Below are 72,089 nucleotides of genomic sequence, written 5' to 3' on the forward strand. Positions count from 1 at the left end.
TCACTAATTAATTTACCAGTAGAACACGGCAAAGATTGCTGGCTTTAGATGATATTGCTGATCAGAGGAATGTTAGAAGTCAGCAGGGCTTTGGAAAACATTTGATGAATATAATCTCAAATCTTAAAAGGTGTAATTATAAAGTCATTCAAGCAACCTTGTGCACTATGATTTGAAGTTAGATTTTTAGTGAAATTATTTAATTATTTAAAGTCAGTTTCACCCTATTTCCCTATTAAACGTAAAAGGCAAGATTTTCTTCAGCATTATTGCTCAGAGATTGTCAACTTACCTATTAAAAAAAACTGCTTCATTGACACTTCAATAGAAAAAGTGGGCATTCCAGGTTTCCCAGGATGCTTAGAACACATCAGCGTGATCTGGCAACAAATTCAATCAGCTAAAAAGGAGAGGAAGGAGCTCCATGTGACATGCTTGAATTTCCACATGAACTTCTTTGGGCAGCATTTGATTTTTTCAGTGTACCGATGACAATAATAAATTTAGTGAAAGCCGCCTTTGGAGATTTATAATTTTGTTTTTAAACTTCAGAATTCATCACTACATGGGAATGCCTAGAAGTTGGAATAATGACAGGAAGCACAATTTCTCCACTGGCTTTTACCATGGCAATGGAAGTAATTATTAGGGCATCAAAATAGGTAGTGGGAGGAGATTGCTTGGCTTCTGGAATGTGACTACCACCAATTCAAGCATACATGGATAACATGACAACCATGACTACAACAGTTGCAGTTCAAGCCCACTAAATCAAGAAACATCTCTATAATTAAAGGTAAAGTAGTAGAAAAACGGTTCTACATTAATGGTGAGGCAATACCAACAGTGTCTGAGAAGCCAGTGAAAAGTCTAGGGAGATGGTACGACAGGGATCTAAAGAACACAGTTTGTCTTGGAGAAGTTAGACAACAAGCAATGGAAGGTTTGAAGATCATAGAGAGCAAAGCTTTACTGGGCAAACTGAAACTCTGGTGCTTTCAGTTTGGTCTACTGCCAAGGCTGCTGTGCCCACTGACTGTGTACAAGGTTTCTTTGACAACAGCTGAGAAGCTGGAAGCTTTAATCAGTTCATACATCAGGAAATGGTTGAGAATTCCACGCTGCCTCAGCACTAAAGGAATACAGCAGCTACCAGTCTCTGTTCGAACCAAGGAGTTTAAGTGCACCAAGGTCCGACTGGAAATTAGTAGAGTCATGCAACAAATACGTAATGGAGGCAGCACCTGTGTTCAAAACTGGAAGAAAGTGGGTGGCAAAGAAAGCATTGGAAGATGCAAAAGCTGCCATTCGAATCAGTGATTTTATGGGGCAAGTTCAGTATGGAAGAGGGGGTCTTGGTTTCTGTTTAGCTCCTCCTACATGGCACCAAGCAAGAAGCTGGTAGTCAACAAGGGTCAAAAGCAGGAGGAGAGGATGAGGTGTGTAAAGGCCATTTCCCAGGCCAAGCAGGGAGAATGGATGAGATGGGAGAGTGTGCGACAACGCATGATAGGCTGGAAAGACCTATGTTGAGCCTCAGATCAACATATGATGTTCTGCCATCACCACAATACCTAAACCTTTGGGTGGGTGAGGATCCATCATGTCCTTTGTGTTCATCACCTGCAACATTAAGGCACATTTTTACAGGCTGTAAGGTGGGTCTTAGCCAAGGACGGTTTACTTGGTGCCATGACCAGGTGCTGCGATGTTTTCCCTTAGCATTGAAAGACAAGCGTAGCATGACCAATAAGTTGCCATCAATTCCATCAAAGCATTACACACAAAAGACAATATTCCTCCGACCAGGAGAGCAACCACCAAGAAAAGGTGTTAAAATCAAGCCTCGCCCAGGACAACTGGAAGCTGCTAGAGATTGGAAGATGCTGGCAGATGTTGGTCAACGGCTTATTTTTCCACCTGAGATTGTCATCACTAACCTTCGACCAGACATTGTCTTGTGGTCTGGACGTTCATCTGGTAGAGTTAACAGTGCCATGGGAGGATGCTGTGGATGAGGCATATGAGAGGAAGAAACTTCGGTATGCTCAGCTAGCTGCTGAAGCGGAATAGTGAGGATGTAGAGTCCGGGTTTACCCAGTAGAGGTGGGTTGTTAAGGATTTGTGGCACACTCTTCAACCCGGTTTGTCAGAGATGTCGGGTTCAGTGGCCAAGAGTTGTGTCGCACAGTGAAGAACTTATCTGAAACAGTAGAAAGGAGCAGCAACTGGCTGTGGTTGAGACGGAAAGATTCTGTCTGGGGATCTCAAGCACAATAGAAAGAAAGCAACACTGATGTACGGGTAAGTAAGCTGGGCTGAGTTGAGTGGGAGACTGAGGGGGGTGATGCTGGGATGCCAGAATCACTGTTGAGTCCTCTTGAGGTGTCGTGGGCTGGTCGATGAAATACTGAGGATGGAAGGTGCCCACTTGAAGACCCCAGAGATGTACCCTACTTAGCTCAATCCAGATGGTTGTCATGTTGATGCGCTGGGGAGAATGCACTCTGGTTGATCCCTGGAGCCAGCATCGCAGCTGTTGTGTATGTTGATGGGCTGGGGAGGCAAAATAAGCTGATCCCTGGACCCAGCATTGCATTTCAGCCATCAACATCAGACAGAATGATATCTACATCATCAGATGGAGAGAAACGCAAATGGATGGAGATGCAGATGGATCACATTAGTTTACTGTAAAGCGACGTCTTAGTTGGTGCTTATCTTGGCGAGAGCCGAGTTCAAATCAGCATGAAGGTTTAACATCTACTCTCATGTAATGGAACTCTTAACAATACTTTTTTTAACATGACTAGTAAGTTTTACATATGGATTTATTTTATGCTTTTAGATTCATACATCTGTACAGAAAATCATACAACCCTTCCTAAAAGATATATTAGGGTGATTATGCTGCTTTCTATAAATATTGCCAATGCCAGTGCTTCAGGCTACTGTGTGTGTGAATAATTGTTTCTTGCAGCATGATAATGGAACCCAAGCCTCATAATACAAGGTAATAGATACAGGGCTGGATAATTAATTTGCCACTGTACCAATGCCTACATTTGTGTTCATCATAAATAGCAATTAGAAGTTCTCAGAAGCAGATGTTTCAATGTGCTACTGATCCAACCAAGTCTAAAAGACAAGGGAGCTCATTCTTTTATGTTGTGTTAAACACTTCAACATTCATAAAATTTTACCTCAACACAACGTTTTTTCTTTTTTTTCTAGTATTTATATATACTGAGAATTAAAAGTGACACACAAGGTTTAGTATATAATTTGGCCATGCCATTTTGGTTTATGTGCTTTTCATTCAATAATCCTGATGACAAACTTTCTGAATTCCCCAGATTTAATGAATTTCCCTAATATAAAAAAATGCAATTTGTATTTTAATTGCAATTCATTGTTAATAAAAAGCTAACAAATATGTGTCATTATGCCTGTATTACCCATTTCTGTTTTAAGATAACTGTACTTTTTAATAGTTTCTTAAATGTGTTTTAAGGTAGTTGTTAATGGATAATAAACAAACATAAAAAAGTGTCCATTAAAGTAAAGTCAAAGTAAGCGCTGTCTACACAAGCTGTATTTCAGTTCCTTGCATGTTTCAAGTGTTTGTTCCTGACACTCCTCCCCTTCTTCTCTTCTCAGGCTGTGAAGTACAAGCTGGCCGTGCCAGTGCCCGGCGCCCTTACCGGAGAGGTTGTGGGGGTTCCATTGGGCTCCTGGCCAGGTTCAAGGTGGCAGGGGTGGCAGCTGCGATGAACGGGGGGGGGGCCTGCTGACCTACGTGGGCAGGAATCTCCTCCAGAAGAACCTCAAGACAAGAATCGATCAAGACCTCAAGGAACTTTCTACCAGCTGCCCTGGCCTCAGTGACCAAAGCGACAGCAAATCTGAGTGAATGCTGCTCCGGGCAGCGTGTTCAGAGAGCCGGGAATTACACACTGCAGTTGGTTTATGACAATACTGATAAAATGTATAAACTACTAGGATCCCTTTGAAATAAAAGCCACCCTCTCCCAATAGAAAAAGGGCTCTTCACTTCTATTCAATTATTAGCAGAAGAGGACAGATCTCTAGTGCTTTTTAACCTGAATATTTACTTTGTTAATGCATTATGCTATGCAACTGCTCCTGATTGAAGAATTTCCCCACAAAAAAGCACATGGCTAATTAGAATAATTAAATAAATAATAAATAAAGCAAGCAGAACACTACAGTTTTTTGTTTACACGCAGAGCTTCTTTCCAGATCGTAATAATAAACAAGCAGAAATGAAACACTCACAGTTGTCTTGTCTAAAGCTTCAGTCCCATTAGGCTACCTGCTCTCCTGCCTGTTAAAATGACCTTACTTCCTGCTTCTGTCATAAAGGTACTGTGGTCTCTCACAAACCAAAATATTTTGTATGCGTAAAAAAACAGCGTATTGCTTATTTCTGTCTTTAAAACAAAAATGATATACATACAGCTCATGCATAAAAAAACAATACACTGTCAAGTTGTGTTTACACAGTAGAATCTGGTATTTCCCAGAATATTTTTGTTATTCAACTTGCCTACACATTATGCAGAAAAAAAAGCCCTTTGCCAATTCAACAAATTTTAATTTGCACAGGGATTTGTTTACTTTTGTCACACAGCACCACCCGGTGGCTGAATGATGTAAATGATGCTTCCTCAATGGGATGTTTGTGTCAAACAGTGACAGATGACAGCTAAGCTCTTAAGCCGATTCTGATTTTTTTTTGCAAATGCCTTGTACTTACAGTTAAAACAGGTCCTAGGTCACCCTTGGTGCTGGTGATAATTCATAATGATTCTGTGGGATATAAGTATTCTTTTATAGTGATGCACTGTTTTGGAATTACCCATGTTCCTGTATCCCCCCACCCCCCCAAGAAGACAGTATGTTGTACAATACTACATTAATTAAATAGGGATGACAAGAGGGTAAGAGCCTTGATAACACTGGATAATTTTGGACTAAATGTATGATTTACAAATTATTGTATGAGGAATGCTTTATTTACTCATTTGGGTTTAACAAACCTTTAATTAAGTGTCAGGTTTTCAAGTGTCTTCACCACCCCAAATAAAAAGTTTCTGTAGCAATATAGTGATGCCAAAATGCATGGTTCCAGCTGTATATTTTAGGAATCTACAGGGTGTTTCAAATGACCTGGCCCCCAGTGATTTTGTTTCTTTTGTCCTGTTGCAGGTGAAAATGTAATGTAGTTTATATCTTGATGGCACAGTTTACCTGTTTACCTTATGGGAAAAACTCTAAACTTTCCCTTAGTCGTGCTGGTTATAGTAATGTGATATACAATTTGTGTAGTGCCTGTGTAACACTGCTGCAGCTGTATTGTGCTGTTGAGCAGACATACTGGTAGAAGAACATGAGAGCACCAATACGCCAATATTATTTGCACAAATGACCGAGCAAGTTCAGAAAATCTAATTTTTAAATGTAAATGTCAGAATAATTCTTGTTGAAAAAGCAAACAAATGTAATGATACATAAAAGCATGAGTAAATTATTGTTAAATCCTACAGGGAATTTGACATCCTCCTGTAAGACTCAAATCATTTTAGAACAAGTAATGCTGTATTTCACCACTTTGTGCACAGTAACCTCTCTTTCATGATCGCCAGGAAGCCAATTTATGACACCCGAACACTTTCAGTGGTTTATTAATCTAAAACATTCAATGTTTCCTTCCATGTGGGAGGTATTTAACCTTCACCCTTTCATGTGAGGCTTCCCCTTAAAAATACCCATCTGTATGCACCGTGGCATAGAGTCTACCAGCCTCTGTAATTCTGCAGGAGGGATGCGGCACCATTCTTCCACGAGAAAGTCAATCAATTCATGCCTGGGAGGTGGAAAATGTGGTCTCAGGTGTCGTTACAGACCATATTGGGTTCAGATCTGGTGACTAAGAAGGCCATGACATATGAATAACATCAGTGTCATGCTCATCAAACCATTGGGCGACTACACATGCTCTGTGGATGGGGGCATTATCATCCTGTATGACATCAACCCCCAGCAGGAAAGAAATGCTGCAACATGGGGTGAAGATGATCACTCAGTACCATTAAGTAGCGATTAGCATTGACCTTGCCTTCTAAGGGAATGAGTGCACCTAAAATGCCAGGAAAATGCACCCCACAACATTACGGAACCACCAAAACCCTTCACTGTTGGAACCAAGCACTCAGGGCTGTAGAGTTCTTTAGGCTGGCGTCACACGTGCTCTCGTCCATTTGTCGAGAACATGGTGAAGGATGATTCATCTGACCATATCACATTTCTTCACTGCTCGATAGTCCATTGCCTGTGCTCTTTGCACCACTGGACTTGCAAAGGTGCATTGCCAGGTGTGATGAGAAGTTTGTGCACTGCAACCGGACTGTGGTATCCCGCTCTGAAGTTCTTGGCGGACCGTTTTTGATGAAACTGGCTGCTCGCACCCCAGGTTGAAATTTGCAGTCAACTGATTTGCAGTTGCTCGCCTGCTTTGCCTTGTACTTCGAATAAAATACACAAATATCACAATCTTGGAGTATGCAATTCCACCCACTGTTGCCCTTTGCTGATCATGTCTCTCCCTCAGAGTTCCATGCTGACATCACCTTAGACACCGTTGCTCGTGAAACATCAGCAAGTTGAGCTGTCTTGGTCACTGAAGCTCCTGCCACGCGCACCCCAACAATCAAGCACCCCTCTTTCAAAGTCACTGAGGTCTCCTCTTGCAGCCATGCTCGCCATAATTATAGGCAACCAGGCCTGTCCAGCATTTTTATATGTGACCCTAAGCATGCTGGGATGTTATTTGCTTAATTAAGGCATGAGCCACACCTGTGTGGAAGCCCTTGCTTTCAATATACTTGGTGTCTCATTTACTCAGGCGTTTCCACTATGTTGTCCACTATATATATATATATATATATATATATATATATATATATATATATATATATATATATATATATATATATATATATATATATATATATAAGGAAGATAAATAGATAGAAGGACTTAATGATCTTGACAGATATTGTATTGATTGTGCCAACCACTCACACACAGACTTACTTTGAAAGGATTTCAAAAGCAAGAATAAACTTAAAACCAGGGGATCCCCTATGGCTTTTGACATGCTGTTAATGTTAAAAAGTGCCTCAATTTAACTTATTATAATGTAAGATATATATATATATATATATATATATATATATATATATATATATATATATATATATATATATATATATATATATATCTGTATGTGTTGTGCATTTTAAAATAAATAAAAAATAAGTAGTACACACACAAGCAGGCCTTGTAAAAAGTTTTAATTTACTTTTTTCCCCCCTCCTACCCTCAATATATGTATGTAACAAGAAAATGCCTCATCTCCCCTGCCCTTGGAATTGGCTTCAATGACACAAGTAGCAATTCTGTGGCTCTGGTGAAAGTAAATTCATATTAAAAAAAAGCTAAACGCACATGCTCTCGAACTGGAGACAACAGAAAACGAGGAACCCTATTTCAGGGAGAGTTGTGCAGGAGGACACCCACAAACCTCGTCTGGAAATTATATAACTGGCATTATTTATTAATTTAAAAGAAATGGAACACATTTTTGAGATACCAAAGTATGGTGCTGACAATTTCTATAGTATGGGCGGGAAAAACATTGCTACTGCATAGAAAGATCTACCAAGCACAGACTTTATTTACAAGCTTCTGAAAAAATTAAAATAAAATAAAAATTAAAAGATTTTCTTCCTTTTGTCAAGGATAGCTGTCTCTCCTGTTTTATCCAAAATAAAATTGTACACATAAGAATTATGAAAATAGATTATTTCCACCGCACAGGGGCCGTTGCTCCCATTTTTCAAGGCTTGTAAATGTTCTTCTTGAAGGGAGTCCTCGTGTGTTACAGTTCGTCTCGGTCCCTGTTCAGGAAGGTGTATCTTGTTTCGCTGGGTGCCAGTTTCTGGAAGGAGCTCTTTGGGGGATTGCTTGCTACCTCTTCTTGGTTATCCTGATGAGAACAGAACAATCCTTGTTTAAAAAAAGCTGCTTTAATGATAAATGAAAGTACATTGGTTGGGAACATTTTAAAGAATCCTGAAAAACACTGGCCCTCAAGGTCTGTTCTAGTCCAGAACTTTGTTCCAGTCGAGTCCTAAATTTGTTAATTGAACTAATTTAGGACTTGGTTGGGAAAAAATACCTTGATTAAAATAGCAATACAAAAAATAGGAGGCTTTCCAACATGAACATTTTGCCAAAGATTTCAATGTTGACTTCACTCCATTCAGAAGATTTATATTACAGAGTGAACCCAGTTTATCAAGAACCTGCACTGGCTGAATCTTTAGGGGCACATTTCAACAAGCTGCCACCCAGTAAAGAATGGTATACTCTCCTTTTAATATTTGTTAAAAAAGGACTACCAGTCCTGATGCAATGGATTTAAAACCAGAACCTACTATTTGGTCTCAACCACTATACCTCCTGCTTAGATTTTCTTTTTGCCTTTTATTTCAATCCTGTGTTGCTAAAAAACGCCACCACCTTCAAGAAAATGGTTCAATTGCTTCCCGTGGAAGATGCTCACCTGCTCAGGGGTGACATCAGTGGGGTCAGGCCCATGGTGGAACTCCCTGTGTAGTTTTCCAGAGTGCAGATCTTGTACAAACTCCTTCAGCTTACCTGGAACACTAAAAACAATTGGAGAAGCAATTTTATTATTATTTGCATAAAAAAACAAACAAACAAATAAACTGTTCTCCAAGGGAAACTGAACTTAGACATTACTGGATTTAAAAAAATAAATAAATTAATTAATATATATATATCTAAATAAATATATATTATATATATATATATTAATATATTATATATTATATATATATATGATTAATTTACCCTGGATCTACTGTCAACATCCACAGGGCCATATCTTAAAACTATAAGATTTATAACCAAAGTGTTATGATAAATATATCTGAAATGGGCAAGGCTTCATCAAGATCTATGCAGTAAATTGATTAAACTCTTTTGTACATGCAAGTGCAGGCTTTTAAATTTTAAGTACTATAATAAAATTAGATTAAATATGTATTTATTTTGTTTAATTCAGCTGTCTTAGAAACGTTCTGTTTTCAGTCCCCCAGGGCTATGCGATGCTGACAGTGGTTCTGTCCCTCAATAACTTCCACCGTGCAGCACGGAGTCTGCTGTAGAGCTGTCACAGCTCACTGCTCGTGGAGATGCAGCCGGCCTCAGCAGGTGTCAAATGCACAGTTCGCAAATACAAGTGCCAGTCAGGCAGCTCGTATCGACAGAACACCTCTAAAAAGGTTCTTCATTGCACAAATAATTGCAAGCACGCCCCAGATAAACACAGAGAGAGGAGTCGATCAATTTAAATTTCATCCCAGATTATCTGATGTCACCTACTGCAAGCAGCTAAAATACACAGATCCATTGTATCTATGAAATGTCAAATATACCACAATCACAAAGATGAAAAGCACTGTTTGTTGGTCTCAAAAGCTCTCATGAATGAATCAAGCAGCGGTTCGTCTGGTTTTGTACATTATAAGATTCCAGGCTGGATACACTCCCGGGCTCAGCCTGAAACGTATTTACTAACAGTGGACACTTAACAGGTTTTTATACACACTACATCAGGATCGATAAGGCAAACACTGGAGCCCAGAGTAAACCACAACACAAACCCATTAATCCATACGAGAACAAAGAAATTTGTCAATTTCTCCCAGTCTTTTGAAATCAAATGTGAGTAAGGAATTAATTCTTTAACATACAGTAGGTAGTAAGTAAGTAGACTGTTACTTATAAGTGAAGCTCTTTGCAGGCTTTTATTTGTTTGTTCTGAGTTAATTGCATACACTATTTTCTGAACAGGCAACCTGGCAAAGTATACACAGTGGGAAACCCATTTACTTTAGTGCAATGCAACCTGGGGCGAGGGGGTACAAAGTGATGGAGAAACAAGAATGTTGGATTATTTAGGAAAATGTCCATATTGAAGAGTTGCAGCTGAAACCAAGGTTTCTTGCATGAACACCCATTGTGACCCATGATTCTAGTTACCACCTGGTTACGAAACGTCTGGAGCCTCCCACTGCCTAGTTTCATTTATCTGCACTTAAATGGCCTCAGTAGACACCATGTGTACATATATCTTGATTTACATCTACCACCTACACACAGGAACACAAATGATGCAGTGCTAGACGTAGTAGCCTTTACTGTTTGAACTAGGATTTGAAAACAAGGAAAAAAAAAAAAAAACATTAACCAGGTGATTTTAATTTATGTCTGCTCACACTACAATTAATGCCTATAAAGCCATATCAGAAACTCCCAAATTCAAATTTAAACATGCCTCCAAATATCTCCTGGCTTTAGCACAACTCGCAGGGTCAGGGAACAATTAGCCAGCAACGAATTGATGTGTTGTTTGGCAAATGCAGAGTTGATTGTAGTTGCACATATTTAATTAAAAACACGCTCCTGCCGTAGGACCCCGCTGTGTCAGTATTTGCTGCTCACATTCTTGACGAGAGCCTTCCTAATCTCTGATGTTACAAAGTACGACCGCAACTTGCAACAATCTTTCCAATGCAATTTGAAGTGACAACTCTATATTCAAATGTTGCATTGCAACACAGACAGTTTTACCTAAGGTGTGCTGTATTTTATAACCTTTTAGAAGTCTGAAAACAGGTTTGTTTATATTCTTCCAGAGGATCATGTATATCTACTAAAGAAGGGCATGAGGACTTGGTGGATCAGCTAGTCTTAAAAAGTGCAAGAGACTTAATTTTTATTTTTCACATGACTAACACTACAAAGGGTAATCTAGATATTGAAGCAAGGATGCAGAGGCTAGTTTGTTTCTTTAACCCCTATGCAGCCTTCATCGACTATGTTCGATACACCTAGTGGTCTTTGGGTAGCTGCAAATGGCCATATTCGATTTTGTGCTATGCGTCCCTTCTTAGCTGTGTAACTACAGCATTCCATCATTATATATATGTGTGTGTGTGTGTGTGTGTGTGTGTGTGTGTGTGTGTGTGTGTGTTTGTTTTTTTGAAGTCCACAGTCTTCACTAAGTATGTGAAATTAATTTATTTAATACAGTGTTTACAGGGAGGCCTTAAGGCAACTAGAATCAGATGGCATTTATCACATTTATTGCAATGCAGGTTTAATCATTAGGTACTATGGAATACAAGATAACCCTTAGGGTTGCAGTTGTTCAGCAGTGATTAGACTGAGCAGTCAATTCTCAGTGAATCCTGAGCCAGGTTTATAAATGAAAAAATACACAAGCACTTTTCATTAAAGTTAGAAACAAACAAACAAAAAAAATCTACATAATAATAAGAGAAAGTACTTACTTCAAGTCACTGAAATCTGGAAAGACGTACATGTGCCTGAAACTGTCGATGGCAATGACTGGGCAGTCAGCTGGGGTTTTCTGGATGTGTAGTAGAGGGTGTCTGAACTTCTCACAATCCGCATGCAGAAAGTTAATTGTACCTGAAACATACAGGCGAATGCACACAAGACATTAAGAGCTCAAGAGCACTGCAAATAAAAATATTCAGGTTTTTTTTTTTTTTTTATTGTGTTTTTTTTTTCACATGCTTTTTCAATAGTAGATTGACAGCACATTGGCAATGTTGTTTCACAGTGGACTCACACTCCATTAATTTGAGCTGATCTTGCTGCTGTGGTGCTGGTCATGTTAAACAAGTATAATTAAATGATTAAGTGCTTTAGGACATGGCCAGGGGACTATCTGGTGCAGATAATAAAAGGGCATGGTTGAAATAGTGCTGCTAACCCCTATACTACTTTTTTTGGTGGAAATGCATGGCATGGAACTACAGTTTCTTGAAAAAGATTTCAAATATAAGGTTAACTGTACAGAATTTAACACATTAAAAAGGCTTAGACAGTTTGCACATATTTGATAGGATGAACTGACATATCCAACCACCATCCTCTATCCCCAGTAAGCCTAATGCTACAATAGAAAAATTCATTGATCGACAAAACTATAAAATCAGTAACGTCTGCACACCAAAACAAAATCGTCAGTAGGACGTCAGCAGTGGTTTGGAGTTGTTTTGGCAACAGGCTCCAATTTCTTGTCATTGTTTTAACCTGATTGATTTTTTTTTTTTTTTTTTTTAAAGGTTAAACAGGGTTATGACTTAAAGGCTATCTTGCAGAACTGAAACCAAGACCTAAACCCCACTGAGATGTTGTGGAAGGACCTGAAACAAGCAGTTTATGATCAACTCACTGAGTTGAAGCAGTTCTGCATGAAGGAGTGGGCCAAAATTCCTCCACGGCATTGTGAGAGACTGATCAGTAACTACAGCAATTGTTTCATTGCATTTATTGCTGCTAAAGGTGGCGTAACCAGTTTTTGAGTCTAAGGGGGCAACTACGTTTTCACACAGGGGAATTGGGTGTTGCATAGCTTTCTTTAATAAATAAATGAAATAAGTATCAAAATCTGTTATTTGTTCACTCAGGGTCCCTTTTATCTAATATTAGATTTTGGTTTAAGATTTGATAACATTCAGTGTCAAAAAAATGCAAAAATGCAGAAAATCAGACAGGGGGCAAATACTTTTTCATGGTACTGTGTGTGTGTGTGTGTGTGTGTGTGTGTGTGTGTGTATATATATATATATATATATATATATATATATATATATATATACATATATATATACATATATATACACATATACACACACAGACACACACACACACACACACAGTACCAGTCAAAAGTTTGAGTACACCTGCTTGAAACCAGGTTTTCCATGATTATCTGGTGTTAGAACACTGGCCTAAGTATAAAAGTGTCTTTGTTAGATGTTCTCTGAGTTAACTAGCATATTACCTAATTAACCTTTTGTCACCAATTATTGTTAACAGGTGTTGGTCCATGATTACTATAAATATAGGTAGCATAGGCACAAGTTTGTCATTCCAGAATGTAAGGGTGCTGAAAATGGCAAAATACACTCAGTTAAGCAAAGAAAAAAGACAGTCTGTAATTACTTTAAGAAATGAAGGTCAATCTTTACGACAAATTGCAAGAACTTTGCAAGTGTCTGTAACTGCTGTGGCCAAGACCATCAAACAATTTGAAGAAATTGGCACTCATGAGGACCGAACCAGGTCAGGCAGGCCAAGGGTGACCTCAGAATCAGAGAACACGTTCATTCGAGTCACAAGTCTACGAAACCGGCGATTAACTGCCCCTGAAATACAAGCTCAGCTAAATGCTACTAGAAGTACAGATGTTTCAACATCTACTGTTCAGAGGAGATTGCGTGAAGCTGGCCCAACTGGAAGAATTGCTGCAAAGAAACCATTGTTAAGAGTGCAGAATAAGAGGAAGAGATGTCCCTGCACCAAACAAACATAGAAACTGGACGTTTGAGGAGTGGAATTCAGTCTTATGAACCAATGAGTCAAAATTTGAAATATTTGGGTTTAACCGCCGAGTATTTGTAAGACGCAGAGAGGGTGAGCGCATGAGTTCTGCATGTGTGGTTCCCACTGTCAAGCATGGAGGAAGCAGTGTCATGGTCTGGGGTTGCTTTGCTGGTGACAGAGTTGTTAATCTTTACGAAGTCCATGGCAAGCTCAACCAGCATGGCTATCATAGCATACTTCAGAGGCATGCCATTCCATCAGGATTATGGCTAGTTGGGCAGTCCCTCATTCTTCAGCAAGATAATGACCCGAAAAACACCTCAAGTTTGTGCAAGAACTATCTGGCGAAGAAGGAAAGTGAAGTACAACTCAATCTAATGACCTGGCCTGCCCAGTCTCCAGACCTCAATCCCATAGAACTTGTATGGGACAAACTGGACAGAAGAGTCAAAGCAAAGCTACCCACAAGTGCCCTACATCTCTGGGAATTACTGCAGAAGAGCTGGGAAGACATGTCGGGTGATTTCCTGCTGAAACTTGTTAACCGAATGCCTCGTGTTTGTGAGGCTGTTATTAAGGCAAAGGGTGGCTATTTTGAGGAATCCAAGATTTAGAAACAATTTTCAATTTTCTTGAACATTGCTTTGAAACTCCTTATGTTTTGTTTTGTATATTGTAACATGTGTTTTCAGTTTCAAGTATTTACAGAAACATATACGACATAAAACATTGTCAATTATGAAAAAAACAGCAAGTTTATGCAAACTTTTGACTGACTGACTCTCTCTCTCTCTATCATATATATATATATATATATATATATATATATATATATATATATATATATATATATATATATATATATATATATATATATATATATATCTCCAAAGCCTTTGGAATGAAAAATCCATCTTGATCAGTGAAGACTGCAGGAATGTTCAACACTCAGGAGGCCAACAGTCCAATATGCATAATATCGAGTCAGACTTGCTAATGGCAGAAGAGTTTGTTGCATAAAATAATATTCATGTTTTTCATTGTTAACGTCTAAAGATACAAGTTTGCTAACATTTTAAGTCAGGCTAACTTTTTATGCAACCGACTTATTTGTATCAGAGTAGTCTAGATATACTAAAAGACAGTTATTAAATTTAATCACAAACATTGACAATGTTTTTCTCAATGTTTTCATTCACTTAAGCACTACTGAGTGTACAGTATTGGATGACTAGACTAGTTCAAGACCAGCGTAGGTGCTTAAACTATTAAGCCACTTTTATGCAACCGGCCCCTAGAGCAGAGAGGTAGTGGGAGGTGAAGACAGCACTTACCTTTCTCTCCAATCAGCTGCCTCGCCACTTCGTGCTGGAATTTTTCAAGGTTTTCTGTATCTTCTTTAAGGTGGAACAGTATGAGGAACGGGAGGCCTTCTTCTGTGAGCTCCTACATGACAAAACAAAACTCAAATCTAAGAAAAGAAATTCTCCAAATGGGATTTTTAAAAAACCCTCCCTAACCCCCAGCCACATTTGACATACTGCAGTTGTTTGTTGAGAACCCAGCAGCAATCATACAATGGGCTGGATTCTGAAAGCTCAAATTCCCCAAATCCCGTTATATTCCCTCTTGAACCCAATAAAGGTATCAAACGTCAACTTATACAACTCAGATATTTCATTTAGGTTGCTTGTAAACAGTCTTATGAGGTTTTTTTTAAAATATATTAATTTTAGAATTATAATAATTAATAAACCCGGGGGGGGGGGATTCCCCTAAGACAAGTCTTTTCTGTTACACGATGATGATTTGGACCAAAGTGGCTTGAGAAGCCCGAGAATCTGGCCCTATCTCTGAATTACTCATAGTGGCTTTAAAAGAAGGTGTATGCAGCACTGGAAACTGGCTCCCAACCTTTTTCAAGGTATGGACCACCTTGGAATTCAGGGGTTTCCAATGAATCATTACCAATTTATAAATTTTAAAAAAAAGTGCTTGTCATTAAGATTACAATGACAACTTAACCCTAACCCTAATTGCAACAGGCAGTAGTGGGTTAACGTTATCAGCGATTGATTAATCCAAGCAGGGTAGATGAGTAAATACAGCTTTCAATGTGTTGCTAGCAGACATAGCTCTTGTTAACAGACAGGCTGTGTTACTTGTAGGGAAATTTAGGATGTTTTTTTGGGGACCTTTGAACTAGAGGAACTGGGATATGTATATATTAAAAAGGTTTCTTGGAAGAAAATTCAAATGAAATAAAGAATAACAGAAATATTTTAGCCCTTTCAAGAACGTTATAGGAATTGCAGTTAAAAAATTCCCTTTGGTATATATGCAGCGCCATACTACAAAACCCTCTATACTAAGAGGCAAGTCTGCAATTTAAATCATCTGTCTCTCAGTTTAATGGCAGGGAGAGTGTTTGTAACAAACAAGCACTTTGATGGGAGTTCTGTTGCAGGAGAGGACTGGCTTCTCTTGCACAATGCGAGTCCTTGTGCATTCCACTGCAGAGAGCTGCAATTGTATGACATCATTACCCAGCTGTAAATCACAAGTACCAAAGAACCTTGTAAACAAACATTGAAATAAGACTTCATGCAGTACATCTGGAGCCAAGCAGTGATGTTATTACAAACAATGTGCTGAGATTAATTATCATGGTAGGTGAGAGGGAGAAACAGAAGACACTGGGGCTAGTTTCTCAACAACTCAGCAGGATTTAAATAAATAAATAAATAAATAAATAAAACCCCAATAAGGTGACCATACCAGAGATAAACCACTCCGACATTTCACTTGAGGGATGTTGTAAGTAATCCTTGTTTGTTCTAGAATTGCAATGGGTGTTTTTTACATGCTAAATAACATTTTTAATTTAAAAGGAAAAAAAAAAAAACTTTGAGAATTTGTCCCACTGTGATCATCAAGTCTTATTATTGAGGGAAACTATTAAACCAAGTATGTGTTTGGTTTTTTTTGTTTTGTTTTTTTGTTTTTTTAACTAAAGGACCCTGCAGTTCTGACCTGCTAATAACAATATCTTACTATGAGTCTCTGTTCCATGCAAAAAGTCCCTAACAAAATGATATCTGCAGCATCAGAGATACAAAAAGTACCCCCAGTTCCATACACCATGGAGAAATTCATTGTAATAACGCTGTCACCACGTTTTTTAGACCTGCATAGTGGGTGGCAGAAATGATGGAACTGCGTTTGAAAATCCTTCTTCCACATCAGGTGTCTTGGGCGTTTATGAATAAGCTTCAAAATGCGTAATCACACGAAGAGTCAATTCATTATTCTTGCACTGCATGAAAGTGTATAATATTGCACGGTGGGATGATGTGCAGTATATGTCTAATCTGTTTATATTGGGACAGGGTGAAGAGGCTGCAAAGGACATTAGAAAGTCTCAGATTCTGCTCTCTGGACGTCTAACAATGTGATAAGCAAACAACACAATGGGCTGAGGTACGGGTTCCCAAACATTTCCTTCTAGTTTACATGACTAGAGAGGACCATAAAACACCTTAGTTCATTAGAATAAAGTTTTCGGCTTCCACCTAATATCATATAATACCACTGCAGTTTCTGCTTCTCAAATACCTAGTATTCTGTGTCATCATAAAACAACATGAAACATGGTAGAAAGTCAGATGCAACCAAGGGCTGCTATTTAAAAGCAGTGGGTTGCAAATATATAATTCAATTTACCCTGGCTTCTAATTGGTTCAACTTAGTGACAACTTATTCTATTTAAACTTAAACTCCTATATGCACAATATCACTGTCATTTTCAAATGGCAACATGTAGTAACATAAAAACTAAACAAACAGATAAGAAGGAACCAACACGCTGTTTGGAGGCACAAACTGTTTACTGAGATGTATGACGAGCAGCAGGTTAATAAGTTTGGAGTGTGGAAGATGCTGCATTATCTTGGTGATATATCAAAGTTTTTTTTTTTCTTTTTTTCAAAAGCTGTATAAAAATACATAATCCCTAACTTGGAAAATACATTCATATAGAGGATGATTTCAATTCATTGCTCTATTTTCACATACTACTGTGCGTATGTGTCTGTGTATCATCAACCATCCCCTCCCCCACTCTGAAGGCCTGGGAGGTTTGTGGCCTGTGCGACGTCAGAACAAACAGGTTTTCCTGGAAGGCAGTGGTTGTAGATATTGGCTGAGCTGGACAGAGAGTCCTCAGAACTTGAAGCCACTATCGAAGCAGCGATGGCGTCCTAATATTGTCTAGGTAATGGGATCAGCCAGACTTTGAACACCCAGGTTGCTAGGCAGGAGGTCACAGGGGAGCAAGACTGAATCCCAAACATCTGCCTGTGCAAACAGCAGAGAAGAGCCGCAGCAGAGACTGACAGGGAGCAGGACAAAACTTGCTGCAGGCCTGCATTGACTGGCGCTCCTGTCTAAGGATTACAGGCTGAGTTCACTGTGGGAAAAGTACACTAAAAGACCCATCATGCAGGGCTAAATATGCTAAATATCTGGCATCTATTTTGGAATATTGATATGTAAATGAGGTTGGGGGGAGCACTTGCTACATTACACGGAAAATCTATTCATGCTTTTTTTTTTTTTCACTCCAATCTGATAAAGGAATTTAAGTGCACACCAACATGCAGCACATAACAATCTGTGCCAAAAAACACAATAACACAATGGAACTAATGATTCCAGTCCTGCTGTATTGCTTTGAAGTGTTAAATAACACGTGTAAAGAACCTAGCTTTCAACACAGAATTTTGTGTTAAAACATATTTGCTTAAATTTAAATAAATGAATACCGTAATTTAACATAGCAGGCCAGATTTACTATACTTTTTCACCAGTTTGCGGTTAATTTTTAAAAAGCGTTATGTTAATTTAAGGGCTCTCATATACACCAAGAAATATGACCAGCATTTTCTTAAAATTCGATTGAGAAAAAACAGTAGAGCAAACTTAGTAAAATCAGCCCCAGCATCTCTTGGTAGTCACTGAGAAAAAAAGCATCACTGTGTATCCAATTTGTCAGTTGAAGGAAACATGCAAGACAGAATGGGCCCAGATTTCACCAACAACATGCAACAAACATACTGGTTAAGAATGATCAGAAATGCCTGAAAGCTGTAATAAAAGCACAACATACTGAAGCAAGGGTGCTAACACTTTTGTCATGAACAATTACTTTAAATTAAATATGTTTTTTTTGTTTTGTTTTGTTTTGTTTTTCTCTGAAAGGATTTGTGAATTACTAGAAAAAAAAATTATTAAAAAAGTGATTTAAGTTTACTAAATGCTTGCCCTTAATCCCTTACCTTGAAACGTTACTTTACGATGTATGGAACTGTACAAGATCAGTAATGGGACACGTTAAACTCTGCTCACGCTCATTTTATTTGTTCTTAATCTGAATTCAAATTAAATTTAATGTTGTCCTGTGCAGTGATCCAAAGTGAGTCATGTCACTGTTGGTTTCTCCTGACACTGTCTTCCAGTACCTTTCCCTGCATGGTTCTCATCTCTGCAGAGTCCATTTATACTAGCCCAGTATTGACACCCTGTTCCCATACACTTCCAAAAGCTCAAGACTCCTTCCTAAATGGCATCACAACTTTGCACACAGAACTATTGCATTGGGACCCAGACTTTTCTCAACTACTGCCTCTTACAAAAAAGTGTGCTTGGTTGGAAAGGGACAGGTGCATGCACTGCAAAATGATTCCAACGTTACCCTATAAATGAAGGGGAATGCATTCCTTTTCTGTTACAGATGCAACATTTATTAGGTTTTTAAATCAGAATAGAATATTTAACAATTAGAACAAACAATAAATATAAAGCTGTTATTCTTTCTATTTTTTCTTTATGAAACTGTTTGTTTTAGTAAAACTTTACTAAATTGGACTCTTTCACATTAAATCAATATAGAAGTAACATATTTTTGCAAAAAAGTGCATAAGCCTAGATTATGTGAACTTTGTGAACCAAGTTTCAAGTTGTGCCTACCTCTCCATTCTCGAATGTGATTTCTCGAACCAGGGGAACGCATTTGTCTTGTGCCCAAGCGTAGGTAAGGTCAAAGTTACTCAAAGAGCCCAGGTAAACCATATCTGGGGAGTTCTCCTGCGAGCAGCAGGAAGAGAAGGAGACAACAGGGATTTTTAAATAATAATTATCACCATTACTCCTTTATCTTTAGAAAACATGGATCAGATGGCAAACAAAAAGTTATTAATTTCCTTGGGTATAGATAGATATTGATTAAAATATAGAGCTTTCTTAAACCAATGTGTATTAAGTGAAGTAAAAATGACGCACTGTCATAGACAAACACAGGCTTGCGTGTTTAAAAGAAAAAGAAAAAAAAATCATTTTTCTTTTAGCATTAAAATGTAATTAAAATGTGCCACTGAATTCACAAAGCAATGTGCCTATCACACGTGAGCTGCACCTGACCATAACCCACATACTGGAATTTAATCTTTCTGCCTGTTTCTGCAAGGTACCAGAAGCAGCTACTAGGTACACCTGAATGCAATACACAGGGAAGGCAGCTTATCAACTCACCCCGGGTGGCTTGTAAATCACATTGTCACCACTAAACCTCTCAGGCTTTGAAACACTCCTAATTAAGAGAAATAAAACACAGAAAAATTGGCTTTGGCATGTAAATCAATTAGCTGAGAAAAAAAAAAAAGCATATTAAATGGCATTGAAACTACCTAGTGTCAAGAAATTGGAATGCGTCTTCCCTCTGCTATTAGAGGTCACTGGGGTGCTTGCAGCTACCCGCCACACAAGTGAAAAAGGCTGCAAGATACACATGTACATTGAAACAGAGGGCAGCACACAGCTCACGTATGCAGATAGTAATGAGCAGAGTGACAGACTTGAATAATAAGCGCAGCCCATGGCACCGTTCTGAGGATTTATTCCTCCTCAAGGGCACACCGGGCTTGATGTGGTGGCACAGACAGTGGCAGACTGAATTATACAGTTGTGTCATTAATTAAATAGCAAGCATATATTAGAACTATCTAAAAACCCTCAATAATGAGAGAAATGCAATGATATTAATGTTGCTCGCCTGCATTGCTTTAGTGTCTCAAAGAGACACAGGGTGTTTCTGTGGCATACACCTCAAAAGCCAGTAGAAATCAACAAATGAGGTGCGACGGCGGAATACCTAATAAACCTGAGTGATGAATATTCTTTCCAGTGCTACAGTACAGATTTTGCAGAAGAATGTCCATGCATGTTTCTGTGACTTATTTAAATGAACTATCTTGTTTACCACACTACCACACAGGGGGATATCATTAGATCAGCACAACTCTGAGACTATTTTTTTTAAACAGCAACTGAACAGTGATGAAAGCCTACCCATGTGCAGCAAGGAAGACACCATCATCTCGCAAGATATTTGCCACTTTCTCAAACGTTCGGTAGTTTTCGGAGTCCTTTCCCTCGAAAAAGCCAATGATGTGTCGTTTACTTCTCTGTTAAAAAGAGAATGAAATAAAATGCAATGCAAACTAATTGCAACATGATGTCTGACATCCTTACAAACACCAAGTCTGCAATATGAATCAATGCTTTTTTTTAAATCAATTTTACAGTGTGTCTAATCGTAATTTTCCACCCCATTTTCTCTCAAATTGAAATGCCCAATTGCTTTTCTCCTCACCGCAGCAATTGAGCAATTCCTCACATAGCTCAGAGGACCCGAAGATTCAGTTGGCATCCTCCAAGCCCACAAAGAAGCCAGCTTCCTTTTTCACCCAGGAACTCAAAGAGCAGGTATTAGCAAGCTACCTGCCTCTGTAGGACAAAGGCCAGCCCTGCAGGTGTCTGATCTGAGCTCACTGGGTGTCTGGCCTGTAGGATTCGCTGTAGAGCGATCAGGAAAAACTTTTGTCGGTTTTACCTCCCTAACAAACAGGAACGCCAAAGCCAATGCAACGTTCCTTTCAGAGTTCCCAGTGAAGACCTGCCAACTTTGCATAGCCAGAACGTGAACCTGTGCTGTATGACTCACCCTGCGCAATATGCGGCTACACTTCTACCACGTGAGCCATTTTAACCCAAGTACTTCTACAGTCATTATTTTTCTAATCAATTAAATTGAGTCTGTGTCTGTGTGTGCTGTAGTTCTGGCCGTGGGAAGAAACTACATTGTTATCCAAAAGGTGGGTTTTACATTTGTTTTAAGGTACTGCAGTCTGTTGGCTTGCAGAATTCATAGCTGTCATTGAAGATACTTTAAAGTATACAACGGTGAAATGTATCTTTCTTTTTATGATAACCAATAAAGTACTTACTAAAGTTTTCTAATTTTTTTTTCTACAAATGTGTTTATTTATGAGCATTAAATCATATAAATGGCATACAAACGTCAAAATAAAACAGCCCAGCCAGTCCCACAAGGTACACTAAATGCATAGAGGAAACTGGCTCACATCAAGTGTTTTCAGCTCCTCCAGGTCGTGCATCTCCTTCACAGGGTCCACCTTCTGCTGCCTGATGAAATCAGCAATGGCCGAGACTGACCTCTGACCCCGGTACTCACGCTTCATCATCATGCCATTGCGGAACAGCTTGAGTGTGGGGTACTTGCTGATCCGGTACCTCAAGGCAATGTCAGCTAGGAAGGAACAAAGAGGAAAGCATGTGTTAAATACAAGAGATTGTTAGGGTGCTGTAAAATACAAGTGATATCAACTCCACAGGTGGTCACAGCATCTACCAACTTACTGGAGGCTCTGACCTGGAGGGGGCAAAAATCAGCTTGTATCTCATACAGCACCTGATACGAAAAATATTAAAAAATGATATTGTATTTTTTAAACATATAAATTAAACAATGTAGCTTATTTTAATGTGATGGCATGTTCATCTGCTTCAAACTATCTAATACAAAGACATTTCAGATGGCTGAATTACATCAATATCAGGGTCCACTACAAGTTACACACATTTATCCCACACAAGTCTGTGCTTCAAAGCTAAAGTGCCGAGACAGTCATAAACATATATTTACCCAAGCACATTTCCAGTTTCAACAGGCAAAAGAAAAAGGGGCTGGGAACAGCAGACAGTCAAGCCAATAAAAACCCCCAAAAAACACCACACACAAAGCAATCCCAGAGACATTCCAGATACACTAGATAAAAGATCCAGCATAGGGTTAACTTTCTAAATTTGTTTCATTAAACTGCTCAGTAGGAGACTAAACAGCAACCCCCCCCAACCAAGAACACCTTAAACTGACAGAGGGAAGTGCAGTTCTGTCATTAGCCATAAAACAGTTTGCAGCGCATCAATAATTCTGTTTAATTTACTTTATCTACAAAAGACTGGGGCTGGCTGCAGATGCTGAGAGAGAGAGAGAGAGAGAGAGAGAGAGATTGAAGTGTAGGGCATCAAAACAAGAGGTCAGTGGGCTCAGCCTGCCTGCTCCTTTCATAAATTATTCTGTAAGGCCAGTTTGTGGATACCTGGAAATACTCTTTCACTCTGTGTATAAGCTCAGAATTAAATGAAAACAGGGAAGGGGCATTATGTCACAGATCCACTGACAGAAAAAAAAAGAAACATCATTCTAAAATCCTGCTGTAGGACTGCTAGTTACTTTTTTTTTTTTTTTTTTTTTAAACTCAACACATAGTGCCACCTGGTGGTGGACAGGAAAACTGTTCCTTAAATTATAAAATCCTGGCAAATGTAATCGGCAGAATAAAAAAACCATGACATTTAAAAAAAGAAAAAGACCATCAATGTGATATTTGTTTTGTTTTCCGAGTTAATACAGCTTGTGATATAGTAGCTGTTGCACTAATAATATTAGCAGCAACATGCTCACTTTCCTCACAGAGTTATTTAGTAGTACTGTTATGAAATTTCAAGGGAAGACGGTAACCAATGTCTTTTTGGTGGAATGTAAACAAACAGGACTGTTAACATTGGCTACTTTGAGTGCAACAAAGGCTAAAATTACAGTAGAATGTACTTGACAATACAAATGCTGTTTAATTTTATTTTATTCAGCTTGACTGTCGTGTGTAACAGCTCTCTTGTTCTCTTGTGTTGACTTACAGTGCTGGTCACAGTCTACCCTGGCGAAGACCACCTGCTTGAGGTCTGGGAACTCCTCCCGGACTACATTGGAAGACTCTTCAAAGATTGGGTGGAGCATCTGACTGAACCGACACCTGGTTAGAAACACAGGTGACACAGCATAGTAAAAAATAAATAATTAATTATATATATAGAGAGAGAGAGAGAGAGAGAGAGAGAGAGAGAGAGAGAGAGAGAGAGAGAGAGAGAGAGAGAGAGAGAGAGAGAGAGAGAGACACACACACACATATATATACAGTGCCTATAGGAAGTATTCACCCCCCTTGAATGTTTTCACAGTTTGTTGTGTTACAACCTGAAATTTTGATGCATTTAAATGGGTTTAAAGAGTTTTTTCCTTTGATTTACACAACCTACTCAACACTTTCAATGTGTGAAAAAATAGGGGGGGAGAGTGAAAAAACAAATAAATTAAAAATAAAAACCTGAAAAGTCTTCATTGGATAAGTATTCACCCCCTTTGCTATGACACTCCTAAATAAGCTCAGGTGCAACCAATTGCCTTCAGAATTCACACAATAAGTTAAATGGAGTCCATCTGTGTGCAATAAAGTGGTTCATATGATTTCAGGTTAAATACACCTGTCTCTGTAAGGTCCCACTGTTGGGTAGTGCACTCAAAGCAAAGATACTACCATGAAGACCAAGGAGCTTTCAAAACAACACAGGGATAAAGTTGTGGAAAGGCACAGATAAGGGGAGGGGTATAAAAAGATTTCAAAGGCATTGCATATCCCTTGGAGCACAGTCAAGTCAATCATTAAGAAGTGGAAGGTATACGGCACCACCCAGAATCTGCTTAGAGCAGGCCGTCCTCCCAAACTGAGCAGCCGGGTAAGAAGGGTATTGGCCAGAGAAGCCACCAAGAGGCCAATTACAGCTCTAAAAGACCTACAGCGTTCCATGGCTGAGATGGGAGAAACTGTCCATGTGTCAGACCCAACCCGTACCGTACAGGTTTTCATGTGCAAAATTGTCACGTAACACTCAGGTCCGGTCCGATTTTGTTTACTCAGTAATACACAAACTGTTGACTACTATTAAAAGAGGCTCTCTTTGATAATAAAAATCATTGTTTAATTCCTGTTGCGTGGATTGGCTTCCCCCAGTAGCACATGACATGGCTTGCAGAGCACAGCAGACACGTGACCCATATCGAAGGGGTTTCTTTCAGATCACGGATTTGTTTATGAAGAATGTGAAAGAAACTTAAGAAAAACAAATTCCATGAAAAAAAACCTCACAGATGCAAGTCTGCAGTGTTGGGATCATTTGTTGTTGTTGTGGACAAAGGAGGAAAACAAGTTTTGCAAAACACAAATTTTACATCTCAATTCTATTTGCTCTTGTGTTAAGTTTGTATAAAATCACCCATTTACGAGATCATACTTCAGTTCACTAGATTTTCAGATAATGTATTTATTTTTGTATGTTTTACACAAACATTATATATTAAATTTTACAGTCCTCTGTGTAGGTTCATGATGAAATAAACACTGCCTGTAGTTCAGTCAGATTTCCAGGTTGACTGGATAAAAACACTGCATCTGGTTAGTGCATATACTGAGCTGGGGAAAGGAAAAGCATTCCACTAATAAGAATTTCACATCGGGTCGAGTAAATAATTGTCGTATCATGGTCGGGTTGGTTTTGATTAATTTGGACTCGTGAAGACCTCTACCTCAAACACACTGCCTACAACACTGCCTATAACTATTGGTATAACCAATATATATATATATATATATATATATATATATATATATATATATATATATATATATATATATAGATAGATAGATAGATAGATACACAACACACACACAAACGTGTGGGGGGGGAAACAATAATAATAATAATAATAATAATAATAATAAAAAAAAAAAAAAACTTACCAGTCTGCATAAAAATTCACTAAAGCAACATCAGCATTGTCTGAAAATGGGGGGGGAAAAAAAAAAATTATACTCAAGTGAAATTTCTTAAGGACACACTTTTCTAAATGACGTAGTGAATTGCATGGGTACCATTTCTACCACAGCAAGGTGAATACACTTGCCTTTCACCATCAGAAGCAAAACAGTTCAGTTGTTCCAACTTTCAAATCTCAAAATCCAAATCTCAAGACAAAAACCTTACACAATTTCACACAATTGTCAACTGAATGGCCCACAGCTGAATGGCAGGGGGCGTTCATGTAGGTGCTCATGGTACAAAGTAGCTATTACATAGGTAAATTAGGTTTTTAAGTTTGATTAGAGGGCTGGTTGCCCCATACAGAAATGAATCACCAGCAAAGTTTAGAATCGGGGAAGCCAGAAAACAAAGCATTACAATAATCTAGCTGACAAATAACAAAAGCATGAACCAACATTGCAGCATCGTTGTCACACAGAATGGGTCTCAATTTGGCAATGTTCCTCAAATTGTAAAATAACACCTTTATAACGGAGCTAATGTGGGTGTCCTATCAGAATTCTGGATCCAGTCTAATTCTCAAGTTTTTCCAGCATGAGATGATGTCAAAAGATTCCCATCAAGAGATATTTCAAAACAAGGTGATTTAGCGAAGTTGTGTCTAGAGCTTACTAACAGCACCTCTTTTTTTATTGGGGTTTTATATTTATATTTACAGCCATCCACAATTGGATTTCACTGAGACAGCACAGAACCCACCATCTCCAAATTAGTAGGGAAAGCAACAATATCTGAGTATCATCTGCATAACAATGAAATCCAAGGTTGTATTTGTTAATAACTGATCCAAGAGGGAACACATAGACACTGAAAAGCAGGGGACAGGGGTTAAGCCTTATGGAACTCCATGCAATTTCTACATAGGGTTTGAGGGAATATACTTTCTTATGCCATTCTGTTTAATACAGAATGATTTTTCAGCGTTGTCACCAGCGGTCAATGAAATGAATGTTTACCCAACACGAAAAAAATCTAACAGCTGCACTCACTTAAGGTTTCGTCGATATTTCCACCATCAAGACTTGTTATCTCACTTCTTGCAGGATTGTAAAACCATGTTACCTGAAAAAAAAAAAAAAAAAAAAAAAAAAAAAAAACCACGACAGATTTTAATGGAGGGTTTTTCGTTTTTTTTTTTTTTTTGTAAACATTAAACCAGCAAACAAAAAACAATCTTTAGAATATGAATTGAAACAAATGCCTGCTTTTCTGAAAAATAACCTCAGAGCAAATTAATTTTACATTCACAAGTCAGAAATGTATTTAGTTTAGAACACAGGAGACAACGCTAAGCTGTAAGCTTGATCAGTAAGCTTACATTTACATTTTTTTTAATAAGAAATAAGAAAATAAGGTTTGTAACCCACAAGTGATGCCACAAGGAAGCATCACTGAGTTACCTACTATAGGGCTGAGAGCTCAAGGAAGTAGAGGCCAAAAATCAATGCGATCTTTGAACTTGAGAAACCATGCGACCTTTTAAAATAAAAAAAAAATATTTTCAACACCAAAAAATGATAAAAAAAAAAAATATATATATATATATATATATTAAATAGTGCGTGATTTCAAACACTTGCAAGTGAGCACATTACTGGCTGAACTATAGAGATCACCTTCTTGCTCAGACAGAAAAATTATAAGTAAAGCAGACAATATACAGCTACACTATGCTCAATTATTACTGCCATCTTTAAAGTAATACTGCTGTACACAGACTGACTGTTTGCAGATTAATCATTTGTTAATCTAACCCAGTGCCTGGTGTTAACAAGGTGCTAGACAGGGCCATTTATACAGAATATAATACATTGTCACTCTGCCTCAATCTCTCTCATTATTCCTACATTAGAGTGTACCTGATAATGCAGAAGATCTACAACTCTTCCAGGACAAATTAGATGAAGTGTTAAATCAATATTTATACAACAAGTACTCTCAGAGCCTAATCAAACAAAAACACATTAGAAATGTGAAAAAACGCCAAGTTATCAAAAAGTACCCAGCCATTTAAAATGGAGATATCGAAAACACAAGCCAAGTTTCAAGAAACAATTGGGACAACCTTGGCCAACACCAAGCAAATAGGCACAACTGTACAAACGATGGGGGCCAAGGTTGCAGAACTCATGCACTCACCCTCTCTGTGTCTTACAAATACTCGGCGGTTGGACCCAAATATTTCAAATTTTGACTCGTCGGTCCATAAGACCGACTTCCACTCCTCAAGCGTCCAGTTTGTGTTTTTTGGCCCAGGCAAGTCTCTTCCTCTTATTCTGCACTCTTAATGGTTTCTTTGCACCAATTCTTCCAGTTAGGCCAACTTCACACAATCTCCTCTGAACAGTTGATGTTGAAATATCTGTACTTCTAGTAGCATTTAGCTGAGCTTGTACTTCAGGGGCAGTTAGTCGCCGGTTTTGCAGACTTGTGACTCGAATGAACGTGTTCTCTGATTCTGAGGTCACCCTTGGCTTGCCTGACCTTGTTCGGTCCTCATGAGTGCCAGTTTCTTCAAACCGTTTGATGGTCTTGGCCACTGCAGTTACAGACACTTGACCTTTATTTCTTAAAGTAATTACAGACCGTCTTTTTCTTTGCTTAACTGAGCGAATTTTGCCATTTTCTGCTCCCTTACATTCAGGAATTACAAACTTGTGCCTGTGCTACCTATATTTATAGTAATCACGGACCCTCACCTGTTAACAATAATTGGTGACAAAAGGTTAATTAGGTAACATGCTAGTTAACTCAGAGCACATCTAACAAAGACACTTTTATACTTAGGCCAGTGTTCTAACACCCTGTTATACACACTTCAGACTTTTAACTGACTTGGGCTTCAGACTGAAATCGCCTTGCTTTGGGTGACCATTTCATTGAAATTGACAAGATTTACATTTATGATTATCAGCTTATATAAGTACACGTATCATATAATGAAATATTAAGTGTTTATAGACAAGTTTATACAGTTAAAAGCATACATAATCATGAAAAACCTGGTTTCAAGCAGGTGTACTCAAACATTTGACTGGTACTGTACATATATATATAAAAAAAATCTTATGGACCGATACCAAAATGCCCGGGCAGTTCACGAATTGCCTGGTTGCGGTGGGCAGATGACGAATTAGCATCAAATTTTATGTCATTTTGGCATCTGCCCAGGCAGTTAGACAACCACAGGTAACCGGGCTGATGGTAAAGAAAGATTTTAAGCAGTTACAGTATACTACTAATAGAGAGTGAATTACCTCTGTTGCCTTTAAGTGCAAAAGTGCACCACCATCAAGCCACCCATTGCCATGTTTACTTAAATAACTTAAATACTTTCTGATAACGTTAGTTTAGAGCAGTGGTGCTCAACACTATATCAAAGCACAAGGTTACATATAGAGGTAAGAGTAATTGGGGGGGGACAAGTCCAGAATAAAATGCAACAATATTTTATTGTATTCTTGTTGCAGTAATGCAATATAGATCTCTGTGCAGAGTTCCGTTGAATGAGAGATCATTCAATATCAGCAAAAGACTAATAACTCGGTTTAAACATGTAAAAGCCACCCAGTTAAATATAGTTAACTGAAACTCAATAAGAACACAGTGCCAAACAACTAATTTATCATAGAAATATTAATCGTGTATTGGGAATACAACTGGAACAGAGAGGAAGTGCTGCACGAATGAATGAAAGATGTCGCCAGTGAAGTTTGACCAGGACGCAGCTTCGTGGAAATTAAAGTTTGAAAGCATGATGTGGTAGATATGAACTCCTTTTTACATAACTGAGCTTCCGTATCTTTGCCTGTTTTATCATCTCTCATTCAAACAATACAATAAAACATTGTTGCATTTTATTCTGACCCCCCCACCTGGTATATAATCCATGACATAACCTGTGGATTGATATTTTGTTGAGTTCCGTTGCTCTAAACTGCATTGTCAGAAAGTATTAAGCGGTGCACTTTTGCCAGAGGTGATTCACTCTATTAGTAGTATACTGTATCTTTCTTCGCCATCAGCCCGAGTGGCTGTGGGCAGTAGACGAAAAGATATAAAATTCGATGCTAATTCGGCATCTGCCCACTGCAGCTGGGCACTTTGCGAACTGCCCAGGCATTTCAGCATCAGTCCATAACATTTACACACACACACACACACACATACATAATATATATATACCCAATTTCCAAATGTTCACCTTTTGTTGCCTTATAGCCTGGAATTAAAATGCATTAAAATAGGTGGGTTTTTTAATTTATCTACACATCCTACCCCACAACTTCCAAGTGAAAAAAATATTCTAGAAATTTGCAGAAAACAAATTAAAAATAAAAACTGAAATAGCTTGGTTGGATAAGTTGCCACCCCCTTGTAATAGCAATCCTAAGTTAGCTCAGGTGTAACCAATCTCCTTCAAAATCACACACCAAGTTAAGTGGCCTCCACCCGTGTTAAATTGTAGTGATTCACATGATTTCAGGGTAAATTCGGCAGTTCCTGTAGATTTCCTCTGCTGGGTAGTGCATTTCAAAGCAAAGACTCAACCATGAGCACCAAGGCACTTTCAAAAGAACTCAGGGACAAAGTTTTTGAAAGGCACAGATCAGGAGATGGGTATAAAAAAAATATCAAAGGCCTTGAATATCCCTTGGAACACGGTCAAGACGATTATTAAGAAGTGGAAGGTGTAAGACACCACCAAGACCCTGCCGTCCCTCCAAACTGGATGACCGAGCAAGAAGAAGAATGATCAGAGAGGCTACCAAGAGGTCAATGGCAACTTTGCAAGAGCTACAGGCTTTTATGGCCAAGACTGGTCAAAGTGTGCAGGTGACAACAATATCCCAAGCACTCCACAAATCTGGCCTGTATAGTAGGGTGGCAAGAAGGAGATTCTGTAGCTATGTGACAAAAAGTTTTGTGGTCTGACGAAACTAAAATGGAACTTTTTGGCCTACATGCAAAGTGTTATGTTTAGCGCAAACCAAACATGGCACATCACCCAAAGAACACCATCCCTACTGTGAAGCATGGTGGTGGCAACATCATGCTATGGGGATGTTTCTCATCGGCAGGGACTGGGGCACTTGTCAAGATAGAAGGGAAAATGAATGGAGCAAAGAACAGAGAAGACCTTGAGGAAAACCTGATGCCCTCTGAAACTGGGACAGAAGTTCACCTCAGCGTGACAACGACCCAAAGCACACAGCCAAAGCTACACTGGAGTGGCTAAGGAACAAAAAGGTAAATGTCCTTGAGTGGCCCAGTCAGAGCCCCGACCTAAATCCAATCAAAAATGCGTGGCATGACTTGAAGATTGTTGTCCATCAACGCTCCCCAAGGAACTTGACAGAGTTTGAACAGTTCTGTAAATGGTCAAATATTGCCAAATCTAGGTGTGCAAAGTTGGTAGAGACCTATCCCAACAGACTCACAGCTGTAATTGCTGCCAAAGGTGCTTCCACCAAGTATTAATTCAGGGGGGTGGAGACTTATCCAATTATGATCTTTCAGTTTTGTATTTTTAATATATATTCTTTTTCTCAATAAAAAAATGTTTTCCCCCCTTAAAAGCGTGGAGTATGCTGTGGGGATAAGTGGAAAAAAATCCTCGCACAACAAAATGTGAAAAAATTTCAAGGCGGTGTAGACTTTCAATAGGCACTGTGTGTGTGTGTGTGTGTGTATACATACACACACACACATATATATATATATATATATATATATATATATATATATATATATATATATATATATATATATGCACTTTAATGCTGTGTGTATGCTCAATGACAGTGTAATTCACATCAACTACATTTTTTTCACATAACTGTTTGTTACACATAAAAAATACATTTACTTTTTATTAAGTTGGCAATAAAAATTCTGTGTGGGAATCGAACCCAAGACATGCTTCCAATGCAGCTTTCAAGCCACAAAGTTTGTACTTCCATTTCACAACACTTGCAAATAATATAGCAAAGTTAGTTTTTAACAAGTAACGAGACGAACAAGATTTTGTAAATAATGATTATGTATTATCCCGATTGTACTGAAAGCTTTCTTCTGATTTGCAAACTATCATAATAAGATTGATCCACTCATTTAGTATATTGTAATGTTTTCATGTTTAGGAAGCAGTACTCAGAGAGAAGGTGTTGAATTTTAGTCTTGGCACTTTCACTGCATATTCTCTCTGGTCACAGCTGACACGCTCAAATCAGAATCTCAGAATAATGATGATGAAGATTAATAATGAAAATGAATGATGATGATGACGACGACGACGACTCCTCAAATCTCCAAAATATAACAAAAGTCCTGAGAATTCTCAGCTGGCTGACTTCACCTTTCAAAATACTGCTCATCTCAACAAATCGTGTAGCACTGATAGTAAAACAACACACTTGTACAATGAATGTTATAGTTTCAAATCCCACGCATGCTAAACCTTTTTTTTATTTTTATTAAATAAAAATATATATTGTTTGTAGGCAAATGTTCAATTTTAAAACAGAAAAAAATAATTGTGTGTGATTTGTGCAACTAGTCCATTTTAAAATATCAATAAATCGTTAGTATATCTCCATGTTGATAAAACAAGTTATTTGTCATTAAACTCGGATGTCCTGTAATATACATATGCATGGATAAGTGCCAGGGGTCTGCAAAAAAATATGTTGGGAGAAAAAGGTGGTGGTGAAGGACATTTTTACCTTACTTTGGTGACTTATTTCTCTTACTGTATGACAGGAATTGACTCTTTTTTTCTACATTTCACCTAAGAGTGTTGGGAACTACAAATTAAAAGTGCAATGGTGCTTTTGGCTGATTTAGTTTTGCTGTGCAATTACCCTGAAAACACGTAAACTATCCCTACTGTATAGAGAGTCTGGCAGTTCTCACGCTTCGCTGATAACTTGGCGCAAGGAACTACCATTCTTCTCAATCCTCTGCACACTGAAGGTCTGCTATTTATTCATCCACATTCAGATTCCAAATAGGAAACCAAGCACCAAAGGCAATATGAGGCCTGGGATCAGCCCTTGAGGAATGAATTGATTGCATAATTTTACAAGGGAGATGAAGGTAGGTTTACCTTCTTAAATTCTGAACGAGGTAGGCTGGAATGTACCTCTTATCTCAGCTAACAGCAGTGTCTTTGCAGTTCCACCTCGGACCAGAATCAGATTTCCCAGGGAAAGGCCCTGAGAGTGTAAATCACATCTCTCTCTCTTTCTCCTCTCAGACACACACACTCCTCAGGTGCCGAGCTGGAAATGAGAGAACGGACCAGCTTTATACCGTACAGTACCTTGAGAAGTGTTATTAAAATGTCCAGCTACCTGCAAAATTCACTACGCAGTTGTGCTACAGCTCACCTATGCTAATTACAGTATATATCAAGAAACATGTTAACATAATACCATGAAAAAAAACAACTATGACATGCATTCACAGTATTTACAAAATGAAAGTGTGACAGACATCCAGAAGATGATCTCCATTTATCCCCTCATTCCTATACTCTCAATGACAACTTCTAAGGATTATCCTTACAGTTTCACCACAGTCAGATAAGGTTTTCATAAGCAGTTAGCCTATAGTTTGTTTTCTTTATTAAATCTGCAACTTGTCCCAGATGTTTTAATTTGAAAGAATTAAGGATATGCTGCATTGTTTATGTTTCCCATTCAAAAGTATATGTCTAGCAAAGAGAAGACTAGACTTTTGTTTAGGGATGTCTGGATTCAATAATGTCACTAACCAGGAGAAAATGTTCATCCTCACGTTCCTCACGTTGGGCCGGTGCTCAGCTATCTCCTATGACAGTGGTGCCAAGGGAGTCTGCCTATTAGCTGTGCACTTGTGCAGCATTCACCACACGTTCCTGGGGTCATCACCTGTAATGCACGGTGCCTGGAGGATATTAGTAATCTATTCTCCCCTTAGCAGCATTGCTTCCAATTAGCATTACATCTGCTTGGCAGCCTGGCTTTAACAGCTGGGCTTATTCCTCGATAAACCATGAACCTTCATTTTTTTTTTTTTTTAGCCAGCTGCTGAGAGCAGCTATGGCAGGGCCAGTGGCAAACTTGTTTCCAGAAAAAAAATTAAATGAAGACCCTCCGCTCTTATAGCAAACAGCTTTATGCACCTAATCCAGATTGACATACGGAAGCTGCCACCTGAAGCTCTGAAATGGGGGGGGGGGTTAGGTTAGGGTGGTGTGCTGCTGTCCCTAGATACCTGCCCATCCTCCTCTCCTGCCAGCGATAATCTCTCTGCTGCTCAGACTTGCATTAAGCTGCGAGGGGAAAGTGGGGAGGCAGGGAGGGAGGGTATGGGGTGCTGTTGCAGGCTGTTGTAGGGAGAACAAGGAAGATGCAACACTGTCTCCAGGGGGACCCAGCACTGAGACCTCTCCTCTCAAACAGCCCCTGAAGCTGGGTTTGCAAGCCATCAATCAGGGAGCCGCTCACTGCCGAGATATTCCCTGTTGCCCGATAATGAACTTGAGAATCCGAAAAACAGCCAGCTATAGATAGAAGGGTGAGGGGTAGCAGCAGCTATGGAACAACAAGAACTTAACTCTCTCAGCAGAAGCAGGGGTGAACTCCAGGTTTGCTCAGTCTAATATTGTATGGGGCCAAGTAGTATTTTTTGTTTGGTTTAGCTTAAAAGTGTTCTCCATCACTTTGTTGATGTTGTTTCTGCTTAGATTATTAAATGTATGCTTTTTAAATACTGAAGCAAACATTTCCTTTTTAAACTACTACATTCTTTTAAATGACTACTTGTGCCACATTATTATTACTATTATTATTATTATTACTACTACTACTATTATAATAATAAATACATAAATAAACATATGCCATTTAACTTCAATAAAACCACTCAGAGAAATATTTAACAAACTTTTAAAACCTGAGAACTGTTTTAAGTTCACATGTAACAAAGATACAAGCAAGATATAGGTCAACGTGAGAGGTATGCAAATGGTTCTTGAAATCTTCACAACAGAGATCAACTAGCACCCCCAGTCATGGTTAGAATTCAGTTAGTAAAAACCACAAAGGCTAAAACGAAAAAATAAATAAATTCAAAACACACTTCCTGACAGGGCCTTTCAGTACTTTCCCTGCCTAACCACAGCACTTGCCTCTAAAAGATCCCAAGATGCTATTTATAAAAAGCATTTCACTTTTCAAAAAGTTTTGCCCCACAACTGCCACTTCCTTCTCTCTTTTTCTGTTTTATTAAATATTAGAGCATGTAATAATGCTTCACTGCACTGCGACCATCACTCTGATGTGGGTACTAACTCATCTGGAATTACAAAACATCATCTTCATGATTTAATCCGATTACGTTTCCGTACCTCTCGTTAACATATCAGCACATGTCCCCAGTGCTTTGACTTTGTTTTCACTTTAACTAGTTTAGCCTAATTTATCTGTCCACAATGTGTGATGGCAATTTCAGAGGGAAGAAAAGTTGGTATTACAACATGCACCCCCTAGTGGTCGTCTTCAAACCAAAAGCTAAAAAAAAAAAAAAAAAGATCACACATGTTAGGAGTCTTTTCAGAAACAGACCCAGTGTTTTCTGGAATAGTTTGCATCATAAAAAATGAAGAAACAAGCAAAAATGTAGATATTTAGAGCTGGTATCACAAACACAGATTGGCTCTAATCTCAGACTACCTAATGCTACCTTATGTAACTAGGGACTCAGACTTGACTAATAGCTTTACCTTATAATTTGATTGAGCATTTTTAACTTATGGATGAAATACTGGCACAAACTGCAAAATGTTATACAAAATGTTCAAGGTCTGTTACGGAAATAAGAAAATGTGTAGTGTTTAGAAATTACACATTTATCTTTGGCACTTTATTTTAATTCCTTCATTCATACCTCTGTTGTTCCTGGAGCACTTAGTCGCACATCAGTCAAAAGGCAGGTCCCATTAGCACCTGTGGTCGCTGGGTCTCAGACTCTTAATTAGTACATAATTAGTGGAAGCAGGCCTTGTTCTCTGTGTGTGTGTGTGTATACCAGACCTCATTACTCCACAGCTTTCCAGTGATCCCCTTGTGCCATGTACAGTAGGAAGCCACTCTAGCTCATTTGGTCTATGGAAGCTATGCTATGAATAGACTATCAGATACTCTAGCTTAAAGCCCACTTACAATACTGTGCCCAGTTCTGATCACCTCACTACATTATTGCACTTGAGAAGTTACAACCAAGTAGGTAAATATAAATCAAAATCACAATACTCACTTGTTTTTTTGTTTTATGTAATTAGGTGTGGCTGCATTTTTAGTAACAGTAATAGCGGCTGCTTGAAACAGATTTCTAAAAACAAAAAGGAAGAAAACACAAGAGTACAGAAAGTGCAACGCGACAGAATGTTATACCAGATGCCTTTGGATAATTTTTATGTTGGCTTCAATAAAAAAAAGTTAATCAATGTTGGTTATTATAGTTTTATCTTGATGTTTTTGATATTGTAAACATTTTAAATGGCACACAAATTGTGCCGAGATGGGAAGTAAATGGTAACGTGAAACATTTGCAGTGCAGATATCTTGTAAGATTTAAAATAACTTTGCTGAATAGAAAGTGGAGTACCAGTGTTTCCAAAGAGATTCCCAAATACGATACTTTTATACCATGCATCCAAAGCCATGCAGTTTGCTAGACCCAAACAAATTATATATTAAATAATGACAAATTATATATTAGATCAACCAAGGAACAAATACATGTGTTAATAAGAACTCCAGACAGAAGGGGTACAGTTTCAAAAAAAGGTTGATAGTCAAAGAGAAGGAGATGTGATACCTTTTATTGGACTAACTAAATAATTATTCACAAAAAGAGGTTGAAAACCCCTAGTATAGATAGTTAAAGCAGCTCATTAAACTAATAATGGAGTAGATTAGGCATGAGGGCATATTGGAAGGAGAGTTTCACAGTTTAAAAAAACAAAACAAACATGAAATAGCCTACCATTGCCATCTAAACACAAGATGCACTCTGTCCTATAAAATAAGTTAATAAAACAAAAACAAATTGCTATAGTTTTTGTGTATTTGACAGTTATGTGAAATCAGTGCTGTTTTTGATCTCTTCATTAGGGATGCTTACTTTTGTTTAACCCTAAATTTGAAAAGTCTATGAAATTAAACACGGTTAACCTTTATCCCATCAGGATCTTTGTAACCAAATCAGAAAACCTTGTCTTAGAGTGCAAACTGATGTATGCACAAACAAATGTGCACAACATTAACATGTATATTCAAAAGACTTTGAATTAAATGACTTTGCACATCCTACTGCTTAAAATGCATATTTATGGCAAAGGGTTAATATGCCTCTCTTTTAAGCCTGCAGGGGGCATGCATGTGACAGATTATTGGCTGAAAACACTGCAAATAAAACCAGAAGCAGCATTCATGTACTTTCACAAGACCGACACACCAACCACCCAAACATCACCAGCATACTGGCTTCCATTTTGATTTAGCTAGTGAATAACAGTAGTCTGTGTCAATGTATCCCAGCTGTGTTCAACAGATTTACATTTAACATGTGTATTTTAAGGAGTTCAATACAGTATAGTTGAGTACCAGAATACCCCAGACATTGTATAAAGCAATTAAGAAAATCCATCTGGATAATTTCGGTTCCACAGGAGAATGAAGTATACAGAAGAACAGCACATTCAGATATTCCCACCCATACTCTCCAACTGATTCTCAAATGTGATGTAAAGTAGGCTACTGTTTGTGTATATCCTGGTCCCTTGGCTACACCTCGGTTGCCAGAGATATGCATCACCCTATGGGGACAACTACTATCAGCAGTCCCTACAGACAGACTACCTGGTGTCTGCATAACAAGAGCACAAATCACTGCTGTGATATTTGTTATCGAACACTAGTTGTAATGTTGTACAGTACACTGCAGATTAAACGTGGGTGTTTTCAGTTTTAGCTATCATGGTACAGCTGGTTTCATTGCAATTGAGTGTATTAGACTATTAGAGTTTCAGAATTATTTAACGGAGAGAACTCAACGTATAAATGCTGAGGGCATAAAATCTGATTTTTTGAATATTGATAAAGGAGTGCCGCAGGGTTCCAATCTAGGCCCCGTTCTGTTTACTATATACATTAATGATACATGCCAAAATGTCATTAGCGCACCATTTTATACTCTAGTGCTCCCACTCTAGATTTGGTTACTAAAGACTTGCAATCTGCATTTAACACTATTCAGTATAATCTCTACAACCTAAAACTTCCATTAAAAAACGAAATCAATGTTATTCACTAAATCTAAGTCTCAAAATCTGGCTAAGATATAGATTACAATATTAGAAGATCACAATATAGAATCTGTAAAAGTATACAAATACCTGGGTTTTTGGATAGACGAGAATCTCAATTTTAAACACATACAGAAAATCTTTTAAGAAAATTAAAGCTCAAACTAAGTTTTTTTTATTTTAGACAAATCTTGTTTTTCATTTGAGGCAAATAAGCATTTGTATGTCACACATTTCTTTAAAAGACGATTGCAATACAGTAAGAAGATCTAATCAGGAAATATGAATATAGTTCAAGAATCCAATGTATGTGAAGATGGACAAAAACAAAGAACGGCCATCATATACCTCTGCAAGACTACAGCCCCTCCACGTGCTGCACTAAATACAATCTTAAGAAACGGCGGGTAGGTCAAGTAGCAGATTTCCTTGGAGATTAGGACTGTTGAGAACATCCTCACACCAAGGGAAATAGACCTTTCGTCTATAATATGTTAGTTTGAACTGTACAGAAAATAGAAAGACCAAAATGACAGTATGCTATCGCTATTCAACCAGTGCACATACTGTACAAGGGGTCCTTATAATCATGCAATAATCTCACAGTACCACAGAGCTTACAAATACTGTACGAAATCGTGGTGACAGATAGCCGGGCAGGCAGATAAACAGATGGACACATTCAGTGCATAAGGGTCCTAATTTCTTTGTGAATGAGAACCTTAAAAAACTAAATTTCCTACAAATGAAATGGTAGTGTTAGCAGATTATTACAGGACCAACAAAAAATGATTCACATCAGGATAGCATTACCCCAGCGTCCTGCAAAGTTAATCCACAACCTTTGCTTTTGCCTGTCAGAATAACCCAGTGGAGAAGAGACCTTGACACTCAGTAATTAGCGAAAACAGATTCTGACAGCTGGCATATTATCACGCATCATCCATCCAGGAACACATTTGCATGTATGTAAACTAATTGAAAACTTTAGCCGAAGACAGGACACAATGAAACAAAAGCAAATACCTGTACATGTCTAAATTACTCTATGGAATTAAATGGTGCTCCTGGTTATAATCCCGTCCAGTTGGAGCAATGGAATTAGATCTCTTTGGGACACACTGCTTTCTGCATACATCTGCAGACAATGACAAGCTTGTTGTTGTACATTCCTTTATTTTCAATGAATGCTTAAGCAATGAAATTGGTACCCCCTTAAGGCATCCAGATTTAAAGGCTTAAATTGCCTCTTAAGCATGTATTCTTTCAAGCCCCAGCTAAATATACTTTGCTACTGGCTGCCTGAATTGTGCCAAATGAAAGACAATTAAAGTACTTGATTTGAAGAGTTGATACTGTTTTCAACTCTTACATAACACTAGCTTTCAAACATGCTCAAATGTCTTTTCTTTAAGTGTACTTGGAGGGAGATAGATAGATAGATAGATAGATAGATAGATAGATAGATAGATAGATAGATAGATAGATAGATTTTGATTTTTTTTTTTTTTTTTTTTTTTAATCTGAACTGAATTTAAGATTTTGCTCTCCAGTCTTAACTTTTTTCTCACAATCAAGTAACTTAGTTATACATCTTGACCAAATTCGCGTTTCTAATACGAGCAATGCTTTTGCAAAACAATCCAACATGTACTGTGAAAAGAATTACTTAAACGTCACTCACTTAAGTCAGCCAAACGCAGAGCATTCTTAAATTGTTTGTGCAGTGGTGGCAAAGTTTCCATCTTGGAAGTTTTAATTAAATCAGCTTGTTTCAATTTCACAAGCAAATTAACATTCTTTTAAATTATTTTGCATGCTTTTGTTCCCCAAAACTATCTTTATTTTGTGAATTTTCAAGCTTACACACACACACACACACACCGGGAGAAATGCACATGCTTATAAACACACAAAACAAACTATAAAGGTAAGTTTAAGCCTTTGTTGTTACTGCAAATGGATTTCTTCAATGGTCTACAATGTTGGAGGGTAAAATGTAGTACAAGTCATGTCCCCAGTGGAATTGTAAATTCAAGTTTCACAGACTTACATTTTTTTTTTCTTTACATACAGTTTTCTTTTGTAGACTTACAATATTTGTTGCAAGGCTTCCTTTTATTTGGGGCTACACTTACAAAGAATGCACAAGACAGCAGTGTTAAACAGAAACTGAAAACGTATCAAATTAACAAAAACAAATGTTAGAGAAAAACAACAATAATAATAATAATAAGAAGAAGAAGAAGAATAACTAGAACTGCCAGGCAGTTTTACGGCTCCCAAGCCCCAGTATCAGTACCCGTCTAAGCGTGTTTAATTCTCAATGTGTCGAGTTTAAAATCAGCAACTTCAACTGTTCCACAGAAGATGATTTTTCAAAAATACGTCAGGCAGCCATCTTGTTTATCGCGTGTTTCTGAAAAGTCAGTTGTATTGCTACAGTGTCAAGGATGATGCTTGTGAAATTTCGAGTTAGTCAAGTAAACCATTTGTCAACTGAGGCAGTTTTAAATTACGTAAACGTACACCTGGCGGCCATCTTGTTTTATAGAACATAACCATTTTTACATTTTTGTATTCCATTGTTACTGGGACAATAACTACCAAGTTTGGAGTTTGTTGGTCAAACGGTGCTCAAACAGCAGCAGTTTGCTGTTACGGGCGCATTTCGTTAAAGTTTGTGGCAGCCATTTCGACATTAAAATTTATCGCAGAAACTTCTGCTTCGCAAAATTGATGCGGGTTTGGATGTTGATGATGTATGCCAAGTGTCAGATCAATGGCTTCACCGGTTCCCAGGAAGAAGATTGTGAAAGGTTTCTAAAAAAAAAAAATGCGTCAAACGGCCATTTTCGTTTCTGGTCAACACAATTTTTTAAAAGTCAATTGTACTGATACAGTATCAGGGAAGATGCTTGTGCGGTTTGGAGTTAGTCAAGTAAATAGTTTGTCAACTGACGCAGGATTAAATTTCAAATGTAAAAAACGTATAACTGGTGGCCATCTTGTTTTATAAAACATCACCATTTTCATACATTTGTATCTCACTGTTATTGGGATGATAACTACCAAGTTTGGAGTTTGTTGGACATACGGTTTTCAAACAGCAGCAGTTTGTTGTTAGGGGCGCGTTTCGATAAGATTTGTGGCAGCCATTTTAACATGAAAATTTATCACAGCAACTTCTGCTTCATAAACTTGATGCGGGTTTGGATGCTGATGATATATGCCAAGTTTCAGATCAATCACTTCACCGGTTCCCCAAGAAGAAGATTTTGAAAGGTTTTTCCAAAAAATTAATCAGGCCGTCATCGTGGTTGATGCAGGAGCATATCTTGGAAGCCTAATAAGAAAAATCCTAACAATAGGCTTCCCATCCATTGTCTCATGGAGTTGGGTAGTGCATTCCAGAGGTAAGGTGCTGCTCTACAGAAGGCTCCATCTCCAATGGACCATAATACAGTAGGTGGTTGAGGATAACCATAGTTGGAAGACCGGAGAGTGCGGACAGGAGAGTAGATATGAAGCAGGTCTCGCAGGTATCCTGCAGTAGAGCCACGGAGAGACTTGTACGTGAGGAGCATGGTCTTAGTCATCCCTGAATCCTATTGGGAGCCAATGTAGTGTAAAAAGCACAGGAGTGATATGTTATATGCATGGGTTAAAACATGGGCGGCAGAATTCTGCACATATTGCAACTTGTTTCTAACTGATAGACTCCAGATAAAAGCAAATTACAATAATCAAACCTAGAAGTAAAAAAAGCATGAATCCATTTTTCAGCATCAGAGAAAGATAAAAGAAGCCTTATCCATGCAATATTGTGGAGATGGAAAAAGGACACCCAAGTGACATTTTTAATATGGGCTTCGAAGGTAACAGAAGAATAAACAAAAATAACACCCAGGTTACGTACTACAGTGGAAGCAGATACATTTACATTGTCAATATCCAAAATAAAATAACCAACCAATTAAAATAATTTGTTTTGTCAGTTTAGTTTAAGAAAACACTGTTGCATCCAGATTTTTATATCACAAAGGCAACTGACTAGTCCAGAGGTAGCAGAGCTTGTAGCAGGTTTCGTGCACACATGTAACTGTATCATCATAAAACTGATACCCAAGGCCAAAGCGTCTAATAATCTGGCCAAGTGGTAACATAAAAATACAAAGAGTAAGGGGCTCACAACAGAGCTCTGTGGGACACCCTGAGTAACTGGATAAATATCTGATTTGAAGTTTAAGAGTTACAAAGTGTTGTCTGGTCAGATAGATAGGACTTAAACCAGCAGAGAACGCATCAGTAAGGCCATATCATTTTTCTATGCGTTCAATCAATATATTATGATTGACTGTGTCAAAGGCTGCACTGAGGTCTAATAGAAGAAGGGTATTAAGGGTCCCTGAGTCTGCAGTCATAAGCAAATCATTGGCTACTCTGACCAAGGCAGTTTCAGTTCTACGCCTAGCTCTGAAGCCGGACTGAAAAGGTTCAAGTAATCCATTAGTCAACAGATAATTCTGAAGTTGAGACAAGACTACTCTCAAGGATCTTATATAAAAAAGGTAGATTTGAAATAGGTTGGTAGTTATTTAGAATGTGAGGGTCAAGACCAGGCCTTTTTAAAACTGGCATGATAGAAGCGATCTTTAAACACTGGTGGAACAATACCAGATACCAATGAGTCATAGATTAATGTGGTAACCAAAGGACCTAAGGATGAAAAGCAGGCCTTCATTAGAATTGTGGAGATAGGATCCAGGAGGCAAGCAGTGGATCTCATTTTACGGACAAGTTTAGAAACGTAGGCAACATCAGCAGTAGAGAAGTGAGATAACCTAGACACCAGTGAAACAGTATTAGACACAACAGTATAGTCAGGACAGGGAGAAGACAGTAGCTGATTATTGATATTATCAATCTTATTCTGAAAAAACTGTAAATATATATTGGTCAGTAGATGCTGAGGAAGCAGTCTTATGGACAGGTTGTAACACCTTATTAAAGGTGGTAAAAAGAGCTTTAGGGTTTCCGCTCCCTCTCTCAGTAATAGAGGAATAGTAGGGTGAGCTGGTGGTATTAAGAGCAGCTTAATACCACCAACTGGTGTTGTTCATAAATCTATGCATGGACAGTCAAACCAGATTTCTTTCACTGCCATTGTAAACGATGACTGGTGGCCTTCAAGGAGCGTAGTAGTGTACCAAGGGCAAGCATAAGTGAAGGAGACCATATGGGTTTTTAGAGGGGTAGATCATCAAAAATAGATGTTAATGCATTATTACAGTGAACATCAAACTCCTCAATTGACTAGAACTGCGATTGGTGAAGAGGCCAATTTATGAATGTCTCAGACAGACTATCAGGGTCAACTGACTTAATGTTACGAAAAGCACGATTGCTAGGAGGGGGCGGAAGAGGAATAGCTATGTTCAAGGAGATAGTCTTGTGATCAGAAAGCCAAAAATCAATCCCATCAAGTCTAGAAATTACAACACCAGCAGAGCATATTAGATCAATTATATGTCCTTGATTGTGTGTTGTAAAATCTACATGCTGAATAAAACCAAAACAATCAAAAACAGCTAACAAGTTACAATCAGGGGAATCGACATGTACTTTGAAGTCACCAAGTAAAAGAGAAACAGAAGACAGAGGACTCAGCATGGTAAGTAATTCACACAATTCATTCAACACCACCTGGTTGTGTTTAGGTGGGCGGTAAATAAGAATAACCAGTACAGGTTGAGAAGTTGCAAGTTTAAAAACCAGACATTCAAACAGAGTGACATTTTGTACAAGGACCATTTTTACATGGAAGTCAATGCGATGGATAACAGCTAAGCCGCCACCATGGCCAGAGGCACAGGATTTCTCAATATAGGCATAACCAGGAGGTGTAGCCTGGTTAAGTAAAATATATTCATTAGGCAGATGCCAGGCTTCAGTTAAGCATAGAATGTCCAATTTCCTTTCCAAAATAAAGTCATTCAAAGATAAAGCTTTATTGCTCAGGGACTGAGTATTAAAGGGCGCTAGATTAGCAGTAATTGATGGTGAATCAATAACTTTACTGCAGTTCAATGGAGATTTTAAAAGGTAGCACAAACTTTTAAAAGACGGACCACGTCGCTGTTGTATGACATTGTACTCAGTCACAATAGAGTGTTGTTTAGACCAAATCGAACAGATCTTGCTTTTAGCCTGATGGCAGTATAAGAAGCTGTGACCAGAACCCCTATGGAGATATCTGGTTTGCTGCTGTAGGCCAAGTTTAAAGATGGTGTGTAACTCAATGGGTAGAGAGTGAGAGATGTATTGAAGACATAGCAATTCGGATGAAGAGTACCTCAAAACCATGTTGGAATCAGCAGATGAGTAGAGATGTCTCCCGATGCAGCTCAGCCCAAGGAATTAGCAGGAAAAAAACGCCAGAATCAGGCCAAAGATCCATGTCATATCAGACTGTAATCCTACAACAGGCGACAGGCAGCAGCCAGAGGGAGGCAAGGCAGGCCTAGTCAGCACACGAGAATGGATACTCCGGTTTAGCAGGGATTAGCGCAGCAGTAACAGCTCAGTCCAGGAAGACAGCAATAATAGTCCTTAAATTGAACAGGATCACGAGCTACAGAAAACACTGCCAATGTTAGACTTGAACCCATCGAGATAGGTAAGCAGATCCGCAGCAGTAAAGCCAGATCTCAGAGTAGTAGTGCACAATAATATTTTCAGTAGGAATACCTAGCAAGCTAGGTGTAGGAAAAATAAAAAAATCATATTTGCTTTCCAACCTCGTATAAATATATTTACTGTTTAAAATACTATAATTTCAACAAAAAAAAAAAAAAAAAAAAAGTAACAACAAGCCTAGCTGAGAAGCAGCAGACAAGCAAGCGAGTGTACTCTCACATCTGGGAACAAAATTGATTGTGCCCTCTTTAACTCGTGTTCTAAGTCAGGAACATGAGCCGCATGCGGCCCATTTATCGCCTGACTGCGGCCCAGTGTATTATTTCCATTTCACTTATGAATATATTGTAAATATTTTTTTAAACTTTGTCGACTTGCATTTTCTAATTTTTCGCATAAAAAGAAACACACCATTTTAATTCGTACTGCGGAGGGTAATTGCTTCTCATCAGCTTGTCTCCAGCTAATTTCACGAGTCTTCCTCTCCTTTCTCAAATGAAGTAGTTTGCATCACTGTTTCTGAATAGAAATGTTGATAGTGTTTGCAGAGCAGGAATCACTGCACTGGGGGTTGTACAGTATACAGGTGCAGCACATTTCCTTATATTACACAGACTGGGAAGATTTAAAAAAGCATTAATCCTAGTTTTGCAAATCGTGGCTCCTACATCATACAAGGGAGGGAAGAAGGGAGGGTGGGGGGTCTTAACATAACTCTGATAACAAAGAAAAATGCTGCTTTGTTTCTTTAACAGGTCATTAAAAGTCGTAACAGTGCTTAACACTGCTCTCATTGCACACGTTCACATTCAATACTGTATCAACATGCTTTGCCAGTAACATTCTGCTGTAGCTGCAGAAGCTTGGAGCTCAGTGTGGAATGATGCCACACTCACCTTTATGTAAAATCTGTGCCAAACACTCTCTTTCTACTCTTTAAAAAGCAACCCCCATGGTTTTGAAATTTTTTGCAGTTGGGTTTGATAACACTTACCGTGGACTAGCTAATGTTACTTTATGGTTGTCAAGGACTAATGGCAATTGGAAAATGAAACATACATTCAAGTTTTAATGCATTTCATATGCAAAAACGATTATCTTTTTTTTTCTTTTGTCAAGATGCTCAGGTGATTAGCATGGTGTTCTAGCCTCTAGTTCCGCATTTCTAAAATTTTCAGTAGTGACAATCTAATTATGCAGTCTACGAATCCCTTATTTCAGGTGGGACCCAGGTCATGAATCACTTTGGACAAAGGGCAAGGGTAAAGACAGGCCAGTCTACAGTTTCTAAAATAAATCCAGAAACTGGGGGAAAATACATGATGCATTAATTATGGACACAATTACAACCTTGATTGCATTAAATTAACATGCACTGCAGTATTTTGTAAATTTGTGTTTCAACTTTGTGTATTGGCAAATGGTTCCTACTACTGTACTGCACTGTGGGTTGACAGAACAATTACTGCAGAAGTTCAAAGGTAAACCTTTTTGATCGATTACATTTCAGTACAACACAAGAAGCCTTCTTCCCCCTTTAAAGTACCACTGTACAGCAGATTGAAAATAGAGACATTCAGTACAACTGGTCAACTCCCCTTCTTACTGTATTTTAATGTGGATCTTCAAGTATCATTTTAGAAAGGCTGTGATCTCTTCGGTTACCTCACCCAAGCCACAGGTTTACGCACACATCCCAGAATTAAAGATTCTAACATGTGTGGTTGCATTCTCAGCAATTCAATTGTGGAAGTCCCTTTTGTTTGTCCTGCTTGGCAGGACAAGGAAGTTTCTCAGGATTTTACAAGAGCCATCCAAGAATGTTATTTATCATAGTTCAGTCACTGCACTTGTTTCTGACTTGCTTAACCGTTGCTGGGTTTGGAATCCTTTTGTTTTAGTAATAAACAATCACTGCTGACTGTTAAACCTCAAGGGGTCAATTCAGCAAGTAAAAAAATTGCCTAAATAAAAACAGAAACAGACAAATCCATTTATGTAAGCGAGTTAGAAGGATGGATTCCACTATTGTTGCTGTTACAGTAAAAGGGAATCATTGTATACTGTAATCCAATCCTTCAGATACATGTACCCTCCTATTCAGTTTACACAGTTGCTTTAAGCACCCCATTTACACAAACTGCTTAAATAACACGACAAAGTTTTACAGAAAAAGACAGATAGAAAGTGCCCCTCGCCCCTCCATCTTCTATCGAAAACTGCCTCCAGCTAGTGATTTATACTTGTGTGCACCAAGTATTCAGGCCTCTTTAGATATGTTTTCCCCCTTTCTGTACAATTACTATTACTGCTTCAGCCTCCAAAAGCTAGTCATCTACAGCAGTACGTCGCCACGTGAAGTGTGTAATCAGGTACTTGGCAATCCCACTCACGGAGTTCGGAGGTAATACAGCAAGTAGAATCATATACAGCAAACTGCCAGAGCATTAAACAGCTACATTAAGACACACAACTGAAGCTCATTGACAGAATTCTTATACCACTAAACTAGTGGCCACAGCACGTACCAGTATGGAAACTTCCAAATAACATATTTTCTTACTTTCACCACCTGGAAATTGCAGGTGATATTTGTTTTTTTATTGCCTCTTGTAAATTAGCTTTAGTTTCCCTCCTTTCCATTAAAGCAGGTACTTTTGTAAGATTGCTGTGTTTGTTAAATAGCCTTTTACATTTTTACTCAGAATGATGAATTATTTAGCTACTGCTGTAAGAATATTTTCCAAAGTTAAATCACATTTTTTGCCATGTATTACAGTAGAGAGGTCAATGAGGACCAGTTTTTATATTTAACACAGATAACATTTTAAAACAAAGCCTAAACAGGATTGATGCAGCTTCAGACTCCTTCGAGGAAGCAGGAAGTGATTAGTGACTTTGAAAATGCTGATCTAACCTGGAGAATGTAAAAAGTGGCTGTGTCAAAGACGTTTTAAGTAGTTCAAGTGCAATAGCCTTTAACATTTACTCTTGATATGGTTTTGTGAAGCACTAGGGAGTGTGTGGTCTGTTTGAATGAGTGCCACATTCCTCTTGTGTTTTGGACAATGTCAGGCTAACAAACACTCAGTTTGGTTCCCTGAGAACAGATTCTCCCTTCCAGGGGGAGGCAAGCTTTTCCATTGCTTATGAACTGCATTCCTCTGAGCTTGCGATATCTACAGTACGCTTGCATTGCAGCAGCACCTTATTGCGGCCAATTAAAAGAACTACAGCTGACTTAGGCAAAACAAAACTTTATTTAACCTTTCAAGGCCGAGTCTGAATAATGCGGGACCCGGAATATTTACCTCAAGGCCAAGCCCAAATATTTTTGGGCCCTGCCGTTCAACAGTGCTGCCTGTTTTGTTTTCCAATTGAGTCATTTAAAATGACGCTGAAATGTGATCTGTGTGTACAGATAGGCTTAAAACAGTCACCTGGATGAACTTTGAACCCAGATGAGATTGCTATTAGGCGTGAAAGCAGGGAGTTGGTTTTTGAGATTGAGACTCCAGTGGCAGGGAGGACCAATTACTATTCAGTATTTTCTGTATTTATTTATTTACAATTTTGTATGTATTTATTTAAGAAAAAAATGTAATGATTTATTTTTTATTTACCAGTATGTATTTACCTGTGGCAAGAGGCCCGCCCCTTTTATTATTAATGTATGATTATTATTTGTGTTGTATTATGATCATCACCTTCATTACTACTATATATTTTTGTAGATGTGTGTGCAGACGGATGATATTCGGCCGACATTATTGTTTGAGACCGGCGAAAAGCCGGTCTCGTAAAGTTTAGCTGGTGTGGATGTGGTTAAATCGCCATCCCAGTAAAGCCTGTGGGAATGTGGCTAAAGCCTGAATAAGGTACTTATTTAATGGGTAATTAAGGGTCCAGCCACAGTATAAAAGACCCACTCTGGGCTCAGAGTAGAGAGTTGTGAGGAGAGTGAGGGATAGTAAGAGCAAATGCCAACAAGCCAAAGAACAAAGGTACTCGTTTTTATAAATAAATAATTTGTTTGTTTTATTTTGGCCAGAGTGCCCTTTCCTTTGTGTGTTTTTGTTTAAATCTTTACTTTATATTTAATTTTTAAAAAAACAAGCACAGCCGCGCCATTTTGTCCATACCATCCTGTGTTTGTTTCATTTCCTGCTCTGAGGTCACCACTGCAGCCCTCACTGTGACATTATCGTTTGATTTATTTATTGTTATTTACTTATTTGACCTCAAGAGGTCAAAGTTCATGATGAAGTGAATATATACATGGTTATTGAAATATGGTTGCAATATTACTTTGTAATTTATTTGTAATTTCTGTGCCTTTTTATATTCCAGAATGTTCTGAATTATGTAAAAAGTTACTGAAAAAAGGGTTTTCATTTGGAGTTAGATTACTACTGTCTCTCTTGTGGTGACATTTCTTTCTGTAGCACCATAATTTGGGACCTGAAACACTGAAATGGGATAGTAGGAGGATAAAGTGTCATGTGGAAACTTTTTTTTGCTAATTTTTTTTTTTTTTATTATTATTTTTTTAAAAGCCCCAGCTCAGGATTCCAGCACAGCATTCTAAACCTGGCTTTGAAAGGGTCACAAGTCACCGTACCAAGCTGTCAAAGAAGAAGAAGAAGACGACGTTGACGACAAACTTATCTGTGGCTTGTCAAGTGATCCCAGAGATTGGATGCGATTGGTCCAATTTATTTTCACAGAGTTTATTTTACATGTGTGGTTTAAAATAACTTTTTCCCCCCCAGAGTAAAATAGGTTTAAAAGGCACTGCATTGCAAAAAGACACGCAGTACTGCATCTCCAGCAAAGCCCCACTCCTTGTTCGCTGTATTTTTTCCACATACCTCTTCATAGTCGTGCATACTGAAATCCCCTCCTGGACACTCATTTTATCACCACTCCTCAATAATGCTCTACAAATGCCTGTGATATTCTTTGAGCGCTGGATGCGGAAGCAGCTATCTCCTTTGTTTGTGTCCGTGTTATCTCTGTGGTGCAGGGGCTACTGTGTGTGTATTGCTCAGACACAGCCTTTTTTTTTTTTTTTTTTTTTTTTTTTGGCTTCTCTCGGCTCCTATCGGTCTCAAAATTGAGTGAAGTAAGCAGTGGAGTACCACAGGGATCGTTATTAGGTCCTCTGCTCTTCCTAATCTACATTCATGATTTAGATTCTGGTATAGTAAGCAAACTTGCTAAATTTGCAGATGACACAAAAATAGCAGAAGTGGCAAACACCGTTGCAGCAGCAAAAGTCATTCAAAATTATCTAAACAGCATTCAGAACTGGGCAGACACACAGAAAATGACATTTAATGCAAAAAAGTATAAGGTACTGTACGTAGACAATACAAATGTGCACTGTAAATACCATATGGGAGATCTAGACCTTGTCTAGAATATTGTGTTCAGTTCTGGTCACCTTGCTACAAAAAAGGATATTTATCCCGGGTTTAATAGGCAGGCTAAAATAATTTAATCTATTCAGTCTTGAACAAAGAAGACTATGCGGCGATCTGATTCAAGCACTCAGAATTCTAAAAGGTATTGACAATGTCGACCCAAGGGACTTTTTTGACCTGAAAAAAGAAACACGCAACAGGGGTCACAAATGGAGATTAGACAAAGAACAGAAAATAGGAGGCAGTTTTTTTAACACAGAGAATTCTGGGAGTCTGGAACCAATTCCCCAGTAATGTTGTTGAAGCTGACACCCTGGGATCCTTCAAGAAGCTGCTCGATGAGATTCTGAGATCAATAAGCTACTAACAACCAAATGAGCAAGATAGGCCGAATGGCCTCCTCATGTTTGTAAACGTTCTTAAGTTCTTATATAATGCTTTGCTGTCAAGATTGTGAATGAAGAAATTAAAGTTCAGCCTCTACGAAATTAAAATTATTAGTCTGTGTGTTTCATACTTATTTTACCATAGCATTCTCTTACAATGCCTTGTATATTGGGTATTCCATACATCTTTTACTGAAGCACGATACACTTTTACACAATCACGATAGGTACCCCAAAAGGTGCTTTTGGGTTGGGTCTGTGACAGCGCAACAAGCCTCACTGTGTTTAACTACACATGCATTTACCAAAAGCCAGCTATTTTATTCATGAAGGCAGCTAGTGCAACAACGATCTATAAATAGTGAACAGGAAGCAAGTGGTTACAGTATGAACATGTACTGTATTTGGTTTTCTAATTCTTCCTAATAAAGCAGCTCCACAACTTTCCATCTACCATTTAGTTTAATACAAATTACTTTGAAATGCATGACTACTAGAAAGTAGTAGGGGTGCACCAATAACCACCAGCCTATCGAAAAATAAAACACAATCAGCTATCGGCAGTTTTTGTTATTTTAGCTAACAGTGTACACCGATATTTATGCTTGAATTTCTTCCAGCACGGAACTTAATGGTTTGGTCAGGCAATGCAAGAACACCAAGTCATTTTGTTTGCAGTGCTGGGTAACATGCAGTAAATATGTCTAACTGTTTTTAAATACATGAAGACAGAAATAGGACAGCCAACTTAAATCCAGTGATGAACTGTGAGAATATTATTCTGATGCTTTAAATGAAAAAAATGTAGGTTGAACACTACATTTGTGGTTATTATTATTATTATTATTATTTATTTATTTATTTATTATTATTATTATTATTATTATTATTAATAATAATAGCTACACAATGTACTTCAAAACGATATCTATAATTTTTGTTTCTTGCTTAATCGGCATTGGTTTCGGGTGTATTCAGTGACATTTTGAAGCAGAAATTGATTATTGTGCCGTCTTCTGTTAAATAAACTCAAGTCTGACTGAATTTTGAACCGGACATGTGGCACACTTTTTTTATTAACAAAACAATTTAAGTTGTGCTGAATTAAAGCAGTGTATGCTTAAAATAAGATTTAACAAAAGCTGTAGTTGACATTGTTTAAGCTACATTTCTTTTCTACTGTATAGTATTTGTAGAAGTTATAATACATCTGTAACCATGCATACCATGCCCACAGGCTCTGAATGTCCCAGGAGGCTGAGTATCAGGGTGACATGTACATAATAAATCCAAAAGCTCAAGTGCCTAGCTCTTTTGGTTACCATGCAGGAGGTATGCTTAGACAGCTGTCAATTAAATTGAGGCTTTTTGTTTCAAGACGTGTAACTTCATTTAAGTGTTTAGAGCCACTGCTCAAGGTTCTCAGTAATGGTCTAGATGTGAAAGTTCTCGATCTCAAATTTCAGAAGGATCCATTCACGAGAATGTATGTTACATCCCAAAACGTCGACCCAGGAAGTGCGTAAAACCAGCACTATCAGCTGGTTAGCATCCATTGGTTTTTTCCAACATTTCTCAGGCTAGGAATACCATAGGAAGCTCCTTCAAACACTTCCGAACTTTTGGTTTGACCCTTCGCCAAAAAATGCCTCTAACTTCTCAAAAGTTTTCATACTAGTGTGTATTTTAGGGATGAAAAAGTATATATATTTTTTTTTATTTTATTTTATTTATTTATTTTTAAGCGGGTGGTCCCTTGTCTCGCAATGCCCAAATAAAAAAACTGGGTGTTCAACGACTTACCCATCAAAAGTTATGGGGCAAAACTTCTGATTTTGCATCATATTGCATGCTTCATAGCGCTCTTTGTGGAAGGGTTGAGAGTTCAAAAATGCACACGGGCAAAGAGTAGGGTAGCACCTACTGTGTTACCTCGTAGCTCAATGACCCCTGGAGCAACAAACTCGAGGGTGGTCTCTTTAGATGCAGTAGGGTCCTGTAGTGCGTGTGCATGTGTAGTGCGTGTCTGCATCTGAACCTAAAAAGCCAAATTATTGAAATTCAGTACACTTAGACAGTGTTAGTCTGATACCATGAAACTTGAGTTTCTAGATGCTTTTGTTGCAGTGTTAGTCTGATATATATATAATACTTATATATTATATATATATATATATATATATATATATATATATATATATATATATATATATATATATGTTCGAGAAAACGTGAATGCAATTTTGGGTGCTTGTCGCTTTAAATCCGGGCATGCAGCTCACAGAAGCTGAACCAGACTGTCAATTTACAAATACTGTTATATTTTAAAAAGCACAAAAGCTATAATTCGGAAATGTTCAGGTTTTGTTCCCAACAACCCCATGGATATACTGTGTTAATTTCAGAATTACGACATAAATTAGAAAAAAATAATCTATGTTTTAAACAAATCCAGTACTGGAAAGGCGACGTGGGAGACACAGATTTGGGGTTCTGTGGTAGCGTAGCCGCAAAGCATGGTGGTAGATCGAGCAAAACATTAATTGAATAAGGTTTTCAGAGCCTGGGCAAGACGTTACCGTGTAACGTTTCTCGTGAGACCAGGTTGTTAAAAATGCATCTTGACAATTCCTGCCGTAACTTTTTCTCCACATACATGTTTCAATTGTTTCATAACACAGGCCGATTAGTTCTCCACGTTTTCCAGCCATAAACTGCAAAGTCAGTATATAAAAAAGCACAAGTCTGTTGCAAGTCTTGTGAAGAAGGGTCTTTTTTTAATTCATTCATTTTTGGTTTTATTTAAAAAGTTATGAAACTTCTTTTTTTTTCTTGGCTCAGTTTTAGGTGCAGGGATATTTAATTAAAAAACACCTTAATTAAAAAAAACTTTACTTTTTTCAATGTAGTTATTAACCAATTTTATAAAACAATGTGGAACTTCAGCCGTGCGATATCCTCTAATAATACCAGTGTAACTGATTTCCCTATTAAACCCTATTCTTAATTCTATGATTACAGGCTACTACTGACGACAGTACTACACTGTAATCCCTATTGTGATGACAGTACTATCCTGTAATCAATATTATTACGACAGATCGCGCTGATATTTCTGATTACAGGTGCGATCTGAAGTAAATGGAAATGAACATTAAAAAAAAAAATTAAAAGTATCACACAGTTTTAAAATGTTGTGAAGGCAATTTTCAAATAGAAAGTTTTTTTTTTTTTTTTTTTTTTTTTTATTTATTTTAATCTGAAAGGCAGAACTTTGTAGCAGTCTCTGTTGCAGCGCCACCTTAAGGCCATTCAAACGAAACTCAAAGTTACAGCGTCCAGAGCATTTTTGGGACATAATGCATTTTTAACAACTCAAATCAGGGTGAAATTTTATGAATCTGATGTTAGCCACAAAAAAAGCGAAAATACTAACCGGCAGCGCCTAATTATTAAAAATAAATAAATAAAAACAGTTTGTGATTTTTAGTAAAGAAAATATTTTTTAATTTTGTGTGCGTTTCTTCTTTTTGTGCTGGTATTATACAAAGTAAAGTACAAGCTACAGTACATAAATCCTTTTGACATGTCACGGAACACTGACGTGGCTTTTTACTATCTGATTATGTACAGTAGCTTGTACTTTATTCTCTATCTTTCACCACACCCCGGACGGTTGAAGTCACTCTGCTTCGCCTTGTGGCTTGCAATGATTTCACTATGATTTATTGAGTTTTAAATGTCAGAATCTGTGCAATATAACTGTCAGTAATCCCAGCTGAAAGTTGAAACATCATAATAATAATAATAATAATAATAATAATAATAATAATAATAATAATAATATGGCTGTACAATCCTGCTAATATTATTAATCACATTAGTACAAGCTTGAGTAACTAGCACTGCAGTTGGTCAGGGTGGTATTAATATTAACACACACTATAGCACTGTCTACTGGCACAATTTTGCTTTACAGTTCTGCAGTGGAAAGAAAACCACGTCAGTCAAAATAATGTAAAGGATTGTGCAGTACATGAATATCTCTGAAAACATACTCAACATTTAGGATTTTTTTTTTTTTTTTCCACGTGGGGCTAAATTAGGCATCGTTTAAATGGGAATTAGTTATGGTGCACTTTAAATATACTGTTTGTGTGCAAGTAAAGGGTAGGGACTGGCATTTAAATGTCTACGTGTTTTCATATAAAATACATCTTATTGCCTTGATGAAACAGTATGTTTATAACGTGTTTATAGTATTGCTAAGTGGCTTAAGATTTTCAAGTGTGGTTAAAAATGAAGTTAGTTACTTTAGCCAGAGTGGGTAACTAAATGAAAGTCTTAATGCAACGTAGTGCATTTAATATATATATATATATATATATATATATATATATATATATATATATATATATATATATATATATGTGTGTGTGTGTGTGTGTGTATATATATATATATATATATATATATATATATATATATATATATATATATGAATCTAGAGTGAGTGTTAAAAAACAACAAAAAATGTTACGAAACGCTTAAAAAAAAAAAAAAAAAAAAAAACCTTGCCTAATAATGTGAATGTGAAAATGTGAAACGAAACTAACAGAGAGCCGTAGTTACTCGAGTTTAAAAAGGTGAAAGTCTACTCCGATTCGATAACACTGTAATGCAGTCATTATTTACATTAGATACAACAGTGGCTAGAAACTACAGAGCTACCCATTTTATTGCGGATATAGAAAATAGTTGAGACGTCATAGCATCCGTTTCACACCACTGACTACTGCCTAGTTCCGGGATACTGACCAATTAAAATGAGCCACAACAGAGAATGCCTTAAACCGGTTCCTTTTGACTGGGAGCCCCGCAGAGACATGGGAGTTTAGCCAAAACGCTCATCAAATTACTGAAAGATTATGTTCAAAGTATTATTCAACTTCTTAGCATAGAATAACAGCCGCTTAGAAACGAAAGTGACAGATGAAATACGGTCTCTGTACTACAGCCATGTCAATCTCTGGCAGTAAAATAACCACCGAAATGCACTTCTACCAGTTATTTTCAGCCCTTGTCCTTGAACTGAATATGTATTTCAAATAATACAAATTATATAATAAACGACTACTTTAGAATGGTTTAAAATAGCTGATATTGCTGTGACTGACATTTTAAAGGATATACAGATTATCTGTTAGGAAAGTAATATATATATTTTTTGGTAGTGCCACACGTCTTCTGGGTGGCACATACAGTTACCATTACAAAAAATTCGCTATTATTTTTTGTACAGGTTTACGTGTGGTTATCTACACATACATAGCAGAGGTCTATAAGGAGGTATGCCAATGTGTCAATCTGAGATAAACTAAGTAATCATTGTTTTAAATACAAGCTGTTCAATGTGAACACACATGTCTTAAGTGTTCTTACTTTTTTAACCATTATTTTGATTGACTACAGTCTAGAAATACACATGCTGTTCTCAAACATATACTGTACACTTTGCACTGGCCTCGATATTCTGAGCATTGAGTTGCAGGCGATAATAAACTCATATTGTATGCCTCTTCCCCCTTTTCGGTTTTATTTTTGATTTGGTCACTAGTACTAGGCCACACTGAGTGTTTCTCTCACTCGTCTGCTCATACACACAGCCAGTCACGAAGCAGTATGCAGGCTGCACAAGCAAATCCAGGACATGCACCCACCGGTACGTTGGAATGTTTTAAAACCTTGATTTTTGTGACAGAAACAGAGGCACGCACTTACCAGCAATATGGTGATGTAGTTAAAATCAAGAGAGAGTAGGACGGCAGGCCGTTTCATTGTACTTTAAAGTTGGTGAGGTTATATTGCTGGTGTATCTTCCTGGAGTCACTGCTTACCTTCTCTTTCCAGTAGCACATACAGACAACAGCCGTCTCTCAAACCGGAGCAAGACAGTTCCGCGTTCATCTTCGCGCGGTGCTGGGATTTGTAGTTCTAAAAACCAAAGCGTCCAGGAAACCAGTCAACGTATAAGAACTACAAGTTTATCCCAAACTTTGTAAGGCTTCCGCATAAACCATGGATAATCAGGCAGTCTGGTACTGGTATTTTTTTTTTTTTTTTTTTTTTTTCGAGACAGGTTTTTCGTACTTCCGAAGTGGACTGGGATAAACGACATCTTCCAGAGTTCAGTGAGAGCTGTATTTATTGTAGTTTTTATATGATTACTTTGTTTTCAAATGGCATATAGTTTTTATATTGACAGCGGTGAGTTACTTATTTTTGGTAGTATTAGCATACGCTCTTGTTGGTCAAAGTTAAAGATGTTTTAACTTGTGTTTTAACATCCGCCTCTTAAACGAGCTAAAAAGCAAAAGTTTTAAACCTGTCTATGAAAATTGTTGGTGTAATAAACTTGTACATTTGCTTTAGATGTTGTAAAAGAAACATGTAAATTTAAACTATCACTCTCAAAAACGCTACACAATGTAGTAACCAGCCCCGTGGTTTTCCCAATAATTAGCCTATTATTATTTTTCCCGGATCGGAAAGTGATGGATGGCGCATCTTAGTTTTTTGGGAAATTAGCATGTGAGTCTATGTGTTTTGTAAAATAATAACACAACTACACGCAGACACACAACATCAGCACTGAGTCATAATCCCCTGTTGACAATTCTAGTGTGGAGCTGACTTTAGTTTAGGATTGTACGGTAAAGTATTTCATTTTTGGGACAGGTTCAACCAACTCATCAACAAGCACCTAGTCCCCCGAACCAGCAATGCAACACCTCTGACCAGCGTACACTTGTGCAGTTCATTGCTGGATTCCAATCACAGTAAAGACGCATTACAAGAAATAAAGACCAAAGAATAAATACAAACTATAATAATAATAATAATAATAATAATAATAATAATAATAATAATAATAATAATGCATTCCCTTTCCGTTCACCCAATACAAAACCCTGTGCTTTTAGTCAGTCACTTTTATGTGATCAAAATGAAGTGTTCAAACATTAAAGCTTTCATGCATGGTGACCTCCTATCGTCTTTATAAGGTGACATACAGAAGACGTAAATGCATGATAACCTCCTGTAAGGTATTCATATTTTCAATGAAAAATATATTTAATGTGTGTCCAAAATTACTTTTTTCAATATTGCAAGCACGAAAGAGTCAAGTGTTCACTGTATTTGGGGAAGGCATATCACCACTATATATATATATATATATATATATATATATATATATATATATATATATATATATATATATATATATATATATATATTATATATATATATATATATATATATATATATAACCAATATATGCGGGCCACATACTTTATCAATATATATATATATAATAATACTAGATATCAAAAGTTTTTTGGTTCACCCTTGCTCACCACAACTCAGGTTTGAGTACCTTGCTGGGCCAAAGGTTTTATTGACAATGTTTTACGTCGTATACGTTTCTGTAAATACTTGAAAATGAAAACATGTTACAATATAAAACAAAACATAAGGATTATCAATGCAATGTTCAAGAAAATTGAAAATTGTCTTTAAATCTTGGATTCCTCAAAATAGCTACCCTTTGCCTCACAAACACGATGCATTCGGTTAACAAGTTTCAGCAGGAAATCACCCAACATCTCTTCCCAGCTCTTCTGCAGCAATTCCCAGAGATGTACGGCACTTGTGGGTAGCTTTGCTTTGACTCTTCTGTCCAGTTCGTCCCATACAAGTTCTATGGGATTGAGGTCTGGAGACTGGGCAGGCCAGGTCATTAGATTGAGTTGTCCTTCACTTTCCTTCTTTGCCAGATAGTTCTTGCACAACTTTGTGGTGTGTTTCGGGTCATTATCTTGATGAAGAATGAAGGACTGCCCAACGTGCCATAATCCTGATGGAATGGCATGCCTCTGAAGTATGCTATGATAGCCATGTTGGTTGAGCTTGCCGTAGACTTGGTAAAGATCACCAACTCTGTCACCAGCAAAGCAACCCCAGACCATGACACTGCCTCCTCCATGCTTGACAGTGGGAACCACACATGTAGAACTCATGCGCTCACCCTCTCTACGTCTTACAAATACTCGGCGATTGGACCCAAATATTTCAAATTTTGACTCGTCGGTCCATAAGATCGACTTCCACTTCTCAAACGTCCAGTTTCTGTGTTTTTTGGCCCAGGCAAGTCTCTTCCTCTTATTCTGCACTCTTAACAATGGTTTCTTTGCAGCAATTCTTCCAGTTAGGCCAGCTTACGCAATTTCCTCTGAACAGTTGATGTTGAAACATCTGTACTTCTAGTAGCATTTAGCTGAGCTTGTATTTCAGGGGCAGTTAATCGCTGGTTTCGCAGACTTTTGACTCGAATGAACTTGTTCACTGATTCTGAGGTCACCCTTGGCCTGCCGGGCCTTGTTCGGTCCTCATGAGTGCCAGTTTCTTCAAATCGTTTGATGGTTTTGGCCACAGCAGTTACAGACACTTGCAAAGTTCTTGCGATTTATCTTAAAGATTGACCTTTCACAAAAATTCACAAAAAGGCAGGAGATCCAGATGAGGAGTTGTTATAGAGTCTGCCAAACATAATTTATTTAGGCCAACATATCAATACACTGAACAGCTCACCTGACACTACCAGCAATGGTAGTGCACAGAGTACATACCACAGAGCGTACGAAAACTTTGGTAGGATCTACAATCTCTGAACTAATTGAAACGTTGATGAAGCGCTTGCTCATGGCAGACAAGTGAAGGGCAGGTACACGACGAATTACTGTACAGTCAACTTCGATTAACTTCACAGGTGGATAAATCGACACCTTCGCTTAATTCGACAGACAGCCTTGGTCCCGGATTTTCTTACATATAAAATATATGCATCCTGCCTCTTAATTTTTTAATTAGACAACAAGTGTTACTCGTAAGTCGACACTTATTATCAGTACCGAATGGATGCAAACTATTAAAAAGACTAGTGAATAACTCAACACTGTCATTTCACGTGACTGGACTCTACTTGACGTTCTTGTTTCACTTGACTGGAAACAGATTGTTCATTGATTCATTCGCAAATACTAAGTGCAGCTGGTTACAGTATCAGTTCACAATGAGTGAGAAGCGAAAAATGAGTTCTCATTCAATTGGCTTTAAACCTCAGGTTATTCAGAGTAACAAGCTTGTCAGCAAGAACTTCCAAAGCGCAGGTTTTTGCATGCGAAACAATTGACAATGAAGCCGTCAAATTAAACAGTACAAGCCAATAACTAAAAGTATAATCAACAGATTGTGTTTGGATTGTTTTTTCTAAAAATAATGCTGTAGTTAATTTATTAATTCTTATTTCAATCTGATTATAGGCCTATTACGAGTTGTACCGAGTTTGTACAATACTGTATACTGTAATTGATTCAATCACTGTAGTTCTTTCAACCATTTTCATAAGGACATTTAACTTAAAATAAACTTGTAAATACTGTACTATAGTAAACATGGGAGTTGTGTTACTTATATGCATGTTAATGCCATGGCTCATGTGTACCCATGGTTAACTTGGCACCTTGAATAAGTCAACACCCCCGTGGGATGTATTGTTAACCGAGGTTGACTATATTACATTCTGCAAACAATGGGTATACTGTATGTTACCAATGCCAGTCTGCTTTGTATAGTGATTTCCTCTTTACTGTTTTGCATTTGACATAGTTTCACAGTGTGTTGGCAAACACCTAGTGGCCATTTATAAAACTACTTCACCTCAGTGACAAATACTTAGGGGTAGATGTACTAAAGTGTTGCAAACCACAAGCAAACCAGTCAGAAGTGTAGCATGAAATGTACTAAACAAGCACAACACTGTTAGCACCATTTTGACAAATGCTTTGCAGCCTCAGTTGTTATTTGTGCTTTAGCCTTAAATTAATATGTAATTCTGGGCATTCCTGCAGAAATTCACAAAAACAGGATGGAGATGAGAGTGCAAATGATGGATGAAAAATGTTGTAATGAGATGTACTAAAGCTATTGCGACCCTTACAGTTGCATCAATTTGTTAAGATCATTTGAAAGCATGTTTTAAACAATCCCAATTGTTGCTGGCATTTCCCTGTCCGCTTATGTATTGCCAGTTGTGCGCAATCTATTTGAGGCGAACACCCAAGCACCTAATTTTCACTGAAGTCAGGGTGTACTTACAAGCCTTGAAAACAATTTCTATGACATTTCTGTTTATATATATATATATATATATATATATATATATATATATATATATATATATATATATATATTGCAATGAAGATGGAACATAATTGGTATAAGTTTGGATATATTTCTCAAATGGTAAAAAGATACTTTTGTAACTTCCCTAATATAAGTCTCAAATGATAGATCAGGATCAAAGATCAAATTTAATTTTTAATTTCTAGTTTAAGATTTAATGAGAAATTACTAGGGTTGAGCTCATGTAAACCCCTAATTATTTAGTTGGTTGTGAGTGCCCGCTAGCATAACCTCTGCTTTCACTGAATTTATTATGAAATAGTTCAGACACCCAACTTGTGATGTCAGCTCGACAAGAAGCAAGCAACTCCCCAGCAGAAGTTTCAAAGCTATTCACAAAATGCCCACTCTAGTGCACTGGGGTTTGAGATCTGCCCTCTAATCACTGCAGGATGAATGGTATAAAAAACAAACAAACAAACAAACAAGTGCTCTGTTCCGTACCACATCATGGGTCGTTATTGCTGTGTTACCTGTTTGACAATGTGAGCAATAGTCCTTACACTATCAGAGCACTAGAGCGGAAATTTTGAAACAGACTTTAAAGTTATAAGTTTAAAAAGTTGTCAGGATGTTAACAATGAAAAGACAAATTACAGGTACATTCAACAGTAGTAGCAACACGTGGGGATGTATGTAACTGTATATTTTTCGGAACCCTGCTACTTATTCTTTCACCTCCTGCTGTACAATTCTGAACGAAATTGCAGTGTTTGGCTTAGAAGAAAAAAAGGAGCTGCATACCTAGTGGGTGTTTTACACATTGAAAAAAATATGAATTACGTATGATAATTAAATGTAATGCGATATGGTCATTTTGCTCCACACTTGAGCGCGCATATTATCAAGCTTCTTGTGCTTCTTTTGTTCCCGGCGTCTCAATGGTCAATATATAGAATATACTGCGTGTGGTAGCAGAGAATAGATCATAGAAATGCCAGGACAGCTAATTTTAGCCTGCGTGGGAATGGGCAGAATCATGTGACCAATAAGCCAAAAAATAAATAAATAAATAAAAAAACGTAAGGTTAAGAATAAATTAACTGACTTGCAATGCGGTTGCGACCGGTAAAGCAACTGGATTGAATGGATTCTTATATATTATATATATATATAGATATATATGCGAGATCTCGGTTCCCGCAGGCAGGTGCTCTGATATCAGGTTTAGAATTAATATAGATTTGAGTATCATCTGCATAAAATTGATATTGTATGCCATGAGACCTTAAAATGTGGAAGAGGGGGAAATACAATTAATACTAGATTTGAGTATCATCTGCATAAAATTGATATTGTATGCCATGAGACCTTAAAATGTGGAAGAGGGGGAAATACAGTGTATAAATACTAAATTAAAGGGGGCTGTGGATAGAGCCTTGCGGGACACCAGAAATTACTGGCCCAACCTCAGAATGTAGGATTGTCCAGATCAAGTCGAAACCCTGTAAAGGCAAGTTAGAGAAAAAATATAATGACTCCATATTGGAGGAACAACCCAGAATCACTCAGGTTGATTGCTTGCACCATAAAATAGCGGGAAATTTAGAAAAGTAATAAACGATGTGAAGCTACTTACTGTGTAAGTGGTTAATTTCAGCTTTGAATGCAGTGCTGATCATGATGCCTGTCTCAGAATCCTGGTTCACAGTAGGGATATTCAGTGATCATTTATCCTAATTATTTTAGCTCAGTTTTCAAAATCACTTTTGTAACAAATAACTACTATTTTCACAAAATGTAAAATAAACAGAAACCCAACAAACATTTATTTTACTTTTACCAACCAATTATTATTTTTTGTTTAATTTGTGTCTCGGAGGGGATAGCAGAAAAAAAAAAAAACTTAAAATTCACAGACCAGCATCAAGAAGAAGAATCTTTGGGAACCAGCATATGTTTAACCAGCTTAAGTGAAGGTCATTAGATAATATACCGTAAGCATGGGAAACTGCAAAATTACCATGCAAATATACAGTACTAGGGTAAACTTTTATAAAAGGATATTTTACCATGGTCCTTTGAGCATTTAATCAAGCATGAGTTCGGTTCATTTTAAAGAACCCTGACAGATAATAATGGAAATCTCAAGTGAGCAAATTAGGGAGAATTAATCGTCAAAGGGGGCAATGCTAATTAAGAAACACGGTTCAATACATTTCACATTTAATATCGACATTGACTTGTGACGTGATCTTCTCCCTGATGTAATTACCAGAAATACTTGAAACATTTTTAGATAAGTCTTGTAATCATACCAGCTTTAAAATGTACATAAACAGGTTGTTCATTTAAAAAAAAAGATCATAAATGAGAGGTTCTATGTGACAGGGTAGTGTCACGGCCCAAGCTATTACTAGCAAGAATTAGAGACTCAGAGACAGAAGCTGCAGAGAAGCACTGTTGCACACATTTAATTCACAAACACAAAACACAGGAACAAAATAAACTCCTTAAACAAAATATACAAAACAGGTTGGGCATCTGCCTTTACTGCAAAGTTTACAAATGTCACAGTCACAGTCACCTAACACCCTCTCCCCCCAAACAAAGGATTTTGCTTTCCTTTATACAGGTGACCACTCCCTAATTAGCACTCAATGACCTAATTGTGGAATGGCCACACCTGTGATTGTTGGCAGGGACAGAATTCCTGCCAACCTTATTTCCCACACACACTATTTACACAAGCAGGGCTTTTGCACTGCCACATTCTGATATTAAGAGTAGGAGGTATTGGATAATAATCTCAAAGTATTTTACATGTAGTCTATTCAACCCTTTCATTTGGCATGTTTAATGGAAAACATCTGGCATACAGTACTTGAACTCATTATAATAACACTGTTATTATTCTGCTGCAGTAGTTTCAAGCTTATGGAACAAACATCAACCATTTACCTCACTGCATTCCATCCAGTGGTACCCCCTGTGGAGTTCCTTTCCTGTGTTCTGTCTGTCCACTGGTGAAATTGAGCAATTCAGAAAAGCATTTGACCCACGTGCTGTTTTTTATGGGGTTTTTTTGCCCCTTTACCCCACTACTCAGACCTCTTCCTTACTAAATCTCTTGGCATTTCATAATAGAATAGTCTCCTCTTCAAATATCTGCTAATTATTTTTAATGAGTAATCAAGCCGTGCTACTCCTAAAGTTTTCTGTTGTTAAACAGCGGTTTAATTGATCAACCAATATTCTGCTGGGATTGCATCAGCCACTTATTTTTAGGGTAATGCCAGGTTGATGATGCAATGCAGGTTGATTGCTCAGCTCTGTAAAATACTCCTAAAGTAAGAAATCCTAAGAGGCTTCCGAGAGGATATAGGTAAAACAAATCGACCCCTAAGTCACATAAACAATTACACAAATGTTTCACCTTCATCAGTGTAATAATGTTATCCATTATCTGTCCCACTAAATATGTTTCCAATGTTCTTGGAATGAGAAGTGATTGGTGGTGGGATACTTGTTGCCCCCGTTACCCCACTGCTCAGTTTGTTTCCTTACTATCTTGGTATCCATGAATAAAATATTGGTCCACATTGAATGTTGCACCAGTCTTGCATTCCAGAAAGCCTAGTTTAATACAAATGGATAGTGAATCCAAAGTAAAGCAGGGTGGTAGATATATTGACTTGCACACCGTATTTGTTTCAATAAGCCTTATAAATGGAATTAACCAGTCACCAAAGGGGGTACACATTCTAAGCAATGCTAAAATATTCTCCCCAAATGACTTATGCCAACTGGGCATGATACCCTTACATGCCCAATCCAGATTTGTCCATTCCCAGTATCATAGTGAATTTGCACTGCTTATCTGGACTTTGAGTTAAACTACTGTGCATATCAGACATAGCAAAAATATTTTAAGTATTCAGCAAGCAACAGTGTTATTTTACTAGTCAAAAGGGAGAAAATGCTTTATACTAGTGTCAACTTTTAAAAAGGGTTTAATACTGTTAGTTGAACAACTGTCCCCGTGATTTCCTTTAGTAACCCTAAGCAGCCACGTACACATTAAAACATGTACCTGTATTACAGCAACGATAAGTTTCCCTTCATTTCCAAGTATTTGGGCAGTTAAAAAAATGAGAAAAAACACGATTTCTAATTGTTCTATTATAGACAAAGAGAAGGAGATGTGATACCTTGTATTGGACTAACTAACTAATAATTATTCACAAGCTTTCAAGACCTCAAAGGTCTCTTCTTCAGGTGAAAGTAGGAAAGAGAGATTGATGTTTACATTGAAAGGTTGCATCAGAACTTTAACAAAAAGAACCCATTTTAAATCACTACAATTCTAGTGTAAGGAAAAAATAACTTAAATTTATAAAATTTCTGGACTCAAAAAACAAAGGATTCAATTGGGATACTGGTTTTCTACCTCATTACAATTTATAGTACTTGCTTATATACATTGCAGAAATGTGTATGTATGTGTGTATATGTATGTATGTGTATTTATAATGTATTCTATATATATTATTATTATTATTATTATTATTATTATTATTATTATTATGTTTGTATTATTGTGTGTGTGTGTGTGTGTGTGTGTGTATATATATATATATATATATATATATATATATATATATATATATATATAGTAACAGATGTTGCAGGACAGGGAGCCTGCAAATTGTAAGGTTGTTTGTTTTATGGCGGGGGTTAAAAAAAAGCCTCCCTGCCAAGCTAATTGTTTATTGTTTAATTATCACCTGCACCTGGCAATTATTAAAAATTAGAGCCAGGTGCTGGATATAAAAGGAAAGCAGTCAGTCTGCTCAGGGCTGCTGCTGTGTGGAGGGCCTGGTTGATGGTGTTTTCAGTTGTTATGTTTCTGTGTCAGCCGGTAAACAGCTTAGCTGTCTGGTATTATTAGAGTAGTGCTCCAAATATGAGCTAGGTGTTTGTTTTTGTTTGTTTCATTTTGTTTATTAAAGTACGCGTGAGCGCTGTTCAGTTCAATCCTGTGTGTTGGGTCGTGACTTTGAAGGGAAAAGAACCCGTGCGAGCCTGTGTGTCACGAGCTGCAAGTTCACAATATGTATGTACTGTATATATTATATGTATTTGAGTGTATATGACATGCAGCTCTTTTCCTTCCATTACCATTGTAGTGATTCAAAATGGGTTCTTTTTCTTAGTGCTGATGCAACCTGTGAATGTAAACTGAAGAGACATTTTGAGGTCTTGAAAGCTTGTGAATAATTATTTAGTTAGTCCAATAAAAAGTTATCACATCTCCTCCTTTGTCTATCATCTCTGGACTAATACGGCTACCATTTCATCTATCAACGATAATTGTTCTATTTAAATATATAAATTAGATTTATCTACCTTCTCCTCCCTCCTCTTTCACACTCCTCTATCTTGGCTGATAACTTTGCCTCCTTCTTCTCCAAAATCACCAACATCTGCAAACTCTTCAAATACCTCCTTCCTCACCCACCACCTATCCTCTGCTAAATCACTCCCCATCATCTTTTGCAACCCCTACTAATCTACCCTCCTTCTCGCCCCTTTTGGGCTGTGATCTTTGGTCCTTACTCTAGAGCCATAAGCCCACCTATTCAAGGCTGCTGTCCCTGCTCTACTCCCTTAAATTTCCTCTCTTCTCAACACCCCTTTGCTCTCTAGCTGTTTTCCCTCTGCCTTCAAACAGGCCTGCATCACCCCCATCTAAAAAAAAAAAACGAATCCTTGATCCGTCCAAAATTACTGCCCTGTCTCCCTTCTCTCATTCCTCTCTAAAACCCTTGTGCGAGTGGGACATCGCCAGATCTCTGCTCTCCTGTCGACACACTCTCTGCTCGACCCCCTCCAACCTGGTTTTCGCCTCTTGCTCTCTTTTGACATGTGTCCCCCAAGGCTCAGTCCTGGGAACCCCTCTCTACACCTGCTCCCTGCGACCGAAAATCTCATCCCATGGCTTCTTATATCATTTATATGCTGATGATGCACAGATCTTCCTCTCTTTTCGCCCCTCTGACTATGACATTTCCTCCTGTATCTACATGCATCTTGGCCATCTTCTCCTGGATGTACTAGCACTCAACCTCTCCAAATCAGATCTCCTTTTCTTTCCCTCCTCTTCCACTCCAACCACTGATCTCTCTATTTCTATTCCTCTTGAATCCACAACCCTCCTCATCCACCAAGAACCTCATTGTCACCGTCAACCCCTTCCTCTCCTACTCTCAGCACATCTCTACTCCTGGCTCACTCCTGTATTTACAGTATAATTGTAAATCTCGAAAAACTACTCGCTTCTAAATCTTTTGTAGTCATCTTTGTATTACCTTAGTATAAATACATGTTAACTTGGATTCATATGTTGTTTTTTTCTGACTTTATGTGAACTAAAAGACACACATTTGCCCATTTTCCCATTGGAAATAGTGATATTTTGAAATATCACTGTCCTGGTCACAAAAGCAAAGTTTGTGGGGAATAATAGCCATGTTCTATAGTTTTGAGGCATAAGCAATTAGGAAATAACACTTACTACCCAGGAACAAAAAAAAAAAAAAAAAATGTGTTACACAGTGTTATTGGCAATCTTCCCTAATAAAAACTTCTATAACAGTCATCTTCCCACTAAAAATAGCAAGAAAACAGTGATATGCGTAACTAGACAGGGTTTCTTGGCCATCTTCCCAGTAAAAACAAATAGAAAGCAGTGATTTGTGAAAGTACAGTGTTTACCATATTACTCAAATATATTTTACTACCCATCAAATCAGTAAGAATTGGCAGAAAAAAGTGTGTTTTTTTGCCGTTTTCCCACTGCAGACTGTATTAATAACAGTATTTCTCCTGAAAATGTATATTTCACAATTACAGATAGATTAAAAGAGGTGTCTACCAAAACATATTAACATAGTAAATTAAGCGTAGGCATTATTGTAGTGGCCTCTACTGTCTGTCAGAGTAATTGCAGGAATTCATGCCAGTAATCCAATCATTCTAATCTTCATTTTAGTAAAACCTGAATAAGGGTGTCACAATTTTAATCTGCACGCATGCAAAATCATTTGTGCATGCCTAGTTTATTTTGTCTGCCATCTTTGAATCTTGTCTGACAGAAGGTGCTGCATGTCAATGGTCTTGCTCCGAACGTATACAGTACATCTTTCATTCTTGTATAAGAAGCTATTTTTGCATCCATGACTATGACATGAGTATATTGCTCTGCTACTGCAGTAAATGCACTCATTAGCAGTACAATGTTCTCTGATCTTCAAAAACAAAGAATGTAAAACAATTAAAATATCAAATCAATATGGTTATACAATATATTGCACATTTATTACTTTATTATTACAATTGTGTGACACTATTTGGAAAAATTGGCATGGGATTTTTGTAGCACTGATTCAAGCTGCTTCAGTTCATTGCTATTCAATTCTTTACTGAATAAAGTAAATGAATCAGTTCTGAGGTTCACAGGTGGTTGTTTGGTTCAGATGGCCATGAATACAACTATAATATCTTCTCATTGACTTTTGGCGCTCTGCGCTGTGTTGGTGAATGCAGATCTGATTGATGTCTGTTGTGCTGTTAATTGCATTAAACCCCTGCCACAGTCCCTGCTGTGTTCATTACTAGTCATCTTGCATCACCTGCGCTGTCTCTACCTGCAGCCTAATTGGGCGTGGCACCTCCCTAATGCATTTGCTTGTTTTCATTGATAATAGTTTAATCACTGCTTTTTTTTATTTCTGCCTATGTACCGAGCCAGTTCCAATAACATTTTTAAAAGCCTTCGAAGTTTGATAAGTCTTCCTCTTTTGTAGCGCATCATACCATTTACCAGCCAGCTTGATGCTTCGACTAGAAGTCTTTCTAAGAAATTGAGCTTGTTAGAAAGAATTCGAGTCATTGGATTTATTACATTGCTTTTAGCAGTTTTAAATATGTATGTGCTGCAATATATAATACATTAATAACTATAATGTACTGTGCACAATGTAATAATGAATTTGTATATAGATGGTGAGCTAGCTGCCATGTGAAAGTGTGCATCTGAAACTCCTGAAGCCTTCATTAGCTGGTGAGTAAGCTTGTACCATATCCCAGAGGGTCTACAATACCTGGTTTTAGGAACAGTAAATGTCAACCTGCTCCAGTGGGCTCAGGTCTCCATGGGGCCAGCAGTGTTGTGTGTTTCTGCAGATCGATGGAGACCTGTCATGTGGCCTCCTTGGAAATGAAATATCTGTGGAGGCTTGGACCATTTTCTTTACATGCAATAAATTTGCATCCTTTATGGTTATAAAAGAACAATTCCCTTATAAGAAATGATCATGGTAATTTTGCCAGCCTTTTCCTACAATATACGTAGTTTACTGTGGTCTGACATGCTTTACCATGCTTTCACAATGCTTAATTATCCCCACTGGTGATGAAATCACCTTCTAAGGTGGTATAGTGGGGAGGTCGTACTTATCCAGTTGTCATGAAACTTGTTTAGTTTGTTACTGAGAATATCAGATTCTGGATATAGGATGTGTCTGTCTGTCCGTCCATCAAACCATCTAAATGTCACACTTACATTTTTGCCTGCATGTGGAGAATCACTTATGGGGCATTTAGGGGGTTCCAGCTGGGTACCTTGGTTAAGCTGGTCTTTTTGCATTGCTCATTTTTTCTTTATTTATTTAAGCTGGGAAGTGTATTACAGTACGAACTGGTTTCTACAAAATGTGAAATACGTATTGTATTAAGTAACTGAGCAGCTCAGAGAAACTAAGTGCAAGAACAAAAAAAAACAACAAAAGAAACATAATACATGGAAGGCAATAAGCCAGCTTAATCATCTTGCCTTTTTCTCCACAAAGTTGCATTTACAACCTAGAAGAGAAAGTTTATTGATGTAAGAAAATAAAGAATGCATCGTTCAAGCAACAACCCAATGGGTTAGTACACTTCCATAATCACGTTGTCCCGAAGAGCAACATATTTGCTGCTGGAAAAGCACAGGCAAATGTTAGTGTAAATTTGAATGCGAAATGAGGAAATGTCAACTCTCGTCCAGCTGATATAGGTCATACTGTTGTGGTGCCAGGATTAGGTTTTATGGTTAGAGTCAAGATGGCATTTTTTAGTTAGATGGTAGGAAAGTTGGGTAATATTACATTTCATACCATTCATAAAATGTTTATGTTATGAAATGTAAAGTTAGTCATTGTGACATACTGACTTCACATACATTCTGTTGCCAAGCATACTGTGTACGTAGCATTTAAAACCAACACTGTTTGCAAAACACTTACAATCATATTATAAGACATATTTTAAGGCATGGTTTTTCATGACAGCATCATGACAATCAACAAATTGTTTTACAAATATGATGTTCTCTAAGGATCCTAAGCAGCTGTTTTAAAACTCCACTTAGGGATGGGACACAGCACTGTGTCATGGCAAAATGACTGCCAATGCCCTCCCCTGTTAACTGGCTGGTTGCGGAGTGCTTCATGTCTGCAGAGCAGATTGAGGGCTTGGGTTCTACAGTGGCAATGCGGTCTAGCTGTAAGAGTCAAGGTCTGAGAACCAAGAGATCCCAGGATCAGTCTCAGCTTGGCCATGGCTCACTTTGTGATCTCTGGCAAGTCAACAAAGCTTCATGTCCCACTGTTCCACACAGCTGTAGAAACAGGAACAAGCACTGGTGGAAACCCCTCATAGACACACACACAGAGGCAAATAAACACAAGAAAATGTATACTGCATGTCAATTGGGTTATCATGATTGCAATAAACCCCAGGTCCGTTTTTACGGTCTGAACATCGGCAGATTTAATGCTCATGCACTTTAACGCTTTAACTATTAATCCCACATGTGTTTTTCCCTAAGGGGTGATTTTCTTGACCCCTTATTAATGATGGAGCGGGGTTTACAAGCATCTAGAAGCAGTTTGGATCATTAAAATAGACGCTATGCAAAACATCTCGACGGATGTCAAGGTTAGGCAGTAAAGAAAGGATTTGAACCATGCCTTTTCTTTCAAGAAGCAAATGCTATCATTTTTGCATGCATCCTATTTTGTTTTTAACCCAAGAATGGGTGGTGGTAGCATTATCTTATCCATTCACTTTGAGCCCCCACATTGGGAAGCCAAGAAGTTAAATTGTTCTCCTCCTGCTCCAAGCGGCAATCCATCAGCACACAGCTTCTTCCTAAACTTTTGACCTCCCTGTTTGTCCCTCATTATGTTTCCACAATTCCTACTGTAAGGCCTCAGACTGTAGCCTAGAATCACCAGCTGCTCTGCATTGGCTGTTTTGATTTGTTTTGTTTTGTTTTATTGTTCAGCCAGCAAAGCACTTATTCAACTGGATTGACAATTTAAAACGCCAGAAAATGCAATTTGGAGTTTTTAATTTTTTTGCCAGATAGCTGCAAAAGTGCCTACACACATCAGAAACATGAATCTTGTGTTTAATTTTCCTGTTTTTGGCAAGGCAGCTCGTCTGCTGTTTGCATGAATCCCTAATGCATCCCAGAGTGCTCACTGAAGGAGGGATGCTGTGCTGGGAGGCTGATGAGGTGCTCTCACGCTATCGGCACATTACTGGAATAACGTGGTACCATGGTGACATTAGACAAGCCACTGAAGTGAGACGACAGCTTCAGACCGGGCCTTCAGAAACGTGCTTCTTCATAAAAGAACAAAAAAGGGGTGAAAAGGGGTAATTTATTACAGGCCTGAAAGGTTTTATACTTCTGAGTTTCTCTGTTGCCATTGACCGTCAGGGCATTCCTCCAAACAATGACATCTGTTGTAATAGAGCAGCCACAGGTTACTCTGCAGCCACTGCCACCTGTTCTATAGAAAACAGGATGGCTTCTTGGTTTAAGTGAATTGAACCGGAGACTCTTTACAGAATAGCACAGTGCAGTGCAATGCTTTTTCTATTTCTACAGAACCTTTCGTCGGCACTTGAAGGTCCTCTGTGTTAGACAGCTAAAAGTAAGATCTGGTTAAATGCCTTTAACATTCCTGGGCAGACAGTTTCTGAGGTAGGAGGGAGGGATTCTGGCAGCTTCACTAAGCAGAGACCAGGCAGAAAATAGATTTACATTGCACTCTTTAAATTTAAATTCCAAGCAGTAATTCCATTTCCAAAGATATGGCAGTGTTTTCTGTGAAAATGGGTGCACATAGCCTTTTGTAATGTTATCTAGAGACAGAATCCACAAATATAGAAGAATTAGGCTTACCTAAA

General features: G+C 37.8%; 1 protein-coding gene across 1 annotated transcript; it reads right to left on the reverse strand.

Moving 5' to 3' along the window:
* Positions 1 to 7,366: 7,366 nt before the first annotated feature.
* On the reverse strand, positions 7,367 to 56,473 carry LOC121312963 (endoplasmic reticulum resident protein 44-like). Its single transcript, XM_041244981.1, has 12 exons — positions 56,322 to 56,473; positions 26,664 to 26,736; positions 25,593 to 25,632; positions 23,656 to 23,771; positions 22,020 to 22,204; positions 20,944 to 21,059; positions 20,128 to 20,185; positions 19,567 to 19,683; positions 14,874 to 14,985; positions 11,472 to 11,613; positions 8,654 to 8,756; positions 7,367 to 8,074 (listed from the first exon to the last, which is right to left on the reverse strand). Exons 1-12 carry the CDS (start codon positions 56,376 to 56,378, stop codon positions 7,967 to 7,969), a joined length of 1,227 nt encoding a protein of 408 aa, XP_041100915.1. The 5' UTR covers positions 56,379 to 56,473; the 3' UTR covers positions 7,367 to 7,966.
* Positions 56,474 to 72,089: the final 15,616 nt, after the last annotated feature.

Source organism: Polyodon spathula, chromosome 3, assembly GCF_017654505.1.
Source record: "Polyodon spathula isolate WHYD16114869_AA chromosome 3, ASM1765450v1, whole genome shotgun sequence".
Classification (NCBI taxonomy): domain Eukaryota; kingdom Metazoa; phylum Chordata; class Actinopteri; order Acipenseriformes; family Polyodontidae; genus Polyodon; species Polyodon spathula.

What these genes read in the sequence shown, in the direction of transcription:
- LOC121312963 (XM_041244981.1), bottom strand. Translation starts at nt 56,378, where the DNA reads ATGAAACGGCCTGCCGTCCTACTCTCTCTTGATTTTAACTACATCACC. An exon ending in ACTACATCACCATATTGCTG is followed by an intron (nt 26,737 to 56,321) that starts GTAAGTGCGTGC and finishes TTTTTTTTTCAG; the next exon opens with GTAACATGGTTTTACAATCC. An exon ending in TGATTTACAAGCCACCCGGG is followed by an intron (nt 19,684 to 20,127) that starts GTGAGTTGATAA and finishes TGCTGCTCGCAG; the next exon opens with GAGAACTCCCCAGATATGGT.